This window comes from Oncorhynchus mykiss, chromosome Y (genome assembly GCF_013265735.2).
Source record: "Oncorhynchus mykiss isolate Arlee chromosome Y, USDA_OmykA_1.1, whole genome shotgun sequence".
Classification (NCBI taxonomy): Eukaryota; Metazoa; Chordata; class Actinopteri; order Salmoniformes; family Salmonidae; genus Oncorhynchus; species Oncorhynchus mykiss.
In genome coordinates this window covers 25,302,319-25,374,407 of record NC_048593.1, presented here as the reverse complement: position 1 = coordinate 25,374,407, position 72,089 = coordinate 25,302,319, and the positions used below count along the sequence as shown (strand labels likewise).

At 42.6% G+C, this 72,089-nt stretch overlaps 1 protein-coding gene across 3 annotated transcripts; it reads left to right on the top strand.

The window, feature by feature from the left end:
• Positions 1-11,781: 11,781 nt before the first annotated feature.
• Positions 11,782-69,795, top strand: LOC110509867 (leucine-rich repeat transmembrane neuronal protein 4). 3 transcript variants are annotated; one of them, XR_002471504.2, is made up of 3 exons: positions 11,782-12,350; positions 32,422-34,135; positions 67,880-69,795. XR_002471504.2 is itself a non-coding variant. In XM_021591046.2 (3 exons), the coding sequence occupies exons 1-3, from the start codon at positions 12,347-12,349 to the stop codon at positions 67,943-67,945; spliced, it is 1,713 nt and encodes a 570-aa protein (XP_021446721.1). In that variant the 5' UTR covers positions 11,782-12,346; the 3' UTR covers positions 67,946-69,795. The 3 variants fall into 3 exon arrangements, 1 of the variants encoding a protein (XP_021446721.1); XM_021591046.2 differs by having other exon boundaries at positions 32,422-34,064; XR_005040499.1 differs by lacking the exons at positions 11,782-12,350; positions 32,422-34,135 and adding an exon at positions 62,934-64,799.
• The last annotated feature ends 2,294 nt before the right edge of the window (positions 69,796-72,089 follow it).

Below are 72,089 nucleotides of genomic sequence, written 5' to 3'. Positions count from 1 at the left end.
CATTTATATTTTTGTTCAGTATATATACATTATATAAAGTGTAATATTGGGATGCAAACTGAAAATGTAATACACCATAAGCAAGCCCATAACCATGTGTGTGAGGTGTATACTTTTGTTTCAAATTAGATTTGTTTAAGACTACCAGGAAACACTTATTTAGGCCCCTGCAGTTATTGACGCACTGGTTATTTTATCCGTTAAGGCCAAATTAAATATTTTACCAAACAATCAAATATAATATAACAATATATAATAGTTGTTTATACATAAAGGGGTCCTAAATTTCTAAATCAAATAGCTAAAGAATCCCTAGCATGACCATTTAAAAAAATTAGAACCCACCCCTCCCCCAACTACTTAGACTTTTAAGAATGAACTTGTATTTTTTATAGGTTTAAGTTTTTATCTGCAAATGTTATTTTTATGTGCACTACTTTAACATGCACAGACTTATAAATCAGTTTGATGGGAAAATGCACATTATTTTATGCAGATTTTAGAATATTTATATGAAAATCTGTCACAAATTGGATGGACACCCAGCTACTCATAAACAGTACTTCCCCCCCCTGACACTGCTGGACACTGTAGTACATGAGACATGTTTTAATCTAATAACATTCCCCGATATAATGTAAGGATTTAGTATTCGTTATGAAGATGAATATCATGGGAGTTGTGTGTGTCTAATGTTGACTAAATCAAAAAAAAAATTTACACATAGGGCAGGAATAGTCTCACACGCAACAGCCATCACACTAACCAGGAAGAAAGGGATTACCTCATTGTTTGTCACTAGAGGAAATACATAATTAACAATGACCTAAAAATTAAATGCAAATTTGGTTTGAAAGTTATTATGGTAATAGAAATCACAATTTTGTGCCAAATGTCATATGTATTTAAATCTTCAGTTTGGAAACTCCAGGGCTCTTGGACTTTTACTAAAGGAAAGTTTAGAGAATACCATGTCATTACCATGTATACATGGTCAAGGGAAGTGGACGATAACATAATCTCCTTTAGTATTTGGCACCAGACAACTGCTGTGGGGTGCTGAAGTGCATCATGCTCAGTTAGGCATTGGATTCCATGCAGGATCTTGGTGAAAGGCCAAGATTCCCAGAGGCACAGTGAAGTCCACTTGCCAGAGCCCCTATCGCCACAACACCATAGGCAACATCCAGTTGACCATAATGCGTATTGTGAGATCATGCCCAAACATTCAATATGGTTTAAATTCAAAGGCCTAAACATGGCCAAAACAGATTCAAATGATATCATTAAAGATATTTGACATGACAAGATGAATATTACTATATATACAGTATATAGTTATATAGGCAATAGACAGCATTGCACAAACCATTGCCAAGAGTGCATTAGACACAGAGGAGGAAGGGGAGGACCATCCTCCTCAGTGAATTTCATAAAAATCTAAATGATAAAACATTCAAAAAGTTATCATTTTTAGATAGAACTATACTGAATATAACCAAATAATTGATTAAAACATACTGTTTTGCAATTAAGGTCTACAGTAGCCTCAACAGCACTCTGTAAGGTAGCACCATTGTGTAGCCGGACGACAGCTAGCTTCTGTCCTCCTCTGTGTACATTGACTTCAAAACAAAACCTGTGAGGCTCATGATTCTCACCCCCTTCCATAGACAGTAATTGTGACAATGTTCGGAGGACATTCTCCAACCTATCAGAGCTCTTGCAGCATGAACTGACATGTTGTCCACCCAATCAAAGGATCAGATAATTAATCTAGTACTGAAAGCATAAACCGCAGCTAATTAAATTGTGGTGAGTAATTGACTCAAGGAGAGAGAAAGACAATAGTTGAAGAGAAAATAGAGACGGAGTTTGTCATTATTTTCACTTTCAGTTTCACTTACTAAGCTAGCAAATGCAGATAACTAGTTTTGCCTACTCAAACACCCTACTCAAACAGAGGGATGCTATGTTAGGTAGCTGGCTATGACTATCCAACACAACACTGGAACTCTTCAAAGTCAAGATAAGCTTTTGGTTTGACAAAACATTTTGCCACCGGGGCCCGACGGTGTAACTGGTAATCTGCTTACTGACTATACACTGTAACATTACTGCATGATTGTAGCGTGTTTACTAACGTGTTCTATTAGCTATGTTGACTATGACATTACTTTAGCTCAAATCAAATCAAATTTTATTGGTCACATTCACATGGTTAGCAGATGTTAATGTGAGTGTAGCGAAATGCTTGTGCTTCTAGTTCCGACAGTGCAGTAATATCTAACAAGTAATCTAACAATTCCCCAACAACTACCTAATACACACAAATATAAAGGGATGAAATAAGAATATGTACATATAAATATATGGATGAGTGATGGCCAAGCGGCATAGGCAAGAAGCAATAGATGGTATAAAATACAGTATATACATATGAGACGAGTAATGTAAGATATGTGAACATTATTAAAGTTGCATTAGTTAAAGTGACTAGTGATCCTTTATTAGACTGGCCAATGATTTGAGTCTGTATGTAGGCAGCAGCCTCTCTGTGTTAGTGATGGCTGTTTAACAGTCTGATGGCCTTGAGATAGAAGCTGTTTTTCAGTCTATCGGTCCCAGCTTTGATGCACCTGTACTGACCTTGCCTTCTGGATGATAGCGGGGTGAATAGGCAGTTGCTCAGGTGGTTGTTGTCCTTGATGATATTTTTGGCCTTCCTGTGACATCGGGTGCTGTAGGTGTTCTGAAGGGCAGGTAGTTTGCCCCCAGTGATGCGTTTTGCAGACCACACCACCTTCTGGATAGCCTTGAAGTTGAGGGCGGTGCTGTTGGCATACCAGGTTGTGATACAACCCGACAGGAAGCGAGGCGACCTTCTCTGTCGCTGCCAATATGCTGACAATGATGTGCAGCGGTTCTGATATGGTTTGGCTTAGAAAGGTTTTTTCACCTGGTCACATATAGCTGATGTGTTGTGCATTGAAGTCCACAAACAAAGGGAAAAGGTGAGAGGAGGAGAGTGCATAGATGCAAGAAGGAATACAATGTGGCTGCTATGAAAGTGAATTGTGTTTAAGCATGATCGGGGGTGTATTTATTCCGCAGATAAAAAAAAACAAAAAACGGAAACGGAAACAAACGTAACGAAACGGGGATAAACATACCTAAGTTTCTTCAATAGAAACTCTTGTTGGCAACTGGTGGACTAATGATTACACCTTAGATCAGCTAGATGCAGGCAAGAGTGTGCAAGGCAGTATTGAATATGTCACTGTCTGTCCATGTGCCACCTCCAGTTTTTCTCTCGACCTATGTGAATCAACATTGTAAACTTTCATTCATAAGCTAGGTGGTAGCAACCTCATGATGGAAATAGAGAAAATGGAAGTATAATGTAGTAGCCTAAACCTATCAATGTTACATTGAACTGGGTTAATGGATTATGAATGACAGTCATCCAATATGCAATAATAGAAATAAGGCCATGCTCATGAAAATAACAAAATCGTCCCTCTTCTTAAACGGCACCAACCACCACTGGACACACTCTAGCACTGTAGCACTAGAAATAGCCTCATACAGCCTCCAGGCAGGAAGCAGTACACATGCAGTACCCTGATCCCTACTTACACCTGCAGTGGTATTGTAAATAACCCCATGCAATACAAACCTGTCTGTATGTTCCACAGTCATATGTACTGTACCACTCCACAGTGGCTCATGTTGCCGTGGGTACAATCTGCCGACCGCTGGGATCCAATCCGCCCAGAAACAGAAGTGAATGCATGTGCAATTTAATTGTTTCTCAAATTATTCATGACAGCAGGTGGTGATCCATATTGAAACAATGGGGAGGCCTATCTATGGTGATATGATGTACTCAGGAGATGGATATACAGTATTCTGAGACTGAGAGTGCAGTCCCAGGCTCTGGTATGGTTGAAACAAGTTCATGCTCTGACAGCTGATAATAAGGGTAATTTTATTTTTAGGACCTGGTTGAGGTGGAATTGTCCAGATTTGTTAACAACAAACAATTAGCAGAAAGCATGCACAGTTCAAACCCTCCATCACAGATGACTTGATTCAAGTGTAACCAATCACTTTGCCACCCATGTCCACCTTATAATAGTCAGCATCTCTTAGTAGGCCACCATCTGTAGTGAACACTTTCTGCAGGGTCTCTTCTACATCTCACATTGAAGATGAGTTCTGCAGCTCAACATCTGTTTGCCTAGGAGCAAGACTGAGTAGAGTGTGGGTCAGGGTGTGGGGTCAGGTCAACCTGTTCTGTTTGTGTTGCAGTGTGCTCTGTGCTATCAACACGCAATTCCCTTCCTTTTCGACACACAGATTCCCTTCGACAGCAGCAAGGTCAGGCTCCAACCCTGTTATCTCAGGGCATGATTCTGCTCTTAGCCATAGTCAAGGGCTGAGAAATCAATGCCGGCTACCCCTTGTCTCTTGTCTCTTGCTGTGTGTCTGACTGAAATGAATCCCCTTCGGATGTGTGCTGTGCTTCTCTTCTCAGATACTGAGGTAGGCAGGCAGGCTGGGTGTCAGAGCTACCAGGAGGCCAATTCCCCCAGGTAGTCATTTAGCCCCTGCAACATCTTCCAGATGACGGGTCAGACTGGTCTCAGGGGGGCCAGAGGCTCCACTGCCATTCCCAGTCTTAATCTCATTCTGTAGAAGGAGACTTGGCTGTAAGGCACAAACACACACAGAGGATTTTCATGAAAGCAGTAGGGAGAAACAGGGATTACAGCATTGGTCCCAAGGACTGTAAATACATTATGTGTTGGACAGGAACCGGGTCAGGGCGAAGCCTATGTGTTCTGATATTATGATAACCACCAAATGCAATGTATCTACACCAAGCTTCTTTACCAGCAATCAGTAAAAATAGTTGTACAAGTCTAATACTAATATGCTCACTTTAGGTTGTATTCACATTGCCATCAGTACATCAAGGTATGAGCAAAGTGCACATACTGTACAAACACAGTCAGTCACTAATCACAGAATAAGACGAATTTCCACAAATGATACAGGCAATAAGAGACCTTAGGTCATCAAGGTTTACTCTGATGTGGTCATGTCAGCAATGTAGGCCATTTACTGTTGTTGGGTTCTGAGAATATGAAATATACTCATTCATGTCAGTGAGGGAGTGCTCAGGTTGAGAGGGTCTACACCAGAAGTGAATGGTTATCTATAGGAGGAAAGTATATGGTGGGGGCAATTAAGCTTGGAATGTACTGAGTGTAGGGAAAGCGATCACATGTGGCAGGAATTGATAAGGGGAGAGAGCCATGGATTAGTGATGAAGGGGGGTCGAGATCAGGTCAGGTCACGTTAAAGGAGAAATAAAAGTTTATGGCCCTTATTACTTAGTTTCCTGCTCAAGCAATAAAGATACAATGTTTGTTCAGATGTGTGAGAGGAGACTGGAGAAAGGGTTAAATATCAGTGCTTGTATGAAAAATGTCTTTGTCTAAATGCAGCTGTATTGATCCTCTGGGAAGAATAAACTTGGGTTAAGCTTTCATAGTGTCCGTTTAGTTTTTACTCTGAGAATTAGAGTAACTGTGCTACAGTTAAGTGCTTTCCAACCAACACTATCTGGTGAATGTCCAATGAGAGAAAGATTGGAGTGTCGTAAATTAAGAGTATAGCAGAAGTTATTGCATTTGATTTGTTTTGTTCCTTGATGAGTCAGTGCATGTGTACTAAGGTGCGGAGAATCAGAACAGGTGGTCAGTCTAGTTTAGAAATTCAGCAGTCTGATGGCTTGTAGATAGGAACTGTCTCTGAGCCTGTTGGTATCAAACGGAGTGAACAGCTTGTGGCTGGGCTGTGTGGGGACCTTGATGATGCTGCAGGCCTTCCTCTGGCACCGTTTTGAGTAGATGTCCTGATGGGTGGGAGCACGGTCCCAGTGATGTACTGGGCCATCTTCAGCACCCGCTGGGGGGCCTTGCGATCATGAGAGGAGCAGTTACCGTACCAGGTCATGATGCAACCAGTCAGGATGCTCTCGGTGGTGCAGCAGTAGTGTTTGGAGAGGACTCAGGGTGGCATAACAAATTTCTTCAGCTGCCTTAGGAAGTAGAAATGCTTTTAAGATAAAAATCATATTTAACCAGGCAAACCCTAACCCGGACAATGCTGGGCTAATTGTGCGCCGCCCTATGGACACCCAATCACGGACAGTTGTGATACAGCCTGGAATCAAACCAGGGTCTGTAGTGACGCATCTAGCAGTGAGATGCAGTGCCTTAGACCGCGGCGCCACCTGGGAGCCGCTTGACAAGAGTGTTGGTGTTGTTCGGTAATGTGGAGTCCTCGGTAATGTGGATGCAGAGGAACTTAAAACTGCTGACTCTCTCTACTGCAGTCCCATTGATGTGGATCAGGCATGTTTCCTCCTCTGCTTCCTGGAGTCAACAGTCAACTCCTTTGTTTTGCTGACATCGAGGGAGGGGTTGTTGTCCTGGCACCATAATGCCAGTTCATTTACCCCCTCCCTATAGGCTAACTCGTCGTTGTTGGTTAGAGAACCATGTTGTCAAGGAGCCAGGAGAGATGTGTTAAATGGAATTACAGCACGTTTGCCTCCCTCTTTCTTTACTAATTCATGATTTTACAAGGCCCATATAAGTCTGAACACCTTTGGGATGGGTAAAACCATCAGGTTCAGTGTAAAAGAAGTGAACGCATGAGAAACACACAGGCTCAGAGGAGAGAGAATCAGGGCCGTCCACAACAGAAGACATTGTTTACATTCCTCCTTTATCAACTTACCTTCATCTGAACTCCATCAATACAATCACACTGTAGCGCTGAACTTCAGTGATATAGATTGAAAAGAGCTCTTAGATAATGTGCTCTGCTGCTGTGTGGGAACAGTAGAGCGATAGGTTGGCTGGCACACAGTGGTTTATTCATAACAAAAGTAATTATGCTCTACTCTTAATTAATAATAGATTAGTAAACAAACGTTCGACGACTTATTGTGTTCATCAGAACGCAATTATGTTCAGTCATTTTGAATCCATGGCATGTCAATAAACTTCTAATTAGATTTAACAGTAGAAGTATTGTTGCAATGCAGATAAACAATTTACAGGATGTTGTACAGTAAAGTACAGTACTGTGCAATTAGACAAACAAAGTTAATTGTTTTCTGTTATTTTATGCTGCAGAGATTTTGACCTTGAACAATAAGTCCTAGAATTCCTAGAATCAGATCATATACAGGTTTTTGTTGCTGACAATTTTGCTGCACTGCAGGCAATGCAGATGAGCTTCGTGATTTACATAAATTCACTGAAAACACACACTAACACAGTAATGCATTTTTCCTTTTCTGCTTTAACTTTCCAAATGTGATAACATTTTTTCAATTACAAGCCTATAGTTTTATGGGTAGTATCAACGATTTCTAATCCCCAAAATCTTCAGCAGAGAGAATAGTTCATAAAGTAACTGTCACGGATCCCCCCCGGTACTGCTGCTCATTCTGTTCACCAGTACTGGAGGACGACGTCACCGGCTTTCTAGGCTTCACTGAACGGCATTCATTATCATCAACCCCGGTCTTGTCTGGTTACACACACCTGGTTCCCATTTCCCCTGATTAGTATGTTATATATAAGTGCCCTCTGTTCCCTCTGTCTTTGTCGGTTATTGTTCCCTTGTCCGTTGGTGGTGTGAGTACCTATGCGGTGGTAGTGTGAGTACCTATACGGTGGTAGTGTGAGTACCTATACGTTGGTGGTGTGAGTACCTATACGTTGGTGGTGTGAGTACCTATATGTTGGTGGTGTGAGTACCTATGCGTTGGTGGTGTGAGGACCTATGCGTTGGTGGTGTGAGTACCTATACGTTGGTGGTGTGAGTACCTATACGTTGGTGGTGTGAGTACCTATGCGTTGGTGGTGTGAGGACCTATGCGTTGGTGGTGTGAGTACCTATACGTTGGTGGTGTGAGTACCTATGCGTTGGTGGTGTGAGTACCTATGCGTTGGTGGTGTGAGGACCTATGCGTTGGTGGTGTGAGGACCTATGCGTTGGTGGTGTGAGTACCTATACGTTGGTGGTGTGAGTACCTATGCGTTGGTGGTGTGAGGACCTATACGTTGGTGGTGTGAGTACCTATGCGTTGGTGGTGTGAGGACCTATACGTTGGTGGTGTGAGTACCTATGCGTTGGTGGTGTGAGGACCTATACGTTGGTGGTGTGAGTAACAATACGTTGGTGGTGTGAGGACCTATACGTTGGTGGTGTGAGTAACAATACGTTGGTGGTGTGAGTACCTATGCGTTGGTGGTGTGAGTACCTATACGTTGGTGGTGTGAGTACCTATGCGTTGGTGGTGTGAGTACCTATACGTTGGTGGTGTGAGTACCTATGCGTTGGTGGTGTGAGGACCTATACGTTGGTGGTGTGAGTAACAATACGTTGGTGGTGTGAGTACCTATGCGTTGGTGGTGTGAGGACCTATACGTTGGTGGTGTGAGTAACAATACGTTGGTGGTGTGAGTACCTATGCGTTGGTGGTGTGAGTACCTATACGTTGGTGGTGTGAGTACCTATGCGTTGGTGGTGTGAGGACCTATACGTTGGTGGTGTGAGTACCTATACGTTGGTGGTGTGAGTACCCATACGTTGGTGGTGTGAGTACCCATACGTTGGTGGTGTGAGTACCTATACGTTGGTGGTGTGAGTAACAATACGTTGGTGGTGTGAGGACCTATACGTTGGTGGTGTGAGTAACAATACGTTGGTGGTGTGAGTACCTATGCGTTGGTGGTGTGAGTAACAATACGTTGGTGGTGTGAGTACCTATACGTTGGTGGTGTGAGTACCCATACGTTGGTGGTGTGAGTACCCATACGTTGGTGGTGTGAGTACCCATACGTTGGTGGTGTGAGTACCTATACGTTGGTGGTGTGAGTACCTATGCGTTGGTGGTGTGAGTACCTATACGTTGGTGGTGTGAGTACCTATGCGTTGGTGGTGTGAGTAACAATACGTTGGTGGTGTGAGTAACAATACGTTGGTGGTGTGAGTAACAATACGTTGGTGGTGTGAGTACCTATGCGGTGGTGTAGCTGTTATGCTGCGTGCTTTATATATTGTGTATTACGGGTATCGTCCCGTGTTGTTCAACGAGGTTTACACTCGCTCTTTTGTTTGGATACAGCCCAGTGTTTTTGTATACGTGTGTGTTTTGGGTGTATTAAAAAACCCTTTTGTGTATTCCTGCGCCTGTCTCCAAATCCTTTATACCAGCGTGACAGTAACACATCCACATTCCATTTCCTCAGATTCTAGTGAGAAAAGAAAGAAAGAAAGAAAGAAAGAAAGAAAGAATGAAGGACATTCACACATACAGTACACACATGGCACTGCTGAAGTGACATTTCATGTTAGTAAGGACAGTTTACTGACAGGGATGAGAGGGGAACCCCTTGGGTCTGCTCTGACTTGAGAGTATCTGAACAGGTCACAGGTTCGCCTCTCATATGTAGTGAAATTTCAGTCTTCACTATCGTTCCAACCCAATCACCCAATCATTCTGATTCATACATTGTGTCCTCTCAATCAATACAAAAACAACAGCCACAAGCTGCAATGAAGGAGGTTTTAAATATCCTCTTATTTCTTCTGCCTTTCAACAGCTGTAATATGCAACCAAAATGTTTGCACTGGGTCTATGAGAGTGCGATGTGCTTAAGAATCCTCTTTTTTAGTTGAATATTGAGTGACGCTGACAGTGAGGTTGTTGTGAAAAGTTAACATTAGTAGAGCTTCTGATGAAAGAGACTTCATTACTTTGTAGAAGACACAAACCTTCTTCTAACCTTCTATGTCAGTCATTTCTAGTCATACTCTGTGAATGGTAAACGTCTATGCTTTGATGTGCGTTATGCTTTGCAAAATAACAACCCTTCAGAGACAAAGTTATTTTGAAATTCATTAAATTCAGTTGAAATGTATTACATTTAATTTAATGACACTAGTTGCAGTTATTGCTATAAATAACAATAAATTGCAAGCATGTGTAAGTAAAGATAGAAACAAACACTTTCTCCACAATACAACAGACCTTGTTTAAAGCCATCTCATTCTCTTTTATGCTTTATGCTGAAATGTGAAACTAAGGTGAAGAGTGGGAGTAAGCTGCCTGTTTCAGCCTACTCAAAACAAAGCCTAGAGCTAATAATGCTCAATAATGAGAGAATAAGCTAATAACGGAGACAAAAACCATTGTACTCGACTTCAGTTTTAATGGCTGTGAATAAACCCACTCTGAAGGAAATGGTTGGCGATGATAACAACTGCTAATTATGCTAATTGTGACCTTTTGTGCTTGAATGATCCTGGCTCATGTCAAGAGTATCAGATAACACAAGTGCCCATAGATTTACTTATGTAAAATGCATGTGACATGTGCCATTTAGCCTCACAAGTCAATCCTCAAACACAAGCGATTAACCTTTACTGCAGTGGGCTAAATCAGGGACACAAATCTATTTTGAAACAAAAGTATACACCTCCCACACATGGTTATGGGCAACAACAAAAAATAAGAAACCTGTACCATGGCAGATATAGAGTTGGAATGTATTCAATTTTGAGTTTGCATTCCAATATTACACTTTATATACATCACAGAAGTCTGAAATATGACAAAACTGTTTAACATATAACACATGATATTCGTCATTTTATTTGTAATAATCGTTGTGAATTATGAAATTATTGAAAAATATTAATAACATTCTCACCCATGAGGCCAAAGAGGGCACTTTTGTTAATTGACTGCAGGAAAGGGCTAAACCCTGCTTGGCCTGAAAGGAACCATCCACAAATACTGATAGTAAGCTCTCTGTGCACTGCAGTACTGGTACTGTACAGTATGTGATGTATGATGTAACAATGGCCTTGAGATTATTCATAGACACTTGAATCAAAGTGGTGTCCCTGTCCCTGATATGACACCTGTTCATGTGTATGATTGGTTGCATGAGATGATGGTGGCTAATTAACTAGGAAACTAACACCAAGGGGGTTATTGTACATCTAATCAACTTCTAATGTCAAAGCTGCCAGTCTGATACTGAACTCTGCATTCTGCACCTGTTATCCTCCTAACCTTTTCAACTTGAGTTTAGATCATCTTTGACATGCTCTCAGATCACAGAAACAGCTTGGAAATAAGATGGCTTGTCTGACCGGCAGATTAATGAGAAGAATTTGGCCCTTGATGCTTTTCAAACAGCATTTGTCTATCCTTGTTCAGATCTGACTCGCAGGTCTACAATTTTCATCCCCTATAATTACCTACGGTGAGTTATGATGACCCATGGTATAATGATCGCTTCATGTAAATCATAATGATGACATACATATAAATAGCCTTCAGTACTCCTCAAAGTGTGTGAGTTTATCTTCTGAATCAAGTCGGTAGGTCGATACAGAGTGTTTTGGGAAGAGGAGGTAGAAAGAAAAGGGTTGCATTAAACATAAATCGGAAACCATGAGCTGTGTAGAGCAGTTCTTTGACAGAGACATCTGCAGACTAAACTGTCGGTTCCACTGCTGCAGCTCTACCTGATACACACACACACACCCACACACCCTCACGCACGCACGCACACAGCACACACACACACACAGACACACACACACACACACAGGCTTCAGGGACACAGACAAGCTCAGGCGCGCGCAATCACGGCCGCACGCTCGCATCAGACTGCACACAACAATGCCAGCCCTGATTTCTCTGCTCTCCCTCAGAATTCGACGAAAAATCTGGATGTTTGTGACAAGACAGCTATGAGGGCATCGACAAAGGCTGTTCTTATTCTTTTAGCAAAATGTAGAGAGTTTTATTTAAACTTTTCATCCTGCCTTTAGCATTATCGTTATTTTGTGTATTCCTGCTGTGGGTAAAGCCACATCCGAACAAAAAGATGAGTTCAGTGCGTCGGTAATAAAATGTATTTAGTCTACGTCGAAAATAACCTAGATTCATGCCTAACTTGGACGAAATTCTGAATATGACTGAAAGTTAACAAATCGTGGATAGCCTATAGTCATGGGGGTACACTTGAATTTGGGGTATATAAACTAATAACGTTTAGATTAATTGTTTAACATGAGAGCAGGTGAGCCAGTCTTCGTGTTTGTCTAGTGAGGTGCTGCGCGCATTTCCCGCGGAAAGAACGAAGCGGAGTGTTGGAGAACGGTGGAGAACTGCGAAGTGATCTGTGCTGGGGATTACGCCTACCAACACCGCAGACAAGCCAGGGGCGCCGATATGGGTGAGTGGATACCGTCCGATTTCGAAACGATTGTGGCGGGGACCCGTTGGTAGCCTACTGTTCAATTTAATAAATTCATATTAAAGAGCTGATGATTTGAGTCAGTGAACATTTTTTTCTCACAAGGGTAGAGTGGCTGCAGTCTGCACAGGTAACGGGAGATTGAGGGGTATGAGATGCATATTTTGTCGTTATCAAGATTCGAAGCGTAATGGACATAATATGAACCATTATACCACTGTTTAAAAATGCGCATGTCTCCTGCTTTTAATTGGAAGGCTATAAAAGGTGTGGTGCACTTGTTTACAGATCCTTGGATGTTGCTAATTGCTTAACGATGTATTTGTTCATTTGCATAGGCTATGCACTAATGCGTTATGGACAGTTTTTGAGATATTCTAGTTCTGCCAAAGTGTTGCTCTGCATGAGGATTACACTTTTTTACTAGGTAAATCAGGTAAGAACAAATTCTTAATTTCAATGACGGCCTAGGAACAGTGGGTTAACTGCCTTGTTCAGGGGCAGAACGACAGAATTTTAACTTGTCAGCTCTGGGATTCGATTTTGCAACCTTTCGGTTACTAGTCCCAACGTTTTTACTACTAGGCTGCCTGCTGCCCCATTGTTAATCCTAGTTGTTAAAACGTCTGTTTGGTCTCGTTTGTATTTTTTAAGTGTATATATAGATATAGATATACAATTTACCTCTGCCCCCCTTAGTCATCCAGTGTGGACCTAGCTGATGAGCCATCCCTGCCAGTCTGCAGCACCCTGGTAAAGCCCATTCTTAAGTTATAAATACTAAGCCGTGAGGCAGGACCCAGCAGGTCAAAGGGACAATGCAGTCAAAAACGTTATTTTCTTGTATTTTATATGTATTTCCACACTATGAGGTTGGGATAATACTGTGAAATTGTGAAAATTATGATAATGCACATTTAGTGTGAGAGTTGTTTGAAAAGAGCTTCTTTCAGCTTCTTTGTCTGGGTGGCATCACCAGGCAGTATACACGGAATATATAAAACATTAAGAACACCTGCTCTTTCCATGACAACGACTGACCAGGTGAATCCAGATGGAAGCTATGATCCCTTATTGATTTTACCTGTTAAATCTACTTAAATCAGTGCAGATAAAGGGCAGTAGACAGGTTAAAACAGGATTTTTAAGCCTTGAGACAATTGAGATATGGATTGTGTATGTGTGCCATTCAGAGGGTGAATGGGCAAAACAAAATATTTAAGTGCTTTTGAACGGGGTATGTTAGTTTGTTTCAAAAACTCCACCAGCCAAAGGACATCCAACCAACTTGCCACAACTGTGGGAAGCATTGGAGTCAACATGGGCCAGAATCGCTGTAGAACACTTTCAACACCTTGCAGCGGTCATGTCCTGACGAATGTGTTCCTAATGTTTGGTATATGGTATACTCAGTGTAAGTGAATAGACAAATAACGAAGAGAGTTTTCCCTCCTCTCTGACAGGTTAGCGTTTTTCGTCATGAATCTTGTTCTGGAGGCAGCTCTGCAGAGTGGTTACTAGCTAGCACAGCCACAAAGTCATACAGTCATATTTTAAACCTAACCTTAATCTTAGCCACACTGCTAACCCTAATGCCCAACCCTAACCTTAAGACCAAAAAGCAAATTTTTGTTTTCATGAATTTATACAATTTAGCCAATTGTGACTTTGCAGCTGGCCTCTCCAAGGGGACATCGCCCAGTTCTGCCTCCAGGACAATACTCATGACAATAAATGCCCAAATCATATCTTATCGGTCACGTACACGTGTTTAGCAGATGTTATTGTGGGTGTAGCGAAATGCTTGTGCTTCTAGTTCCGACAATGCAGCAATATCTAACAATTGCATATACGCAATACACACAAATCTACAGTTAAAGTCGGAAGTTTACATACACCTTAGCCAAATACATTTAAACTCAGTTTTTCACAATTCCTGACATTTAATCCTAGTAGAAATTGCCTGTCTTAGGTCAGTTAGGATCACCACTTTATTTTAAGAATGTGAAATGTCAGAATAATAGTAGAGAGAATTATTTCTTTCAGCTTTTATTTCTTTCATCACATTCCCAGTGGGTCAGAAGTGTACATACACTCAATTAGTATTTGGTAGCATTGCCTTCACATTTTTTAACTTGGGTCAAACTTTTCGGGTAGCCTTCCACAAGCTTCCCACAACAAGTTGGGTGAATTTTAGCCCATTCCTCCTGACAGAGCTGGTGTTACCGAGTCAGGTTTGTAGGCCTCCTAGCTCACACACGCTTTTTCAGTTCTGCCCACAATTTTTTTATGGGATTGAGGTCAGGGCTTTGTGATGGCCACTCCAATACCTTGACTGTGTTGTCCTTAAGCCATTTTGCAACAACTTTGGAAGTATGCTTGGGATCATTGTCCATTTGGAAGACCCATTTGCGACCAAGCTTTAACTTCCTGTCTGATGTCTTGAGATGTTTCTTCAATATATCCACATCATTTTCGTACATCATGATGCCATCTATTTTGTGAAGTGCACCAGTCCCTCCTGCAGCAAGGCACCCCGACAACATGATGCTGCCACCCCCGTGCTTCACGATTGGGATGGTGTTCTTTAGCTTGCAAGCCTCCCCATTTTCCCACCAAATAAAATTATGGTCATTATGGCCAAACAGTACGATCTTTGTCCCCATGTGCAGTTGCAAACCATAGTCTGGCTTTTTTATGGCGGTTTTGGAGCAGTTGACTCTTCCTTGCTAAGTGGCCTTTCAGGTAGTGTCGATATAGGACTCGTTTTACCGTGGATATAGATACTTTTGTACCTGTTTCCTCCAGCATCTTCACAAGGTCCTTTGCTGTTGTTCTGGGATTGATTTGCACTTTTTGCACCAAAGTACGTTCATCTCTGGGAGACAGAACGCGTCTCCTTCCTGAGCGGTATGACGGCTGTGTGGTCCCATGGTGTTTATACTTGCGTACTATAGTTTGTACAGATGAACGTGGTACCTTCAGGCATATGGAAATTGCTCCCAAGGATGAACTGGACCTGTGGAGGTCTACACATTTTTTTCGGAGGTCTTGGCTGATTTCTTTAGATTTTCCCATGATGTCAAGCAACGAGGCACTGAGTTTGAAGGTAGGCCTTGAAGTAGTTTGTTAACAAGAAATGTATGGAGTGGTTGAAAAACAAGTTTTAATGACTCCAACCTAAGTGTATGTAAACTTTCGACTTCAACTGTAAGTAAAGGAATGGAATTAAGAATATATAAATACACGGACGAGCAATGTCAGAGCGGCATAGACTAAGATACAGTAGAATAGTATAGAATACAGTACATACATATGAGATGAGTGCGATATATGCAAAATATGTAAACATGATTAAAGTTACATTATTACAGTGACTTGTGTTCCATTTATTAAAGTGGCCAATGATTTCAAGTCTGTGTATATAGGCAACCTGCTCCTCTCTGCCAATACTATCTAGTGTTCAGGTTACACATCCTTCCCATTAGGCTCCTCCAATTAAGCCACTCTCTGACTACTCCCAGACACCAGACAAGTCCTAGCAAAATTCTTCCTTGAGAAATAATATTTTTCTAAGAAGCTATTGAGATAAAAGAAAACGGCTGCATTGAACCTTTAAACCCAATTACTGCTTCGGCTATCGACTCCTTTAATCAGTGGCTAGAGATAACTCCGTGAGGAATCTATCAGCTGCTGCCGGCCACATCACTGCACATTAAGTTCACTCTAACTCCTCAGTATGGATAGCAGGGGAGAGAGAGTCTGACTGGGGCTTTAGGCATACATTTCTACCTACCAATGCCATGGATAGCTTCTCTGATGGGATATGTTATTCCTACTGATACCTGTGCGTCAAAATGTAAGTTCCAGTGATCTGACAGGCTCCACATTAAGGGTGGAAAGAGCTGTCCCATCTGTCACAAATGTCAAGTGCTGGTAAGGTTGCATGACTGGAGGAAGGGGGGAGTATTTTGATATGACCTGATTTTGGCTGTTGAAGCCTGATCTTTGCACACCTGGCAGCACTGTAGTCTAGTGGAAGTCCTAGAAATGAGGAATTCATGTGCTTTAATAATGGTGGCATTTGACTTGCCTCGTGTTGTCATAGCTTCATGTGTCAGAGGAAAGATGGACTGAAATCCAACCAACTAATTGGTTCTCATTAGTAGCACTGGGAAACTTTCATAAATATACTTGCTTCGCTTTGTATGAATTCTGAACGCTTCATACGTATAGCAACCTGCATCACAATGAGACAAATCAAAACACACATGAAAAACAGCCGTTTTTATTGAACCTTTATTTTATCAGAAAGTCCCTTGAGATGAATAATCTTTTTTCAATTGAGACCTGTATATCAAGCCCTTTTACCTTTAACTGGGATGGAGCAAATGAAAACAGTTTTACTACCTTCTCCTTAAAATCCCATCCCTACCCAATGAATGTACAGATCCATTGATGCATGTCTCAAGGGCCTCTTAAGAGCTGGTGTGGTGGGAAATGTAAGACCAATCAGCATTTCATTGGTGGGTCTTACCTACAAGTGACTGTTGAAAACCATGACAGAGAGGTTGGAGAGATCATTGGGGCCATAAGAAGACATGGTCTAATCGCCAGCTGTCTGATGTAGAATGGTTCCTCTATGGCTCTGTCTGCTCCCATGCTCAGTTACTTGTTCCTGGCTCATTGTGCTTGTTAAACAAAGTGTAGTGTGGATCCATGCTTAATCCCCTCCGCCTTGCATGTGTACTAAAACAAGACATGCAGTAACTGCTCTCAGCTTCATTGAGACCTGGGATCACATATGGCTTAATGTAGCCACCTACTTAATCTCCTACTGGATAAAGATATTTACAGATATTTTCTTTTATGGACATTTTTAACACACTTTGGGGTTGGGATTTCAAAGAAACAATGGAGAGGTCTATTTTTGATTTAGTTGCAATGTATTCTTTATTATTTATTCTAAAGCGTTGTTGTATGAACTTAAAGCAAACAGGTATAACGCATGTGGTTATTATAATGTGGTTATAATGCATTGTAAAACTTGTCAAGCATGTATGACCCCCTCATATATGCTTATAACAAGTTATAGGCTTCATACCTGTCTGCTTTAAAAAAACAAGTTGTTGGTTCAGCTGCAGGGCTGCTCATTGATAATGGGTAATGAAACCCTATAATTATATATCATCTTTTCATTCTTGTGATTATATTAGCTCATCAGCACTTAATGCTCATAATTGTGCAGTTTAATCTTGGCATTAACTTTTAACCCTTGAGTTGTTTTCTACTCAGTATGGAATTCTGGAAAATATCGTTTTGCATAATTTAGAGTATCATATGGAAAAATTGACCCACTACTATACCATTATATCATCTGCACTGACAAATACTAATAAGCACAGTTATGGCACAGGAACATAAAAAGTTCAATGCAAGCTAGTTCCCCCCAAAGGCTGTCAAAGAGAGTGCATAAGGCAGCTCTTGCTCTTCTCTTGAGCCTTCCCCGATATGTTTTTTCTGAAATAATTTATTATGCTGTGCAAATCCCTTCCCCAGCCTCCCACTCTGATTCCAGGGATGTGTGTGGGTTGGCCTCTCTCTCTCAGTTCTGCTTCGGCAGGTCAGAGATGTTAGAAATCTGCCTCATTCCAGCCACACAGAATCGGGTGGCAGGTAGCCTAGTGGTTAGAGCGTTGGAATAGTAACTGAAAGGTTGCAAGATCGAATCCCTGAGCTGACAGGGTAAAAATCTGTGTTTCTGCTCCTGAACAAGGCAGTTAACCCACTGTTCTCAGGCAGTCATTGAAAATAAGAATTTGTTCTTAACTGACTTGCCTAGTTAAATAAAGGTAAAAAAAAAAAAAAATAGTAATCATTGAGGTTAAGGATGTTGGTCCTCTTTTCATTTAATGCTCTAATTTATGTAATCCAGGCTGAATTTCTCTCACAATTACTCTCTCTGATTAATACCATACGTCTAAAGCTGTTGCTGTTCTATACACTCTTAGAAAAAAGGTGCTACAGTATCTAGAACCTTAAATGGTTCTTTGTCTGTCCCCATAGGAGAACTCTTTGAAGAACCCTTTTGGGTTCCATGAATAACATTTTCCACAGAGGGTTCTACATGGAATCCAAAAGGGTTCTACCTGAAACCAAAAATGGTTCTACCTGGAACCAAAAAGGGTTCTCCTTTTGTAAGGAGAACCCTTTTGGAGAACCTTTTTTCGAGGAATGTAGCTTTAGCTCCTCTACCTCTGCCTCCACTACCTCTGCCTCCACTACCTCTGCCTTTGGTGCTACACTTCTGTTAGCTCTACCTATGAAATATGTTTTTATCATAAATCAGTCGATTTTATACTGCTTCCTTCTTCTACTGTGAACTGGAATTACAGCTCCCTCCAATTTCTAAATTAATGGGTGTAAAATAATGGGTTTAAAGTGTGTAAGGGGTACTTCATTTCAATATTGCAATTTAAGTGTGACCAATTAATCTGTGTTGCATGATGGCAGTCCTGCATTGGTAATATGTCCCAGACTTATGTGGCTTGAAAGTCTTTTTCATTCTATGTATCTTAAGTCTGAGTGAATACACTCAGTGTTGCAGTATATCACATACAGTGCTGCTAAGCCAGACCGTGGCTCAGCATTAGTGTTGTTGTGAAACCCGAATGTTGACTTCGATACAGATACTAGGTTTAGTACCACAATACTCAATGCCGAAACAATATCACACCAAAAATAAAGAAAACTTATTAGCTAGTCACAGAATAACCACTGGCTTTATTTTTTAAACATTGCACAATATGTTGACAACTGGTAGAACAACTAAAATAACCAATAGAATATCTTCTACATTCAATTTCTTAAAAAAATAAAATGCCATATTAGATAACAGAACAATATTTCTGGGACTCAGAGCATACAAAGTATTTGTATTTATTTTTTACATCTAAACTGTTTAAAAATGCAATTTGATACATAGCAGGGTTCCTTTGCTAATCTATGGCCATAATATTGGTATATTGTATTAGACCTAAGATTCATTATTCATTACAGATAAATTATTTAATGTATTAAATGAAGAGTTTAGTTCCAAAACAACATAAACAAAACACTTTGAAGCTAATTTCTGAAGCTTCGATATTGCAATAGTCTACAATGGATTTTGACACAGGATACTTCAATTCTTTTCAGTGCTTTTCAACTCCCAGGGTGCAATGCCTTCACAGGGCTGCTGGCTGGGTACTGTTAGAAAGCCCAGAGAAACGCAAAGTAGTCTAAATACAGTATATTGTTGTCATAAGAGAGCATTTCACATGACTTTTTTTGTTGTAATCATATTATAATGCTCACATGAATGTCATGCAGAATTTATGTTCATGTTAGTAGCTAGGTTTCCATCTAATTGGCGACAGATTTTCATGCAAATGTTCTAAAATCCACATAAAAACACATTTTTCCCAGCAGAGATGTGTTTCCATTAGGGTTGCAAAGGGTCGGAAATTTTCTTGGAAAATACGGGGAATTTTCCATGGGAAGTTAAGCCCGGAAATTTGGGGAATTTTGCTTAAATTCATCGAAAAGTTAGCTTATAACAGTGAACCTTTTTTTGTGGGATACACATATGGCAATTCTGGGTCTTGTTGCATATTTTGGTTAAACTATCCCCAAATCAATGGAATTGCAACCCTCTGCATGCACAGTGCATTCTTTCGTGGCAATGTACAGCTGATTCTCAAGACCTTGCACACTAATGAGATGCTATTGCGCCCACACTGCTACACTGTCTGAGCCAAGGACTACATGCATTCTGGTAAGTTTTGATTACAATACTGGGTGTGGTGAATATATTTTATATGACATACATGATTACATGAACTAGTAAATGGTAGCCTACAGCAAAGTGTGTTCAAATCATTTCTAGCTTGTTAACAATTTCTGCTAGTTACTCTTTGCTACCATGTGGGTTTTAGATTGCTTGAGCCTGCTAACTAACTGAAGAGTGTTAATTCCCCTGTTTCCAGTTGTTTAATCTAACTGCTTAACTATTTATCTGTACATGGAATTGTATTTGTTTTTTTATTACTCCTTTTTCAAATCTATATAGGAAAATGCCACGGGCACTATCTGATGTGTGAAGACATTTCACTGCAGCTAATGTAGAAGGAAAAGCTGTGTACATTTGCAAATACTGTGCCAAATCATATGTGAAGAACGCAACAAAGATGGAGAATCATCTGGCCAAGTGCATAAAACAATGGATACACTCTACCAGAGAGCCAAGGAAATGGTTAGGTATGTGAAGGGTCATCAAGTTATAGCAGCAATCTACCTCACCAAGCAAAGTGAGAAGAATAAGAGCACCACATTGAAGCTGCCCAGTAACACCCGTTGGGGTGGTGTTGTCATCATGTTTGAAAGTCTCCTGAAGAGGAAGGAGTCTCCAAGAAATTATCATGTAACAGTCTGCCGATATGGACAGCCACATCAAGAGGAACCTCCTGGATGGTGTATTTTGGGAGAGAGTGGTAAGCAGCCTGAAACTTCTGAAACCCATAGCAGTAGCCGTTGCACAGATTGAGGGAGACAATGCCATCCTGTCTGATGTTCAGACTCTGCTTACAGATGTAAGAGAAGAAATCTGTACTGCCCTGCCCACTTCACTGTTGCTCCAAGCAGAGGAAATTGCAGATCTGAAATATCAAAAAGAGTGAAGACTTCTGCCTGAAGCCCATACACGCCGCAGCGTACATGTTGGACCCCAAGTATGCTGGCAAGAGCATCCTGTCTGGTGCAGAGATCAACACGGCCTATGGTGTCAGACACAAAAATACCCCCCCCCCCCTTCTCACACCCAGGTGGCGACACGCATCTCTGCACACTTGGCAGATATCTCAGTTTGGATGTCGGCCCACCACCTCAAGCTCAACCTTGACAAAAGGCAGGTGCTGCTCTTCTTCCTGGGAAAGGCCTGCCCACTTCAAGACCTCTCCATCACGATTGACAACTCCACGATGTCCCCCTCCCAGAGTGCAAAGAACCTTGGTGTGACCCTGGACAACACCCTGTCGTTCTCTGCAAACATCAAACCAGTGACCCACTCCTGCAGGTTCATGCTCTACAACAACCGTAGAATATGACCTTTCCTCACACTGGAAGCGGCGCAGGTCCTAATCCAGGCACTTGTCAATTCCCGTCTAGACTACTGCAAATCTCTGTTGGCTGGCTCCCCACTTGGAGCGGCAAGGGGAACTGCACGTCTTTACCTTCAGGCTATGCTCAAACCCTATATCCCAACCTGAGCACTCCGTTCTGTCACCTCTGGTCTCTTGGCCCGCCCCTAGAGGAGGGCAGCTACCGCTCAGCCCAGCTCTTCTCTGTCCTGGCACCCCAATGGTGGAACAAGATACCCCCTAAAGTGAGGATAGTGGAGTCCCTGTCCATCTTTCTAAAATAACTGAAACCCTTTCTCTTTGAAGAGTATCTTAAATAATAAAGAGGTACCCTCCAAAAAGGTACTTCTTTAATCCCACTTACACTAAATTTGCTGATAAATATTTGTTGAGGGAAAATGTACTTGATATAATTGTGATGTGTTGTTGTCTCACCTAGTTATGATTGCACTAATTGTAAGTCACTCTGGATAAGAGTGTCTGCTAAATGACAAGAAAAAAGAGAAAAAAATGTAATGTCATACGAACCAATTATCTGTCGGCCTTGACATTTTTTTAATTTAGAAGAATAACGTTACAGTGCAAATGTCATTAGTTGCACTGCTTTGTAACACCTCTTTCTTAGTTGTTTTGGTGGGCTGGCCCTCATCATCATTACCGTAGTTCACTTCTGGAGACACTTTTGTAAACAATAATATGATAGATAATGTTTTTGTTAGAAGTCATGCTGTCAACATTTTCTCCCTTTCTCGCTTGCTCTTCAAAAGTTGCTCTTGCTGTGTCAACTGCATGTACAAGTAGCCTGGCTAGCTTACTACTGATCCCCCTGAAAAGATTCAGACAAATTACTAGACAGACTCGATCCTCTCAATCCGTATCTGACGTGAGACACATTTGACAGAAGTACCGAAAGTAACAACAATTCTATTACCAAACCGTTTTTCATGTTCTAGCATCAAAAAAATATTGTGCAGCACTAACACATACTTTAAGCTGTCTGCTCTTGTGTCGCAAGGAGACACTAACCATGGTCTGAGAATGATTCTAGACTAGGGATTCTCTTGCGTCCATCACTTTCCTTATCCACTCACTAACCTTAACACCAGAGACCTTGAGTTAGCCTGGGGTAATGTACTATAAAGGAAGTGTTTGATCTTGCTGTTTTTAATAGTCCTCCATTTTGTTCTTCTTTTAACCCCTGGTAACTACCCACTATAGAGGATAGCATGTGTATATGTATGCAACTGCTCAGGGTAGAATACCAGAGATGTTCTACTTAAGCAATACGGCCCGAGGTGGTATGTTCTATGGCCAATATACCACAGCAAGGGCTGTTCTTAATCACGATGCAACGCAGAGTGCCTGGATATAGCCCTTAGCAGTGGTATATTGGCCATATGCCACAAACCACTGAGGTTCCTAATTGCTATTATTAACTGGTTGCCAACATTAGAACTCTTATGTTTTGTCGTACCCATGGTATACAGTCTGATATACCATAGCTGTCAGTTAATTAGCATTCAGGTCTCGAACCACCCAGTTTTTTATGTTTGATATAACACTGCTTTCAGCCAATCAGCATCCAGGACCAAAATTACCTGGTACATAATCACCAGTGGTGGAAAAAGTACCCAAATGTCATACTTGAGTAAAGATACCTTAGTAGAAAATGACTCAAGTAAAAGTGAAAGTCACCCAGTAAAATACTACTTGAGTAAAAGACTAAAAGTATTTGATTTTAAATATACGTAAGTATCAAAAGTAAAAGTATACATCATTTTCATTTCCTTATATTAAGCAAACCAGACGGCGCCATTTTTTATTTATTATTTATTTATACATAGCCAGGGGCACGCCCCATCACTCAGACTTAATTTACAAACAAAGCATCTGTTTAGTGAGGCCGCCAGATCAGACGCAGCAGGGATGACCAGGGATGTTTTTGTGATAAGTGTGTGAATTCAACCATTTTCCTGTCCTGCTAAGCATTCAAAATGTAACGACTACTTTTGGGTGTCAGGGAAAATGTATAGAGTAAAAAGTACAGAAATTTCTTTAGGAATGTAGTGAAGTAAAAGAACAATTTTCAAAAATATAAATAGTAAAGTACAGTTCAGATACCCCAAACAACGACAACATATTTTTACTTAATCAATCAAATTCATTTGTAAAGCCCTTCTTACATCAGCTGATGTCACAAAGTGCTGTACAGAAACCCAGCACAAAACCCCAAACAGCAAGCAATGAAGTGTAGAAGCACTTACGTACATCACACCACTGTTAATCACAGACATTGAAGTTTTTTACGGAGCTCTTAACATACAACTTGAGTATCTTATTCTTCATTTCAAAGACACATTAGAAATAATCCATTTTGAGCCATGATATCTTAAGAGCACATTTTATTTCCCCGTTGCCAGTAGTTCAACGTCCATATTGATTTATACTTATCCAGGAAATCTATTACTGAGTGTGATTGAATAAGATGTATTTTTAGACATCCTATACCGTATCTGACCCAGGCTATATGCTGAGGGCTTAGGCTATATGCTGAGGGCTTAGGCTATATGCTGAGGGCTTAGGCTATATGCTGAGTGCTTAGGCTATATGCAGAGGGCTTAGGCTATATGCTGAGGGCTTAGGCTATATGCTGAGGGCTTAGGCTATATGCTGAGGGCTTAGGCTATATGCTGAGGGCTTAGGCTATATGCTGAGGGCTTAGGCTATATGCTGAGGGCTTATGCTATATGCTGAGGGCTTAGGCTATATGCTGAGGGCTTAGGCTATATGCAATATATTTTGGTTCTCTGAAGTGCTCCACGGTGCAGCTCGCACGGTGCTGGCCGCTCTATTAACATGGGCACTCTGGGTAATAGCCTTCGTGTCAGCGCACCACAAGAGCACTGTGCATTCAAATGAAATATCAACTTGTCGCCCCGCCAAGGAAGATGACAGCTGACTCTGCCGTGGCCGCCAGAATCCAACTCAGGCTTATGAAAGAGCCAACCTCTGTTTTAGATGATTTTAAATGAGTTGCTTTTAAATGAACTGACCTTGGAGTAGCTCGATGCCATCAATGTACAGTATTTTAGCAACAGGGAAAAGCTGGAGGAATTTGGATACCTTTTCATTTGCGGCGCAACCCTGATGTGGTAGCTATGCTTACACCAGAACCTCGTTTCATGCCTTCGACTATGTAAAGAAGGTTCTGTGGAATGTACTAACATTCTGCAACGTCCTTGAAGTAGAATGTTGCGGTTGAAAATGGCATTAGAATAAGTTGAGCTGCCAGTGTTCATCTTTTTATGAGATGTTCCTCTCACTGATGATTGTGGCAGAAGTAGAGCACTGGGAGGCACAAGCTCAATGTGTTCATCCCAAAATCAGATGGAAAAGTAGCCGTAGTCTCTAAGTGTAGCATTATATCATTGGATAGAGAGGGTGCCAGATAAAAACCTGTCTCAGACTATTTCATGTCATGGTTATGTTAGCTAGGCATCGTGATGAATATAAAATAAGTGTGTGTGTGTGCACTCTGTGTGTGTGTGTGTGCATGTCTCTGTGTCTGTAAGTCATTGTAGTCCTTTTTCATTGCACCTCTCATGTTCTTTCTTAATTCCCCTCGGTATGCCTACAGAGGCAGGCAGGGGCATAACAATTTGTTTTACTCTATTTATCTAATAGGCTTGTTGATTAATCTCTGTCAGGCAAGTGGTTTCTAGAGAGCATTTAGCCCCACCTTGGGAAGGTGGACTCCTGGCAGGCCCTATATTATGTCAGATCCATGTGATAAGGGAAAATCAGGTTACGGCTGAACGGGATGTCACATTTAATGACCAGTAATGACCTGATGATCAATCTGAGACGCGTGGCCACGTCTCTCTGCCTGGCGCTCTTTAAACGCCCTAGAGGGAGCCCGATAAAGACACTTCCAGTGGGTTTTATCGCTCCACGTCCGTTCAGAGATGTTGTGCCGACATGTGCTAATTAGCGTAGCCGTCATGCGGAGATGTCAATGAGCCCAAAGCATGGGGAAAAATGGTCCCGCCCCAGATTACATGTTACATCTGGGGAATGTTCCCGGATGTCCAGGTGTATCTATTGATTTCCTCCCTATGGAGTGGCACGTGTGCTCATGCATGCCACCAAATGGTGTGTAAGTGATCTAATAGAAGAGGGACAGGCTCACGGAGGGACATGCTAACCGTACCAATGGAATTACCATTTAGTTGAAAGTGATGAGTCTGTAAATTGCAGTGGATGCTTGGCCAGCTCTGTTGGTGTACTCTTAATGAAGGTGAGGGCGCTGGCACACTGTATTGGTTTAATGACCTCAGGGCTTCATTTACACAGCAGCTTGAATCATAATTTCCAATACACAGTTTGAATCATCATTTTATAAACTGCAAGAAGTATTGGAGGCTGCATGATTTTCTCTCACAGAGGAGTTTTTCCTCCAACTATGAGCCAGAGAATCATGGGAAAAGAGATTATAGGAGGAAATTGCCTCTCCTGTAATGGATTTAATTTTGATGCCTCAGAATATCAAGATTATTCGGGGCTGCAATGGGTGACTGATCAAATGCAGCCTCAAATTGGATACTGATCATTTTGTGACCATACTTGTTAGTCAGAGTATAAACAAGTTTACATGGGTGAAAGGCAACTGAAAGCCAGAACCAAAGGACTGTGAGATGAAGGATAAAACAAGGCATCAGCGCATTTATTCATCCAAGACCAAGCAAGAACTCTGATCAGAGTGGTAACAGGCTACTAACAGGCTTCTGTTTCTTCATGTCTAGTGCATGTCCAGTCCTGTTACTAACACCACTGGACACAAAGAAACAGAAAGAACTTAATATACTCTAAATCCAATGTACGGCAATAGTCTGGCCTTTCAAACCACCAAGGTCAGAACATGATGAAATACTGAGGGAGCACAGAATGTAAATGCATTCAAAGCCCAGACACGTACTGCATTTAAAAAAACATGAAATCATGAAAACAATACATCTTTTCATCAGTGAGCTGGGGTTTTACCATATAGGTTAGGACATTTCAAATGAGAGATTGATATTCCATCGGAAAAATAAAAACCTGCACTTACTGGAAATAGTCTTTTTAAGTTAAATTTTCTTAAAAAGCTGCAAAATAAAATATTTTATCTCATGATTTTTTTAAACTTACTATGACTGTGATATGTGGTTGTCTCACCTAGCTAACTTAAAATGAATGCACTAACTGTACGTTGCTCTGCGTAAGTGTGTCTGCTAAATGACTTAGAACATAAGTGTACATTTTACATTTAAGTTTCAATATTCAATAGTTTCATTGTTCACAAGTCCTTGAGGGCATGTTATCTAGCATTCATCAGTGGCATGGTGTGGTATTTAGGACAGTCAATAGATAATAGTTGCACCTTTATGTCCTCACGGATATCGAGTGAGGAACACTGCTCTAGAAAATTGGCTGCTCTGATCAGGGGCCACATTAGACTTGTCATACCTTCATACTGACATTTTGCCATCTCAGCATACTTGGTAATAGCGGCACTGAACACAAGGGGTGCTATTTTCAATCCCCACTGTGCCACTGTAATCCGAAGATTAGCAACACTAACAAGTACATGTACAATTCTATAGCGAATGCTAGCTAAATGCTAAAGAGTGCATTGCAATCATTTTATACAGTCTCTGACAAACTCTTTGCAGGACAGACATCCCAGCTCCTAAAGTTATACAAATAACTAAAAAATACTATTCAGAGTTTGCTGCACACAAAACAAATATTAGATAGCAAGGGAGGGGATTCCCTGCTGTTACCAAGAGAAGCTTGATTTTGCAAGAAGCTAACCACTTAGCTAGACAACTAGCTACAAAATAAGCAAACCAAATGCACAACTGCAGAGCATTTAGCACATTTTAGACAGTTAACTTAATAGTTATACGAATCCATACTGTAGGCAGATCACCTGGCGTGTGCTGCAGTGACTGACTCACAAGGATCTGGTCTCTTGTCCTAGTGTGCTTGTAAAACTACCGGTAGGGTTCAAATTGAAAAAAATAATGTGAAAGGTGAAATGAAAAACACAATCTGCTTTATCTCCTAACGTATTGCACAAGTTGACTAGGTATTTACATTACAAGTAGCTACAAATATTCAAGTACATTTTTAGTACTAATTAATAGTTTAAATGGTATTGAAAAACCATCCCATTGCTATTTCCAAATACCCCGGTATACTGTATATACAGCGGTATACTGCCCAAGCCTAGGCACCATGTCAATGTACTGTGCAGAGCATCTGATCTCACACGCAGCCACCATCCGTAGACTACAGACCTCCTTGATAACTGAAGCAGCAATTCAGCTGAAGGGGCCACTTCACGGACACACATCAGTGCTCAAGGGAATCCAATGACATGTCTGAGGCTATAATCCTTAATTGAATCACAAAGCGGGCATCCCGCCTCTGTTTTTGTATAAATCTGAGGGATGGGTCTAGAGAAATGTAACAACATTCAAATTCATAGACAGAGCAATGGATGAAAGAACTGTAATATCACAAGATGGTGCTGATAGACATGTTCACCCTGTTTCTAGCTCCAAGACAACTTTGCAGTATTTGTTTTGTGTGTGTTTTTTCTTACATTGTTTGCTCAGAACTTTACTTGTATTATTACCTACAGTTGAAAATAACTTTTGGATATTAGATCGGTGGTCACTCACCAGAAATTTGACTTCCCTGAACTGGACCCTTTGTTTGAACTTCCTGAGGCAACTCTATTCATCCCGGGGACTGCAATGAAACGCTGACGCCGGAAAAGAGGAAGAAGAAGTAGAACCCTAGTCAGACTCAAGTGGCGTGCATATCGTCCACCACTGCTAAGTATATTACTTGCTAACGTTCAGTCCCTGGACACTAAAGTAGACGATCTCAGGGTGAAGATCCCCTTACAGAGAGACAGACGACAGGGACTGTAACATACTCTGTTTTGCGGAATCATGGGTCTCGCCGGATATATTATCCCCGGGACAGGAAGAACAAACATTCTGGGAAAAAGAAAGGCAAAGGGGTTTGTTTCATTATTACCAACTCATGGTGTGATTGTGGTAGCGTACAGGAATTCAAGTCCTTTTGCTCTTCGGATTTGGAATTTCTCACCATCAAATGCCGACCACATTACCTCCCAAGATAATTTCTTTGGTCATTGTCACTGCCGTGTATATTCCTCCCCAAGACAACACCACAATGGCTCTAAAGGAACTACACTGGACTATGTGCAAACTGGAAACCATGTATCCTGAGGCCATATGTATTGTAACCTGGGACTTTAATAAACGAAATCTGAGGAAAAAGCTCCCGAAATTCTATCAAGACACCTCCTGTCCTACACGCGCATCATGGACTGAATCATTGCTACTCTCCCTTCAGGGATGGCTACAAGGCCCTCCCCCGCACTGTAGCCATTGCATACATTCTGCTCCTCCTCACCTATAGGCAGAAACTTAAGCAGGAAGCACACAAAGTAAGGACTGTTCAACGTTGGTCTGACCACTTGGAATCTATGCTTCAAGATTGTTTTGATCACGTGGACTGGGAAAACTGTGAATAGATGGCAGCATTCTCACAAAACTGAAAGTGCAAACCACTACATTCAACCATGGCAAGGTGACTGGGAACATGGATGTGTACAAACACACCATCTATAACCTCTGTAAGGCAATCAAAGAGGCAAAACCACAGTATAGTGAGTGAGTCGCAATTCAGCGGCTCAGACACGAGACGTACAGTACCAGTCAAAAGTTTGGACACAACTACTCATTCCAGTTTTTTTTGTGAAGCCATCTGTCATCATGAAGTGCTTTGATAGGCTAGCTAAGGAACATATCACCTCCACCATACCCAACATCCAAGACCCACTACAATTCACATACCACCCCAACAGATCCATGGACGTCGCAATCGCCATTGCACTGCCCTATCCCATCTGGACAAGAGAAATACCTTTGTAAGAATGCTGCTCATCAACTACAGCTCAGCCTTCAAGCCCACCATTAAGCTCAGGGACCCTGGGTCTAAACCCCTCCTTGTGCAACTGCGTCATGGGCTTCCTGATGGGCCAACTCCAAGTGAAGAAGGTCGGCAACAACACCTCTGCTACGCTGATCCTCAACACGGGGGCCCCACAAGCGTAAGTGCTCAGGCCCCTCATGTACTCCCTGTTCACACATGACTACGTGGCCAACTCAATCATCAAGTTTGCTGACGACACAACAGTGATAGGCCTGATTACCAACAATAACGAGACAGCCTACAGGGAGGAGGTGAGACCCCTGGCAGAGTGGTGCCAGAAAAATAAGCAAAACAAAGGAGCTTTCTCTGCAGGAGAATGCAGAGAAAGCACGATCCCATCCACATCGACAGGGCTGCAGAGGAGAGGAAGCACTACCATCTAAAAGGCAGAGACAGTACAGATGCATCAAAGCTGGGTACAAGAGACTGATAAACAGCCTCTCAGTGCCTCTTCAACCACAGGAAGCTGAAGAAATCCATCTTGGCCCGTAAGACCCCCATACATTTCTATAGATGCACCATTGAGAGCATCCTGTCGGGCTGTATCACCGCCCAGTAGGGCAATTGCACCGTTCACAACCGCAGGGCTCTACAAGGGGTGGATCACCGGGGGCACACTGCCTGCCCTCCAGGACATCTACTGCACTCTGTGTCACAGGAAGGCCAAGAAAATCATCAAGGACCTCAGCCACCAGAACCACAGCCTGTTCACCCCGCTACCATCTAGAAGGTAGAGACCAGTACAGGTGCATCAAAGCTGGGACAGAGAGACTGAGAAACAGCTTCTATCTCCAGGCCATCAGACAGTCACCAATAGCCGGCATCCGCCCAGTACCCTGCCCTAAACCTAAGTCACTGTTACTAGCCAGCTACCACTAGGTACTCTACCCGGTACCTTAGAGACTGCTTCCCTATGTACATAGAGTCATTGAACACTGTTCACTTTAATAATGTGTTAATACTGTATCCTAGTCATGGCTCATCCTATATAACTACTGCTGTACACACCTTTTCTATACTGTTCATACACACCATTTTATATATATTCCGGACTCTGACATTGCTCGTTCTGATATTTCTTAATGTATTCCTTTTTACTGTTGGATTTTGTGTATTGTTTTGGATTTCTAGTTATAACTAAACTGTTGGAGCGAGAAACACTTGCGATAACGTCTTCAAATCTGTTTGCGTGATCAGTAAACTTTGATTTGATTTGACCATCCATGATTTCAAAATGATAGTTTTAACCATGTTTTAAGGCTATGCAGTGTTTGTTTACATTTACATTGTTTACAAACATTGTGGTAAAATATGCTTTTATTTTGGCTTCTCATGGTGTGTGACAGTTTAACTAAACTCATGAGGCATTTATAAGTTATATTAATGAAGAATCAATGAGTATGGGGCCTCCCGAGTGGTGCAGCAGTCTAAAGCACTGCATCGCAGTAGCCCAGCGTCGTCTGGGTTAGCGGAGGGTCTGACTGGCCAGGATGTCCTTGTCCCATCGCACTCTAGCAAATCCTTGTGGCGGGCGACTTCTGTCGCCAGCTGTATGGTGTTTCCTCGAACACATTGGTGTGGCTGGCTGACGGGGTAAGCGAGCAGTGTGTCAAGAAGCGAGCAGTGTGGCGGCTTGATGGGGTTGTTTCGGAGGACGCATGGTTCTCAACTTTCACCTCTCATGAGTCCGTACGGGAGTTGCAGCAATGGGACAAGACTGTAACAACCAATTTGGATATCACGAAATTGGGGAGAAAAAGGGATACATCATTATACCCCTCATTCTCTCTAGTAAGTTGTTCCTTCCACTGTCAAACCAGCCCAGAGTACACCCCCATTCTTCCTAGTAAGTGGTTCCTTCCACTGTCAAACCAGTCCAGAGTACTCCCCCCCCCCCCCCCCCCCCCCCCATTCTCCCTAGTATGTGGTTCCTTCCACTGCCAAACCAACCAGGCCAGAGACTAGAATAAGGTGTCAGTTCGGAGTGTGTCTAAGGAGAGAGCTCAGCTGAACAGCCCCATCCTGTTGCTACCTCAGCCTGCCTGCACAGCCGTTTTGCTCACAGTCACTTCACGCTGTCTTTATGTGCAAAGGGACGACATCACACAGCAGGCAGCAATGTGTCTCAATTAGAGCTGAATCTACGGGTGTTCTTGTTTCCCAGCAAACGGTTTAAAATGGGGACAACCCGTTACAGTCTGCTGCACAAAGAGAACAAAGCAAAGAAAGAATAGGATCAAAGCGTTGAATCACAGAGGGGTGTTATTTGTAGTGTCTTGTCTCCTGTTTATCAGGACCGGTGCTTAGTCTGTGTGATGTCTGCTTCAGCATTAGAAATGTAAAAAGCTGTAACAGAAGACAAAGACCCCTGCACAGGTTTACCGGGTGAAAAGAGAGCACACCAGTTACCCAAAACAAACATTTTGTGGGTGCACTTTGTCATAGCAAATGAAGTAGGCATGTTTTTTCACTGCTGTCTAGCAACAGACCTTGAAGGTATGGGATACATAATGTACTCATCTCTCATACATTTAAAATTGATTACAACGTGAATCTAAAAACAGGATGTATAAGTGTTTACTTACAGTATATGCATTCATTTCAAATCAAAACATTTTCAGAATGTCCTTTTACAATGTACGGAGCTTTCTAGAATGTGGCCATCATAAACATACTCTAATTTAACTATACAATTATTAGTATTTATCCTTTTATGGGTATTTCCATGGATCAACATTAGTAAAAAAATCCTCTCTAACATGACTGCTTCTTCTCTCTCTCTGTCTCTCTATCTGTAGGTTCCAGGCTGTGTGATGGACGACCGGCGCACCTCATCCTCCTCCTGCTCCTCGTGCTCCAGGCCATGCTGCCGCTCTGCTCTGGTGAACGCACCTGCCCTCACAGCTGCCGTTGTGAGGGGAAGATAGTCCACTGCGAGTCAGCTGGCTTCTTGGACGTCCCTGAGAACATCTCAGTGGGCTGCCAGGGCCTCTCTCTTCGCTACAACGACTTGCACACGCTGCTCCCCTACCAGTTTGCCCACCTCAACCAGCTCCTCTGGCTCTACATGGACCACAACCAGATCTCTTCTCTAGACAGTCGGGTCTTCCAGGGGGTTCGCAGGCTTAAAGAGCTGATCCTCAGCTCCAACAAGATCTCTCAGCTCCACAACGCCACCTTCCACGGGGTGCCCAACCTCCGCAGCCTGGACCTGTCCTACAACAAGCTGCAGGTGCTTCAGCCGGGGCAGTTCCATGGCCTGAAGAAGCTGCAGAACCTCCACTTGCGCTCCAACGGCCTCACCATAGTCCCCATCCGGGCCTTCCTCGAATGCCGCAGCCTGGAGTTTCTGGACCTGGGCTACAACCGACTCCGGGCCCTCACCAGGACCACTTTCCTGGGGTTACAGAGGCTCATGGAGCTGCACCTGGAGCACAACCAGTTCTCCCGGATCAACTTCTTTCTGTTTCCACGTCTTGCTAACTTGCGGGCGCTCTACCTGCAGTGGAACCGCATCCGAGCAGTCAACCAGGGCCTTCCCTGGACTTGGCACACACTGCAGAAACTGGATCTGTCTGGCAATGAGATCCAGACCCTGGACCCTGCCGTGTTCCACTGCCTGCCTAACCTCCAGACCCTCAACCTGGAGTCCAACAAGCTGTCCAACGTGTCCCAGGAGGCAGTGTCTGCATGGATCTCCCTGAACTCTATCAACCTTGCAGGTAACGTGTGGGACTGTGGGACAGGCATCTGCCCCCTGGTGGCCTGGCTGAGGAACTTTCGTGGCACTAAAGACACGACCATGATATGCAGCAGCCCAAAGCAGCTCCAGGGAGAGAAGATCATGGAGGCTACGAGGAACAATGGCATTTGTGAGGAAACTGATTACTTCCAGACAGAAACCCCTTCACCAACCCCGGATTTCATTGAAACGACACCTGACCCAACCCCTGCCCCCACCAGCCCACTTCCACCCCTGCTTCCACCTATCACCCTGGCCCCCCTACCCCCACCTCGGCCTCAGTCCCCCCCCCGGCCTACTTTTCCCAGCCGGGTAAGGATTGACCCCAGAGACTCCCCTCCCCGGGCTCCGCCCTCCCTCCGCAGCCTGGTGGTGACTCAGCCCCCAGAGCCGGAGCACATGTCCTTCCACAAGGTGGTGGTGGGCAGCGTGGCACTTTTCTTCACCATGTCACTCGTCCTCACCGTCATCTACGTGTTATGGAGGCGCTACCCGAATGCGGCACGGCTCCTGCAGCAGCGCTCTGTGGTGGGCCGCAAGCGGCGGAAAAAGAGCCCGGAGCCTGAGCAAAACCTGAGCTCCCAGCTGCAGGAGTATTACATGAGCTACAATCCAGCCGCCACCCCGGATGGCTTGGAGGTGCTGGGCAACGGGACTGGCTCCTGCACCTGCACCATCTCCGGCTCCAGGGAATGCGAGGTATGACCCATCGCATCAGCCTTTAAAAACAAAACCCAAAAAGCAAAAACACAAAGGCTCAAGAGAGAGAGGTAAATCCTTTTTCAGGCATGAACTGTGTAGAGAGACTTTGAATCAGGGCTAAGCACCCTTGACTCTTGGTTCATAACACGCTCGACTTAGAACTTTGAATGTTTCCAATTATTTCTGCAGTTTTCATTCATAAATCGAATTGGACACTGGAAACATGAAAACGACATTTAGAACCAGGAGGCAATGGTAACCTAGCTCAGGTTCAGAGAGCTACATTATTGCACTGCCACATGTGTTATTGGCTTAAATGCATTTTGTTCACTTTTTTGTGTGTATAGTTTATTTGCCAATCAGCTTATTTTTGTTCAGCGTTACACTTCAGCAGTGTTTTGAAGCACAATTCTTAATCATGTACACACTTTTTCTATGGCTCCAGTGACAGATCCTGTATACTTGCACACTGTTCCTGCTTCAAGGTCTCACACAAGTCATTGCTACGACATTATGGCATGGCTCACTGGATGATTTGATATACAGAACCAGTAAAAGTTTGGACGCACCTACTCATTCCGGGGTTTTTCTTTATTTTTACTATTTTCTACATTGTAGAATAATTGTGAAGACATCAAAACTATGAAATAATGTAGTAACCAAACAAGTGTTTAACATATCATAATATACGTTATATTTTATGTTCTTCAAAGTAGCCACCCTTTGCCAAGATTGTGCAAAGCTGTCATCAAAGGTATCTCTCAACCAGCTTCATGAGGTAGTCACCTGGAATGCATTTAAATTAACAGGTGTGCCTTGTTAAATGTTAAATTGTTGAATTTATTTTCTTCTTAATGTATTTTAGCCAATCAGTTGTATTGTGACGAGGTAGGGGTGGTATACATAAGATTACCATATTTGGTAAAAGACCAAGTCCATATTATGGCAAGAACAGCTCAAATAAGCAAAGAGAAATGACAGTCCATTCTTACTTTAAGGTAATTACTTGAAGGTCAGTCAATGCGGAAAATTTCAAGAACTTTGAAAGTTTCTTCAAGTGCAGTCGCAAAAACCATCAAGCGCTATGATGAAACTGGCTCTCATGAGGACCGCCACAGGAATGGAAGACCCAGAGTTACCTCTGCTGCAGAGTTCAAGTAACAGACACATCTCAACATCAACTGTTCAGAGGAGACTGCGTGAATCAGGCCTTCATGGTCGAATTGCTGCAAAGAAACCACTACTAAAGGACACCAATAATAAGAAGAGACTTGCTTGGGCCAAGAAACACGAGCAATGGACATTAGACCAGTGGAAATCTGTCCTTTGGTCTGATGAGTCCAAATTTGAGAGTTTTGGTTCCAACTGCCGTGTCTTTGTGAGACGCAGAGTAGGTGAACGGATGATCTCTGCCTGTGTGGTTCCCACCGTGCAGCATGGAGGAGCAGGTATGATAGTGTGGGGGTGTTTTGCTGGTGGCACTGTCAGTGATTTATTTAGAATTCAAGGCACACTTAACCAGCATGGCTACCACAGCATTCTCCAGCAATACGCCATCCCATCTAGATTGCGCTTAGTGGGACTATCAATTGTTTTTCAACAGGACAATGTAGAAAATAGTAAAAATAAAGAAAAACCTTTGAATGAGTAGGTGTGTCCAAACTTTTGACTGGTACTGTATATGTGTTTGTTTGTGTATGATTGTACAAGTGTTTATTATGTGTAGTACACTCAATGTGTGTAAGTGAATGTCTGTGTGTGTGTGTGCATGTTTCGTCCATACTGTAGGTGCTTTTCTTTCAAGGCCAAAATGAAAGACAGGGCAGGGGTTAGCTTAAGGCCACTAGCGTTCCCCGTCTTGCCTAAACTGGAAAGGTTAGCTCTCCACCTCATGAGATGCCAAAAAAACAAACTCCAAATCGATTCAAGCCAAATCACAACATGGATTAATGAGGTATTGATCAACATCAGTTGGATGCCCCATAACAGCTCCCTGTCCTCTTATGTGGCAGAGTAGAAGATGTCCCAGTCTGCATGGCTGCATGCCCATTACTGGTGGTTTATTTCACTTCCTCATTGGCCCTGTACGAGCCACATGGTCCACCTGCCTGCCAGGCTGCAGTAGCTACGACCCTCTTTAGCCTAATCTCTTTAGCCACTTAACTCAACAGTCTGTTTAGTAAAATAGTAGAGGGCATAGTGGAAGGGGCATTAGCTCCCGCCTGTTTTGGGAAGATTTATGGTAATCTCAAAAGAGCCATAGCGATATGTGTAATCCCAAATCATATGAAATGCTCATTAATGCGGATGGATCCCCCCGGCCTGCCAAGATGAGGCACCTATTTATACCCAATACCAGGGTAATTACAATCACCAGCCATCGCACCGCGTCTGCGTTTGATCTCAGGAAGCATGTTTTCCTACACAGATGTGCTGTTTTATAACAGGATATTCACCTGAAGTGATTTCGTAAAAGGGGATTATTTATGTTCAGAGAGGAACTGTTTTGGAAGGAAAAAAATTACAGAAAGTAATCTGTTTATTACACTCCACTGGAAGGAACCAAAGATTACAGGAAGCAAAAATTAAAACCCTGTAAATGTTTGGTTTGTATAATGAGGAAATGAATTGACACACTCAGTGGTTTTACAGGTTGAATGAATGATTCCATGACAGTGCTGCAAAACAAAACAAGTCCACAGAGCCCATGTTATCCATATTAATTATCACATTCAACATTAGCCTTTCTGCTGACTGCAGTTTGCTCAATTCTTTTATCAAGAGTTTAGATTTTTGCTCCGTAAACCTCCAACATCATTAATTGTATTGAAGGAATAAGGCGTTTATTTAATATCAGAACTCCCATGGCACCGATGTCAAATTTTTATTCTGCTCAAAACCTTTTCTAGTCATTTCTATATGCCTAACGTTTCATTAGTTATTTCAGAAATATGACATGAATCACCTATAGGCACCAAGCTACCAAGCTATTCATTATAATTCCTCTGGCTGGCAAAGCAACTCCATGACAAGGAGAGCTGTTGCGTAACTAATTATTTTTGCACTCTGTCAACGCGTTATGCCCTTAATCCATGGAGATAGAAAGACCTCTTATTACCTGCAGTGTGATTAACTCAACTTTAAAGGCTGGCATATTATTTCTGATTGGAACTTCATTTAATTCAATCTGAGTTTCTCTCCGACAATGCATAGATTTTCCCGTAAGTGGATCTCAAGCCCTGTACTTTATTTTTTTCCATGGAAACATGGCAGTGATTTGAAGTACAAATGTGTTTCTCCCGATTACAGTGACAATGTGAATCTCATCCCCTCAAACACAGACACTCTTCTCCCTGTTCTCTGCAAAGTACTAAAGGGGGTCTGTTGAAGTTTTTTTTCTATGTTATGTTGTTGCTCATTTCGGTGAACGTTTAATAATTGAGGAGCAGGCGTCAGCTCGGTTTAACTTGATGAAAGAGCCATATTGCCGGCCGGCACAGCTGGCTGTGCCTTTCATTATGGCTCAGTGCGGTGCAGGCAGTCCCAACGGAAAACGGTGAGAAAGACTGGGAGCTGCGGCATGCTCTCAACTGTGCCTGTGATGAAATAAGAAACAGTCAGGATGAGAGAGGAATGCTGCATACCGGGTCAAAGCCCAATTAAAGCACAGAGGAGAAAGTATCAGAGATGGTGTGATTTTTCCTCTATGGCTGTTTCAATTTGGTTATGTTCGGACTCACCAAAACCTTAATTCAGAATGATGATGTGGCCGGTGATACTTTGTTTCTTGTAAGTACAATATCTTGAAAACTTGACTGCTGACATGCAAACATTTTGGGACTGTATCAGTGAACTATTGAAAAAAAATAGATGTATACTTTTTGGATTTTCCCTTTAAACATAAATAGTTTCACCATATTTTGCATGTATATTTTATATTTTAGTCATTTAGCAAACACTCTTATCCAGAGCGTCTTACAGTTAGTGCATTCATCGTAATATAGCTAGCTGGGACAACCACATATCACAGGCATAGTAAGGACCCTTTTCCTCAATAAATCAGCAGAGCTAGAAGTGTTGGTTCAGGAAATTCATTTTTTATTTGTATTTATTTAAAAAAAAACAAGAGTTCAGTTTACGTAACAGGGTTGACCTTAAAATGAGGGATATTTTTGTTTTTTACATTAAAATGAATCACAAAGCACATTAAATAATTATGATCTTCAGAAATGACTATGTCAAAGCAACAACATAACTAGGGCTTTACAATGATGGTGGAAACCTGGAGAAATGTTGAGGTTAAGTGGGTTAAAATATCCAGAGTAGTCACAAGAGTCTGCACAGAGGAACATGTTAAAATGCTGAATTTCAGGACTTTAGCAAGTCTTTATTCATATCATTTGTTTTTTAATGTGGTCTATATTAAAGGACACTTCATTTAATATAACAGGCTTTTAAAATCAATGTTTTACTTAAAATATGTAAAGGGTCACAAAAGGGACTTATTTTGTGGAACGACCTTTTGTAAGGAGGCATATCTCTTGCATACTAAATCAGACTTAAGTCTTCTTCCTTCTCAAAACTCTAATAATTGAGAAGAAGCCGACCATGAATTTTGCCCCAAGAGCTCAAATAGAAGAGATTTACATTCAGGCAGCTCCAAAACACTAGAATTTGTATTTAATTACCTGTACAATGCCCCCCTCTGACATTTCTTTTCAAATAGAGAGAAAGAGTGTTTTCTTGGCAGTGGTAATGGAAAATAGCACTGAGATATAGCAAACTGAGAGCATAGTCACAATACCTTTTCATATGGTACAAGTCATAACAGAGATGTATTTGACCACTCAGGAAATAACAGACAAGGTTTTATAATGAAAAACAGCGGTTAGGTTCAATTAATGGAATAATTTTACATTGAAGAGTGCTTATCATGATAAGCATTCAATCAGCATGATAGTTTGAGTATTAGTATGGTGCATTGCTTCAATTGAGTAAGCCACTTTTCCTCATCAGGAAATTATGAGCTACTCTCCGCTCACCACTACTGGATAGAACTGTTTCAGTCATCTGTTAAGTGATTGAACATTGTCTGCTTCCTCGATGGATATGGTCAGAATAGGCCGTTTAAAGGCACTTAACAGTCACCAGCGTATGAGCAGTTTTATGTTCCCTTTAATCTGAAACCTAAATTGAACTGCTTCTCATAAACCAAGTCCCTCACATGTACACGCCTTTCCGGTGGCCTCAAGGGCACCATCGCACTTCTGACACCAATGTAGTGAATTTCGGGGGGTAGCCCAAAGATGTTGGCTTGACAGCAGCAGGCTTGACGAGGTCGCTAGGTGTTGGGTTAAGGTTGCTACAGTATGTTTATTAGTGTGATATCATGTTTGTTATGATTATGAACATATTGCTCAATATGAGTGCTAGGAACAGGTTACAGGCTACCTCAACGGCTGTGGAAATTCAACTGAAAAATAAATGTACAGTATTAGGATTTTTGTGTCAGATATTTCCATGTCATAAGATTTTAAGTCATCTCTACTCAAAGAGAGCTGCCCCCTATTCAAAGCCCTCTATGTATGTAAGAAGGTAAAATGTTCTTTCATTTCAAATAAACTATCATCTTGTTTTCATACCCCTGGATATTTATCTATATTCTAGATATCGCTGCTGACATGATCTTGTACAATATATCGGAATCTTTGCATTGTGATCCAAATTCCAATATAATATTACATCAGGCAGACACATGAATAAAAATCAGTGTCAAATCAGTGCCGCTATTGAGGGATTGTTCATGTCTATCTTGTGTTAGGGGAAATAAATGGGTCCTCCATTGGGTCCCCTTTCATACCAGGACTACCCTGCAGCACAGAGTGACTTTCAGAGATGCCCCTCCTCCCCTAAAACAGCTTTGAAGACTGGGGGCATGTCACGCAGCCTGACAAAGGCCTCCCTTGGCCAATTTCCCTTCAAGTCCCGTTCGACTTGACAGGCATTCCTCCAAACACCATTTACAGAATGCTTTCAGTCTCCACTGCCTCTCCATCTCTTTCTACCCCCGTTCTCTCTCGCTTTCTCTGCCTCGTCGGCTTTAAGTAGCCATTAAGTGCTTAAACGCACACATTCCACTGAGGCTTCTTAATGAATATCCAATAGGTTCTGGTTTGATATTTTGTCCCCATTTATCAAATCCCGTCTCATCCCTCTTAACGGGATCTATGGTCTGCAAGAGAGCTGCTTAATGTGTGCGTCATCTGATCTTTTTCACTTACACTTTAATTATGAATTAACTGATAAATTAATTGATTCAGTGATCAGGTCAATATTGTCTCCGTAAAGAATAGGGGTGTGGGATAGTCTCACGGTTGGAGGGTTTAGGTGGAGGATGATGAACTAGTCCCTGAACACTCTCCATCCATCTCTACATCACACTGCCAAGGAGAGTCTAAATCTGTCTATAAAAAGACAGTGACTGACAGAAACAAGATTAAATAGCATTGAGACCTGTGAGGCAAACACGTTATCCACCTGATGGTTCTTTCATGCCAATGTTGTTATCCCAAGCTTGAACTCCTCAGCTCTGTTTCTTAGGGGCATGGCTTTGTTCCTCCTTGCCTAGATTGCAGGCATGACCTCAAATTGGTGCCAGTGTGCAGTAGCTCCTCAGGACGCCCAGTGTAAAGACTGTGGCTGGATGGATAGGATACCCCAGGCCTATGCAGGTTATTCCCTCGTCCCAATCCACCTGCAATACAAATCAAAGCAAATCTTATTTGTCACATGCTCCGAATACAACAGGTGTAGACCTTACCGTGAAATGCTTAATTACAAGCCCTTAACCAACAACGAAGTTCAAGAAATAGAGTTAAGAAAATATTTACCAAATTAACTAAAGTAAAATATAAAATAAAGTAACAATAAAATATCAATAACGAGGCTATTTACTAAATAATCTAAGGTGAAAAAAATATAAAGACAGAAAAAGAGTAACACAAGGAAATTACAGTTCATAACAACAACGAGGCTATATATAGGGGGTACCGGTACTGAGTCAATGTCTTGTTGTACAAGTTAGTCGAGGTCATTTGTAAAGTGACTACGCATAGATAATAAACAGAGTGTAGCAGTGGTGTAAAAACAAAAAGGGGGGGGGGGGGGCTATGTAAATAATCCAGGTGGCCATTTGATTAATTGTTCAGCCGTTTTACGGCTTGGGGGTAGAAGCTGTTAAGGGGCCTTTTGGTCCTAGACTTAGTGCTCCGGTACCGCTTGACGTGCGGTAGCACAGAGAACAGTCTATGACTTGAGTGACTGGAGTTGTTGACAATTATTTGGGCCTTCCTCTGACACCGCCTAGTATATAGGTCCTGGATGTCAGGAAGCTTGGCCCCATTGATGTACTGGGCCGTACTAACCTCTGTAGCGCCTTACGTTCAGATGCAGAGCAGTTGTCATACCAGGCGGTGATGCAACCGTTCAGGATGCTCTCGATGATGCAGCTGTAGAACATTTTTTAGGATCTGGGGACCCATGACAACTCTTTCCAGTCTCCTGAGGTGGAAAAGGTGTTGTGCTCTCTTCTCAACTGTCTTGGTGCGTTTGGACCATGATAGTTCATTGGTGATGTGGACACCAAGGAACTTGAAACTCTCGACCTGCTCTACTTCAGCCCTGTCGATGTTAATGGGGGCCTGTTCGGCCCTCCTTTCCTATTGTCCACGATAAGCCACTTTGTTTTGCCAGGTCTCGGACCTCCTCTCTATAGGCTTTCTCATGGTTGTTGGTGGCACACCACTGTTGTGTTGTCAGCAAACTTAATAATGGTGTTGGAGTTGTGCTTGGCCACGCAGTCGTGAGTGAACAAGGAGTAGAGGAGGGGACTGAGCATGCACCCCTGAGGGGCCCCAGTTTTGAGCATCAGCATGGCAGATGTGTTGTTGCCTACCCTTAACACCTTGGGGCGGTCCGTCAGGAAGTCCAGGATCTAGTTGCAGAGGGAGGTGTTTAGTCCCAGGGTCCTTAGCTTAGTGATGAGCTTTGTGGGCACGATGATGTTGAACGCTGAGCTGTAGTCAATGAACAGCATACTCAAATAGGTGTTCCTTTGGTCCAGGTGGAAAAGGGCAGTGTGAAGTGCGATTGAGATTGTGTCATCTGTGGATATGTTGGGGCGGTATGCGAATTGGGTGGGTCTAGGGTTTCCGGCATGATGGCGTTGACGTGAGCCATGGCTACCAACGTGAGTGCTATGGGGTGGTAATATTTTAGACAGGTTACCTTTGCTTTCTTGGGCACAAGGACTATGGTGGTCTGTTTGAAACATGTAGGTATTACAGACTCGGTCAGGGAGAGGTTAAACATGTCAGTGAAGACACTTGCCAGTCGGTCCACCCATGATTTGATTACACGTCCTGGTAATCCATCTGGTCCAGCGGCTTTGTGAATCTTGACCTGTTTAATGGTCTTTCTCACATCGGCTACAGGGAGCGTGATCACGCAGTCGTCCGGAACAGCTGGTGCTCTCATGCATGCTTCAGTGTTGCTTTCCTCGAAGCGAGCAATCGCGATTGGGTTTCCCTTGTAGTCCGTAAAATTTTTCAAGCCCAGCCACATCTGACAAGCGTCAGATCCGGTGTAGTAGGATTCAATCTTAGTTCTGTATTGACGCTTTGCCTGTTTGAGGGCTTTGCAGGATTTTTTATAAGCGTCCGGATTAGTGTCCTGCTTCTTGAAAGTGGCAGCTCTAACCTTTAGCTCAGTGTGGATGTTGTCCATGGCTTCTGGTTGGGAAATGTGCGTATGGTCACTGTGGGGACGACATCGTCAGTACACTTATTGATGAAGCCGGTGACTGAGGTGCCATTGGATAAATCCCGGAACATATTCCAGTCTGTGCTAGCAAAACAGTGCTGTAGCGTAGCATCCACATAATCTGACCATTTCCGAGTTACTGGTACGTCCTGCTTTAGTTTTTGCATGTAAGCAGGAGTCAGGAGGATATAATTATGGTCAGATTTGCCAAATGGAGGGCGAGGGAGAGCTTTGTATGCGTCTCTGTGTGTGGAGTAAAGGTGGTCTAGAATTATTTCCCTCTGGTTCACATGCTGGTGGAAAGTAGGTAAATTTGGCTCACAAGTGGCGCAGCAGTCTAAGGCACCGCATCTCAGTTCTAGAGGTGTCACTACTGCCCCTGGTTTGAATCCAGGCTGTATCACAACTGGCTGTGATTGGGAGTCCCATAGGGGAGCGAACAATTGGCCTAGCGTCGTCCGCGTTAGGGTTTGGCTGGGGTAGGCCGTCAATGTAAATCAAAAAAAATTCTTAATTAACTGACTTGCCTAGTTAAATAAATGTTAAATATTTTGTATTTTTTTAACTGATTTAAGTTTGTCTGCATTAAAGTCCCCGGCCACTCGGAGCGCTGCTTCTGGATGATCATTTTCTTGTTTGCTAATGGCCTTACACAGCTTGGTGAGTGCGGTCTTAGTGCCAGCACCTGTTTGTGGTGATAAATAGATGGCTACGAATAATATAGATTAGAACTCTCTTGGTTGATAGTGTGGTCTACAGCTTATCATGAGGTATTCTACCTCAGCCAAGCTATACCTCAAGACTTATTTAATATTATACATCGCCACCAGCAGTTATTGACAAATAGACACACACCCCCGCCCCTCGTCTTACCAGACGTAGCTGCATTTAAGGGCACAAGGCAAGATCCAGATGCAGACACAGGAGGCAGATGGTTCAAGTCTGTCGTTTATTTATAATCCAAAAGGTAAAGAGTGTCAGACAGGCTCGATGTCAGGGCAGGCAGAAGGGTCAGGCAGGCAGGCAGGTACGGGGTCCAGAAAAACAGTCAAGGGACTAGAAAAAGGGAATAGAAAAGAGGAGCATGGGAAAAAACACGCGGGAAAAAAATAAATACAAAATTAGCAAACCCCAGAAACCGCTGTAACCGCACCCTGGACGTGGGTTGGTGCCAATCCACCATCGCTCTCACTTTCTCTGGATCCATCTGAACATTCCCTTCAGAGATGATGTATCCCAGAAAAGTGATTGTGGAGTGGTGGAACTCGCACTTCTCCGCTGTAACAAACAACTGGTTCTCCAGAAGGCGCTAAGGACTTGTCGAACATGGAGAGCGTGTTCCTGGGCAGAATGGGAGAAAAACAATGTCATTGAGGTATAAATAAACAAACGGATTCCGGGACGGAGCACATCGTTAACCAGAGCCTGGAGGACAGCAGGAACATTAGTGAGTCCAAATGGCATGACCAGGTACTCATTGTGTCCACTTGCTGTATTGAAAGCAGTCTTCCACTTGTCTCCTTCGCGCATCCAAACTTTGACTGGTCTCCCCACAGCTGAATAACAGCAAAAGGGGTACAGGTAATAGGCATTATGGAATTCCCAGTCTGACTCACCAGAGTAGTTGTACCTACTAATGATCTAGGTCTCCTCATTGGACAGGTAGCAATGAAATGCCCCGCAGCACCGCAATACAGACAACTGTTGGAGCTTACCTAGCCGATAATCTAGCTCTTCCCAGTTCCATGGGTTCTGGTGTATCTGACTCACCCGTCGTTGATGATTCTCGAGGGAGCTCAGGTGATTCGGATCCTCTCGGAAAAAACATAGCTCGGTCACCTCCCTCGGAGGTGAGTGAGCCACTGCGGATGGACGAGTGTGCCTGAGACCAGACCTCCTCTCACTCCTGCGTTCGCTTAGGCGTCCATCAATTCTAATGGTGGGGGCGATGAGGGAGTCGAGGTCCACCGGTACTTCCCGAGCAGCTAGCTCATCTTTTACCACCTCAGGTAATCAGTGAAGAAAAGTATCGAAAAGAGACTGCGGATTCCAGGCACTCTCGACAGCCAACGTGCGAAAATCTCACTCATAGTCTGCCACACTACGGGACTTTTGACGTAATTCAAGAAGTTTACTGGCTGCCTCTCTCCCGGATACCGGAGAATCAAATAACTTCCTCACTTCTGCCATAAAATTCTCCAGATGACAACAAATGGCGGATTGTTGCTCCCAAACTGCCGTAGCCCAGGAGAGTGCCCTTCCCGACATTAGCGTAATAACATAAGCTATCTTAGATCGGTCTGAAGGAAACGAAGATGGCTGTATCTCAAAAATAAGAGAGCACTGAGAAAGAAAACCCCGGCAGGTACCAGGATCCCCAGAATATCGCTCCGGAGGAGGTAAGCAGGGTTTTCGGGGAGCTGGTGTAGGCTGTACAAGCTCACCACTAATAGGGAAATATTAATGGCTGGTTGGGGTTTCTCAGCGGTAGCAGACAGCCTCCGAGCTAACTCCCTGATTTGCTCCATAATCTCCTTAAACCCTTGGTCGTGGCATTCCGTCAAGGAACAGAGCCCTCCCAGAAGGTCCTGTAACAGCTCCTCATGTCTCCCTACATGGAGACAGCGTGGCGGAGCTGAGCCAAGTCTGCTGGGTCTGTCATGGCCAGTTCGTACTATAAGGGCACTAGGTGAGACCCAGATGCAGACACAGGAGGCAGATTTGTTGTTTATTTATAATCCAAAAGGAGTAGGCAAGAGAATGGTCATGGACAGGCAAAAGGTTAAAACCAGATTCTGAGACCAAAAGGTAAAGAGTGGCAGACAGGCTCGATGTCAGGGTGGGCAGAATGGTCAGGCAGGCAGGTACGGAGTCCAGAAAAACAGGCAAGGGTCAAAACCGGGAAGACTAGAAAAAGAGAATAGAAAACAGGAGCACAGGAAAAACACGCTGGTTGACTTGAAAACATACAAGACGAACTGGCACAGAGAGACTGGAAACACAGGGATAAATACACTGGGGAAAATAAGCAACACCTGGAGGGGGTGGAAACAATCACAAGAACAGGTGAAACAGATTAGGGTGTGACACTGCATGCCCTGCCGATACATGGAGAAGCTAGACAGCGCTATATTAACCGTGTCGTCGTTCAGCCAAGGCTCGGTGAAACATAAGATATTACAGTTTTTAATGCCACGTTGGTATGATAGTCTTAATTGTAGATCGTACGGGCTCTGAAGCTAAGGCAAATAGGGAGAGAAAGTAGGCCTGTTTTACAGCAAATCTAAGACTAAGACAGTGAGGGGAGAGATTCTAAGACTGATCTGCTGCTGTGACACCAAAAGGAAACAAACGCAGTGGCAGTGTGGCACCGTATATCAAAGCTACCCCCTCCATTACCTTAAATTGAATGTTGTAATCTTCTACCTGCTTCTGTTTCCTTTTGCCCCCGGCGCTGGCAGACACCTTGTACTGTGTCCACGGATAACAGTAACATGCACCCACCCACCTTCCAGCTCACCCACACACACTGCTATAGTCTACATACTGCAACGCAGTGTTGCAGACCCACACACATACACGTGTGCGCGCAGGCTAGCACTCAAGCTTGCGCATGCACGCACACACACACAAAGTCCAATCGCATACAGCAGGTGATTTTGAGAGTGTGTTATTCTATCAAACAGACAAAAACTACTTTAGAGTATTGTCCAAGTGCCTCCACGCAGATCTTCAGTGTCAAACCATTTGTCATATTTGAAATAATGTGCCATCAGATAGGAGATGGCATTAAATGAACTTTGATCAGGGAAACATGATCAAAGTTCAGGAAACAACAGCGCTTGAGAGAGGCTTAAGTCCTACAGCTCAGTTTGTCCCTTTGCTGAAGGGTAAAGGAGGAGATATGGATCTGTGTCTAGGCACGCCTGATCTACAGGACAGTGAACCTTACCAGTTAACACTGGGAACCACAAAGAACTTTCATCTGACAAGCGGATACAGCTGTTTCCCTTTTACTTGCTGAATACAATTACATGTCACATACGGCAGTTTCTGAAACATGATTCTGAAAAGTCAAAGTAAGGTGTTTTCATACGTAGATACACATACCGCATTTGTGGTAGTATTGTCTAAATAGTTACATTTTGGCATCTTCACAGTGTGGTTATTTTAATTGTAGAGCCCAAAGCTAAGGAGTCCAGAGCACCAAGGTCTCATAGAGACAATATCATTTAATAAGGAGATTCTAAAATGAAGCAACAGTGTTTTTGTCGGTTCCCCCTCCTAGCCACTAACTGTACATCAAATGATTTGACTGTACCATTCCTAGGGTTGCTCGAATGGAGGCATATTAGAGGGCTTCAATTCCTTTGAAAGCAATGGACTAAACAATGCCCTGTGTCACCTCTGTCATGTCCTGGAGACAAATGAATGAATAGAAAGACTGTCATTGAAAACCAGATCAACAGCACCAGCAGGCATCAACACGACTAACTTCTGCTTTGAAGATTAAAATGTTTTATATCAGGGACAACGTTTTGCCCATAACGTTTTTACAGAACCTATTTGCAGCTTTGTTCTCTTGTCACATGAATTTTAATTCACAAAGACTTTGGCTCTCTTTCTTAGCAAATGTTTGAATTATTAAAGGGTGGTTTTCAGCGGGGAACGGAGACATTTGTCGAGATCCACATATTTTTTAAACGTGCCCTATAGGCATATACATTCACTCAGTGCTTGTGTTAGGCCACAGTCACTATCACAGTGAGAATTACAACCCACGCTTCCTGTGTCCTTTACTTATTTTCGCCAGTTTTCCAACAAAGCCACTTTTCTACTTAGTGGTATTACAATACGATCCTTCTTTGTGTACAAATTAATGATGCCGCTTGAAGAATAATGGTGGGAGGAGATAGCCTTGTTTGCCATAATTTAACCACGGAATTACAGCTAAAGAAGGCTGATTTCTTTGTTAGATATTCAAGGTAGAGAGCTTATCCCTATTTAGGTTGTTTGATAAAACATGAATAAATGGATAAATACATGGATTAAAGAGGTACACTCAGTCAGCGACAGAAAACTATTTTAACCTCTGTAATATATTTTAATTTGTATTTAACCTTTAGTTAACTAGGCAAGTCATTTAATAACACATTTTTATTTACAATGACGGCCTACTGGGGAATAGTGGGTTAGTAACTGCCTTGTTCTTTGTTGGGATGAAGAGTTTGTTGGATTTTTGAAAGATATTTGTTTGTGTGTGCATGTGTCTGAGAGAGGAAGGGATCGAGTGAGATTGTGTTGGAAGGAAGCTGCCGCTCCTAATGGTGTCGTCCATCACTGTCATAAATCATAAATCGTAACGCACACATACGCAGGCACACACACACACACACAATTTCATTGTGACATGTTTGGTTGGATCCTACAAGTAAATTGCATCCCATTTTCTTTGAGAGATCCTTGAGCCACCACCATTCCTAAAGCATGTCTTTTTTTATCTGCTCTCCTCTGCGATGCATGTACAGTATATACACAGTCATTCTCCACCGCCACCAGATTCTTATCGCTATTCTATCACATACTTAGTGACTGCAGCAGTCCATAGTTAAATCCTATATATGATAATTTGTTCCAATATATCTCAGCTACTGCCTGTGCTGGCTGCCTGCCTACCTTTGTAAGGCTCCTGGAGATTTGTGCACCCTGTCACGCTGAAGTTTGCGTTCCAGTTTGAGTCATGATACACGTCTCTGGGCAAAATATTACTCTTGCTGTCAAGATTGATATATTCGTGCATTCATGCTTTCAGCACTACAATTAATCTCTGCTTTTATTATTTTCTTAAGGAGGGGGGGAAATTGTGTACATTCAAAATAAGACAATAATTCAACACTATGTTTAGACATTGTATGATGTGATCACACTGTCCTGTAATAGCACAGTATATTGGGCGGTAGGTAGGGACCTCCATGAGAATGTGATCAAAACAGTTCCTATAAACATCACATTTGCCTCCAGTATAGTTACAGATGGTTCATACTCCATTTAGCTTGTTTGTTTTTAGATCTACCGATGTCAGATCCTAATTTGACCCGTTTCGTTGCAGCAGGAAAATAGTCCTGCAGCAGGAGGATTTGAATATCTGAATCAATATTTTGAATTGCCGCCAGGGAGTAGCTGGAAGCGGTGTTCATATACAATGCACACTGTACCTATATTGTACCTTATGTAGGCTACGTGCAGGCTACAGCACGTCTCGTGTTAATGTTTATGTGGATTATCATAAATTGACATATTTGTAGGGGTAGATGTATTTTTGTTAGGGAAAATCTGTTTTTGTTCAATCAATTGTTTAATTATGTTTTGAAGGGACGCAATACCCACAGCCACTGACTCCAGCACACAGATGACAGAGTTGGCAGGGGTTTGAATCTGGTCCACTGCTCATGGATGAACGTCTATTTCTGATGCATTAATTCTGCGTTGTAACAGGGTTAATTCTGCGTGGTTACAGGGTTAATTCTGCGTGGTTACAGGGTTAATTCTGCGTGGTTACAGGGTTAATTCTGCGTGGTTACAGGGTTAATTCTGCGTGGTTGCTGTGTTAAGACAGAAACAACTCAAAGGTTAACAGGTTATGCATTAATTCTGAGTGATTAAGGTTAGGGATATGGCAGGGGTAGGCAACCCTGGTCCTGGAGGGCCGCAGGCACTTCATGTTTTTGATTTAACCGACCTGGAAGACCAGGTGTGTTGAATTTAAGCCATCACTGAATTGATCAATTAGCTCAGTTGGTCAGGTGTGGTGCCTAGTTGGAACATCCTGCACTCTAGGAACAGAGTTGCCTACCCCTGGGGTATGGTTTGGGGAAGGCTGACAAACAAAATTATTTTAAAAACAATGCCTCCGTTTCATCAGTATTAATCATGCTTGCTAGAGCATCGTGAACTGCCGTGGCTCAGTGGTCCAAGCAGTGCCCTCTGGGTCCGAGCCTCACAAATTTGCTGGCCGATATAGTGACCAGCCTGAGCCTACATTAGGCCCACAAGTTAATTGTGTTTGTTTCAATATTTTCAAGAAGTAAAATGAATATGATAATTTACACATCAAACGAAAGTGTCTCACCCTCAACAAAATTGTCTTTGGATAGGCTCATGCATAAACATCTTGACAGCTTTATGAAATGAAATATTAAAGTCACACAATACATGCTTTCCTCACCAAAGAACAGAACAATATTGACAAATTATACATAGCTGAACTATAAAACGTGGACTAGTATCCACACTGGAGGAAAGTTGATCAATCTACTGTAGGCCTACATTTGTCAATCAACTGATGGCCCAAATCAACTTATCAACTCAGCCAGAGACACACAATCTGTAGCCTATTATGGGTTTTCACACCTTTCATTATGTGACAATGGGCAGTCTAATCAAATAACAAGGAGCCTATTGCAACCATTGATGGAACTAGATTATCGCCATCTGACGCCTTATTAAACCATCAGCACGGGCTGATATCATTTGCAAACATTATTGTTGACCTTATTACCGCCCCCTAAAAGATGATGTCGGTGTTACCCTTATGCCTCGATCATGTGCTAGTCAAGAAGACTAGAACTAGGAAACTCTGAAATGTCCGACTTGCTAACTGGTTGTACACGTGCTGTTACACAAGTCCTGCTTGCAACCAATCTTTCAATTTATGTTCGCCCTCTGATTGGTATTGTAATCTGAACAATTTTGTCCTTTTTGAACAAACGAAGCGTGATTGAGCTATTTGACAAGCATTCCGTACAATAGAAATATACAATGGTGTAGTAGTTCCTGGAGAAGTGGGTGTACTCTAATTTACCAAAAAATTGCCAAACGGCCCGCCAAATCATATAGACTTTTTCAGGACCCTGTCTTTCAAAGATAATTCATAAAAAATCAAATAACTTCACAGATGTTCATTGTAAAGGGTTTAAACACTGATTCCCATGCTTGTTCAATGAACCATAAACAATTAATGAACATGCACCTGTGTAACGGTCGTTAAGGGCAGGGTAGCCTAGTGGTTGGCATGGGTTTGAATCTGGTCCACTGCTCATGGATGAATGTCTATTGGGGCGGCAGGGTAGCCTAGTGGTTAGAGCTTTGGACCTGTAACCGGAAGGTTGCAAGTTCAAACCCCCGAGCTGACAAGGTACAAATCTGTTGTTTTGTACCTGAACAGGCAGTTAACCCTAGGCCGTCATTGAAAATAAGAATTTGTTCTTAACTGACTTGCCTGGTTAAATAAAATAAAAACAAATAAAAAGACACTAACAGCTTACAGACAGTAGGCAATTTAAGGTCACAGTTATGAAAACTTAGGACACTAAAGAAGCCTTTCTACTGACTCTGAAAAACACCAAAAGAAAGATCCCAGGGTCCCTGCTCATCATGCTGCAAGGAGGCATGAGCACTGCATATGTGGCCAGGGCAATAAATTGCAATGTCTGTACTGTGAGACGCCTAAGACAGCACTACAGGGAGACAGGACGGACAGCTGATCGTACTCACAGTGGCAAACCACGTGTAACAACACCTGCACAGGTACAGGATGGCAGCAACAACTGCCCGAGTTACACCAGGAATGCACAATCCCTCCATCAGTGCTCAGATTGTCCGCAATAGGCTGAGAGAGGCTGGACTGAGGGGTTGTAGGCCTGTTGTAAGGCAGGTCTTCACCAGACATAACCGGCAACAATGTCACCTATGGGTACAAACCCACCGTCGCTGGACCAGACAAGACTTGCAAAAAGTGCTCTTCATTGACGAGTCGCGGTTTTGTCTCACCAGGGGTGATGGTCGGATTCACGTTTATCGTCAAAGGAATGAGCGTTACACCGAGGCCTGTACTCTGGAGCAGGATCGATTTGGATGTGGAGGGTCCGTCATGGTCTGGGGCGGTGTGTCACAGCATCATCAGACTGAGCTTGTTGTCATTGCAGGCAATCTCAATGCTGTGCGTTACAGGGAAGACATCCTCCTCCCTCATGTGGTTCCCTTCCTGCAGGCTCATCCTGACATGACCCTCCAGCATGACAATACCACCAGCCATACTGCGTGATTTCTGTGTGTGATTTCCTGCAAGACAGGAATGTCAGTGTTCTGCCATGTCCAGCGAAGAGCCCGGATCTCAATTCCATTGGGCATGTCTGGGACCTGTTGGATCGGAGGGTGAGGGCTAGGTCCATTCCCCCCAGAAATGTCTGGGACCTTGCAGGTGCCTTGGTGGAAGAGTGGGGTAACATCTCACAGCAAGAACTGGCAAATATGGTGCAGTCCATGAGGAGGAGATGCACTGCAGCACTTAAGTTGTGACTAGGGGACAGTATTTTCATTTTTGGAAAAAAAAACGTTCCCGTTTTAAACGGGATATTTTGTCAGGACAAGATGCTAGAATATGCATATAATTGACACTTTAGGATAGAAAACACTCTAAAGTTTCCAAAACTGTGCACTATGTTTTGAAAGCGCTGTGTTCCAATGAGTCCCTATTGAGCAATGAATGGGCTACCAACCAGATTACTCTTTCTCCGTATTCCCGAAGGTGTCTACAGCATTGTGACGTAGTTTTACGCATTTATGTTGAAGAATACCCGTATGCGGCTACATTGCGCAAGTGGTCACCTGATGCTGCCAGAGAGATTCTCGCGTAAAATACAGAGGTAGCCATTACTCCAATCGGTCCTACTGAAAAACGAATTGTCCCGATGGATATATTATCGAATAGATATTTGAAAAACACCTTGAGGATTGATTATAAACAAAGTTTCCCATGTTTCTGTCGATATTATGGAGCTAATTTGGAATATTTTTTGCCATTTTTGTGACTGCAATTTCCGGGCGATTTCTCAGCCAAACGGTGCTATTTCGCCTACAAAAATAATATTTTGGGAAAAAAGGAACATTTGCTATCTAACTGGGAGTCTCGTGAGTGAAATCATCCGAAGCTCATCAAAGGTAAAATATTTAATTTGATTGCTTTTCTGATTTCCGTGACCAAGTTACCTGCTGCTAGCTGGACAAAATGCTATGTTAGGCTATCGATAAACTTACACAAATGCTTGTCTAGCTTTGGCTGTGAAGCATATTTTGAAAATCTGAGATGACAGGGTGATTAACAAAAGGCTAAGCTATGTATCAATATAGTTCATTTGTGATTTTCATGAATAGGAATATTTTCTAGGGATATTAATGTCCGTTGTGTTATGCTAATTAGTGTTAGGCTATGATTACGCGGGATGGGGAGTCACTAGAGGTTAATGCAGCTGGTGGCCACACCAGATACTGACTGTTACTTTTGATTTTTACCCCCCCCCCCCCCCCCCCCCCCCCTTTGTTCAGGGACACATTATTTCATTTCTGTTAGTCACATGTCTGTGGAACTTGTTCAGTTTATGTCTCAGTTTATGTTCAGTTTAAGTTGTTGAATCTTGTTATGTTCATACAAATATTTACACGTTAAGTTTGCTGAAAATAAACGCAGTTGACAGTGAGAGGACATTTCTTTTTTTGCTGAGTTATGAATGCAACAAAGATGTAGAATCATCTGGCCAAGTGCATAACGTTCCCTCAGCGCTCACAACAAGCAACCTCTGACAAAAGTCTCTCTACTTCTATTTGATGTGAGAATGATGAATCATACACCTTACCGATAGCAACAGCTCATGGTCCTCCTGAAATCAGAAGTTTTTTTGACTCAATGGAGGAGCTGTATATGCAACTGGTTAACCTCTGATGCTCACAGGCTATGTGTATTGGTAGAGATTTCTGAATGTTCTTTGCCCAGCATACACCCAACCAGACATGCTTTATCTACTCATTGGCTGGATGCAGAGTTCAACAGAGTTCAAGTGAAGGTCAAGCAAATCATAGAGAAAGCAGACTGTATTGCAATCATCTCTGATGGGGTGGTTGAATGTCCGTGGGCAAGGAATAATGAACTACATCATCTCCACCCCTCAACAAGTATTCTACAAGAGCACAGACACAACATAACCACCAAGATGGCGTAGCATTCAGAAGTCTTTGTCATTGTCTTTTCGTGTCCCTTGTATATATCTTTTTACATATTTTTTCTTCGCATATCTTTTTAATATTTTTCTAAACCTCAACTTCAGAACACTCTCATGCAACCCGCCTCACCTAATGTGCTGTGGAGCTGCCTTTTTCTAAAGTATTTTTCTTTACTTTTGAACCGGAACCCCAACAGAAGCTAGCCAGATAACTATCTAGTAGTCAGCTAACCACTGCTAGCGGTCATCAACCTTTAGCTCGGAAAACTCTCGCCAGTTTGCACAACGCTATTCAAACTAGAACATACCGGACTTATTTTCTCTCCATATCCCCGGATTCCTACCGTAAGCTCTGAACCTTTTCACCTGGATCATCGCAGCAAGCTAGCTGCAATCTGAATGGCTACTCCTGGCTAACGTCTCTATCCCGAAGCAAGAACCAATTAGCCTGGAGCTAGCTCATGCTAGGCCCATCTCCTAGCTAGCTGAAGAGGTCCATCAGCCACTCCTGGGCTACAATACCTATTTTGCCAATTGGCTTGGACCACTTTTACTGCCGGTTCGGAGTCCCACCGAACCTTCATGACTGGACTACCGATGTAATCTGCCAGAGGAGGTTCTTCAACTGACTACAACGTCGTGAAGTCCCCTGAATGCCCATCTGCTAGCCTGCTAGCCACAGCCCGCTAGCTGTCTAGAGCATATTGGACTGTTAGCTGAAGAGATCCATCGGCCAATTTCTTGGGCCACTACACCTATTTTGCCAATTGGACTGGACCCCTTTACTACACCGAACCCTACTAATCCGTCACGACTGGTCTGCCAACGCAACCGCACGAGGAGGCTCCTCACAAGGAGGCTCCGCACATGTAGGCTTTAACATGCTTCTTCCGTCACGACGTCCCTCTAAGGCCCTTCTGCTTGCTTGTTAGCCTAGGCCGGCTGGCTGTCTGAATCGCCGTGTCTCTAGCCAGCTTAACTACTCATTAGACCCCTATGATCACTCGGCTACGCATGCCTCTCCCTAATGTCAATATGCCTTGTCCATTGCTGTTCTGGTTAGGGATTATTGTCTTATTTCACTGTAGAGCCTCTAGCCCTGCTCAATATGCCTTAGCTAACCCTTTAGTTCCACCACCCACACATGCGGTGACATCAACTGGTTTAAATGATGTTTCTAGAGACAATATCTCTCTCATCATAACTCAATACCTAGGTTTATCTCCACTGTATTAACATTCTACCATACCTTTGTCTGTACATTATGCCTTGAATCTATTCTATCGCGCCCAGAAACCTGCTCCTTTTACTCTCTGTTCTGAATGTACTAGACGACCAGTTCTTATAGCCTTTAGCCGCACCCTTATCCTACTCCTCCTCTGTTCATCTGGTGATGTAGAGGTTATTCCAGGCCCTGCAGTGCTGAGCTCCACTCCTATTCCCCAGGTGCTCTCATTTGTTGACTTCTGTAACTGTAAAAGCCTTGGTTTCATGCATGTTAACATTAGAAGCCTCCTCTCTAAGTTTGTTTTATTCACTGTTTTAGCACACTCTGCCAACCAGGATGTCCTAGCCGTGTCTGGATCCTGGCTTAGGAAGACCACCAAAAACCCAGAAATTACCATCCCTAACTATAATATTTTCCGACAAGATAGAACTGCCAAAGGGGGCGGAGTTGAAATCTACTGCAGAGATAGCCTGCAGAGTTCTGTCTTACTTTCCAGGTCTGTACCCAAACAATTTGAGCTTCTACTTTTAAAAATCCACCTCTCCAGAAACAGGTCTCTCACTGTTGCCGCTTGCTATAGACCACCCTCTGCCCCCAGCTGTGCCCTGGATACCGTATGTGAATTGATTGCCCCCCATCTATCTTTAGAGCTCATGCTGCTAGGTGACCTAAACTGGGACATGCTTAATAATTTCTTATGGCTTGATTCCCACTAAAGGGATTGATATGACAACAGCCAGTGAAAGTGCAGGGCGCCAAATTCAAAACTCCTTAAAATTCCTCAAACATAGAAGTATTTTACACCATTTTAAAGATAAACTTGTTGTTAATCCCACCACACAGTGTCTGATTTCAACAAAAGCACACTGTCACGAACCGGCTCAAAGCCCGTAACAAAGGGAGACAATGTGGAGATAAGGAGTAGCAAAATATATATTTATTAACTAAAGCAACTAAGGAAAATATACAATGGTGTGTGTAATCAGTAATCAGTAGTGCAAGGGAGTGTTTTGCATGCATGAATGTGATAATGCAGGGTGTTGAAAGGTGCCAAAGCAAACAAACAAAAGACCACCAAGAACCACAACACAATCTACAAAGGTGTCTGCATGGAGAGAGTCTCTTCCATGAATGTGGAAGAGGTCTATTTATCCTGGGAGACACCTGGTCCAGGTGTTTCCCATGAAGCTGATGACCCTCTCAACTCCGCCCACCGGCATCCTAATAAGGAAACAAGAACAAAGACAGAATACGGCAGACAGAGTGGGAGGGTCGTCACAACACCAAACAATTATGTTAGGTCTGCACCTAGTCACAGAAAAACACAGCCATTTTTGCATCCAAAGAGAGGAGTCACAAAAAGCAGAAATAGAGATAAAATGAATCACTAACCTTTGATGATCTTCCTCAGATGACAGTCATAGGACTTCATGTTACACAATACATGTATGTTTTGTTCGATAAAGTTCATATTTATATACAAAAATCTGAGTTTACATTGGCGCGTTATGTTTAGAGCCACATCAATTTACAGAAATACTCATAATAAACATTGATAAAAGATACAACTATTATGCATGGAATTATAGATACACTTCTCCTTAATGCAACCGCTGTGTCAGATTTCAAAAAAGCTTTACCGAAAAACACACCATGCAATAATCTGAGTACAGCGCTCAGACAACAAATCAAGCCATACAGATATCCGCCATGTTGTGGAGTCAACAGAAGTCAGAAATAACATTATAAATATTCACTTACCTTTGATAATCTTCATTAGAATGCACTCCCAGCCCAGGAATCCCAGTTCCACAATAAATGTTTGATTTGTTCGGTAAAGTTCATCATTTATGTCCAAATACCTCCTTTTTGTTTGCGCGTTTAGCCCAGTAATCAAAATGCTCAATGCGCGATCGCTTAGTTCAGATGAAAAGTCAAAAAAGTTATATTACAGTTCGTAGAAACATGTCAAACGATGTATAGAATCAATCTTTAAGATGTTTTTATCATATGTCTTCAATAATGTTCCAACCGGAGAATTCATTTCTCTTCAGAAATGCAATGGAACTCAAGCTAACTCTCACGTGAACACGCGTGGTCAGCTCATGCCTCTCTGGCAGACCTCTGACTCAATTCCCTCTCATTCCCCCCTCCTTCACAGTAGAAGCATCAAACAAAGTTCTAAAGACTGTTGACATCTAGTGGAAGCCTTGGGAAGTGCAATTTGACCCCATAGACACTGTATATTCGATAGGCAAAGAGTTGAAAAACTGCAAACCTCAGATTTCCCACTTCCTGGTTGGAATTTCTTCTCAGGTTTTTGCCTGCCATATGAGTTCTGTTATATTCACAGGCATCATTCAAACAGTTTTAGAAACTTCAGAGTGTTTTCTATCCAAATCTACTAATAATAGTCATATATTAGCAACTGGGCCTGAGATGCAGGCAGTTTACTCTGGGCACCTTATTCATCCAAGCTACTCAATACTGCCCCCACCCATAACAAGCACCCCGGCCATCCTACAATCTATTTTTTTTTTCACCTTTATTTAACCAAGTAGGCTAGTTGAGAACAAGTTCTCATTTACAACTGCGACCTGGCCAAGATAAAGCATAGCAATGTGAACAGACAGGAACACAGAGTTACACATGGAGTAAACAATAAACAAGTCAATAACACAGTAGAATTATTATTTTTTTATTAAAAAAAATTGTGTATATACATTGTGTGCAAAAGGCATGAGGAGGTAGGCGAATAATTACAATTTAGCAGATTAACACTGGAGTGATAAATGATCAGATGGTCATGTGCAGGTAGAGATACTGGTGTGCAAAAGAGCAGAAAAGTAAACAAATAAAAACAGTATGGGGATGAGGTAGGTCAATTTGGTGGGCTATTTACCGATGGACTATGTACAGCTGCAGCAATCGGTTAGCTGCTCAGATAGCAGATGTTTAAAGTTGGTGAGGGAGATAAAAGTCTCCAACTTCAACGATTTTTGCAATTCATTCCAGTCACAGGCAGCAGAGAACTGGAAGGAAAGGAGGCCGAATGAGGTGTTGGCTTTAGGGATGATCAGTGAGCACGTGCTACGGGTGGGTGTTGCCATCGTGACCAGTGAACTGAGATAAGGCGGAGATTTACCTAGCATGGACTTGTAGATGACCTGGAGCCAGTGGGTCTAGCGACAAATATGTAGCGAGGGCCAGCCGACTAGAGCATACAGGTCGCAGTGGTGGGTGGTATAAGGTGCTTTAGTAACAAAGCGGATGGCACTGTGATAAACTGCATCCAGTTTGCTGAGTAGAGTATTGGAAGCCATTTTGTAGATGACATCGCCGAAGTCGAGGATCGGTAGGATAGTCAGTTTTACTAGGGTAAGTTTGGCGGCGTGAGTGAATGAGGCTTTGTTGCTGGTCGAGGGCAGTCAGGTCTGGAATGAACCAGGGGCTATATCTGTTCTTAGTTCAGCATTTTTTGAACGGAGCATGCGTATCTAAGATGGTGAGGAAGTTACTTTTAAAGAATGACCAGGCATCCTCAACTGACGGGATGAGGTCAATATCCTTCCAGGATACCCGGGCCAGGTCGATTAGAAAGGCCTGCTCGCAGAAGTGTTTTAGGGAGCGTTTGACAGTGATTAGGGGTGGTCGTTTGACTGCGGACCCGTAGCGGATACAGGCAATGAGGCAGTGATCGCTGAGATCCTGATTGAAGACAGCGGAGGTGTATTTGGAGGGCCAGTTGGTCAGGATAACGTCCATGAGGGTGCCCTTGGTTACAGATTTAAGGTTGTACCTGGTGGGTTCCTTGATGCTTTGTGTGAGATTGAGGGCATCTAGCTTAGATCCCAGTTTAGGTCACCTAACAGAACAAACTCTGAAGCTAGATCGGGGGCGATCAATTCACAAATGGTGTCCAGGGCACAGCTGGGAGCTGAGGGGGGTCGGTAGCAGGCAGCAACAGTGAGAGACTTATTTCAGGAGAGATTAATTTTTAAAATTAGAAGTTCGAAATGTTCGGGTATGGACCTGGAAAGTATGACATTACTTTGCAGGCTATCTCTAAGCTTGATGCCCTCAATCTCACACAAATTATAAATTAACCTACCAGGTACAACCCCTAATCCTTAAACACGGGCACCCTAATACACCACTGCAGTCTTCAACCAAGATCTCAGTGATCACTGCCTCATTGCCTGCATCTGTAATGGGTCTGCGGTCAAACGACCACCCCTCATCAGTAAACATATCACAGAATGTTTGTGACTTTAATAATGAAGACGTGCTGTGCATAACGGGGCAGCAATGTTTTATGTTTGTTGATTACTTCCAAGTAAACAGTGGTCAACACAAGGCAAAGACAAAAGGGCTCAAAACTTTTTCTGTTCATGAAACCTTCAGGGAAACATAGGCCTGCACATTGTCATTTTTTCTGAGTTCCCTGATGTCTTGAATGCACTGAAGTAGGAGATTTCCTAGTTCCCAGATGTTTTGAATGTGGCAATAATGCCAACCCATACTACTAGCAATGCAAACTGATTGTCATAGCTAGTCACCATACATTAATCTGTCGGTAGCTAAAGCTAACCAACTACACTATATATACAAAAGTATGTGGACCCCTTCAAATTAGTGGATTTGGCTATTTCGGCTATTTCAGCCACACCTGTTGCTGACAGGTGTATAAAATCAAGCACACCACCGTGCAATCTCCACAGACAAACATTGGCAGTAGAATGGTCTTCCTGAAGAGCTCGGTGACTTTTAATGTGCACCATCATAGGATGCCACCTTTCCAACAGGTCAGTGTCAAATTTCTGCCCTGCTAGAGCTGCCCCGATCAACTGTAAGTGCTGTTATTGTGAAGTGGAAACGTCTAGGAGCAACAGCGGCTCAGATGCAAAGTGATAAGCCACACAAGCTCACAGAACATGACCACCGAGTGCTGAGGCACATAGAGAAAAAAAATTCTGTCCTCGGTTGCAACACTCATAACAGAGTGAGTTCTAAACTGCCTCTGGAAGACAAAAAACAACAACGCAACACACTACACAGTTAGACAAAAGAGCTAAGAATGAGTTAGTCAAGGCAAGGAGTAAAATCATTGATGTGTAATAATGTGTTTGTGAATGTGATTGACTCTACATGCAGTAATGTGAGAAAATTGATAGGAGTACTCACAGTGCTTAGAGAGGAAACATTCAATCAGCGGGCACATGAGACGTGGCTTCAGTTCATGTCAGGAGAGAGTTGACAATGGTAGTGGAGTGGTCATCACTTAAATCAGGTAACAGGAGGGGACTTACAAATAGCAGATACATTCCATTACAGCTGCGCTATCTTAGGTTTGAACAACAAGTTTGTCCATGAAGTTAAACACAGACTGCGCATTTTGCCCACTTGTCACATCAAAGTAGCCAAAGAAACGTTCCTGAATAAAGCCCTGATCATCCACGTACCTGACAACTGCAAGCAGACTGGTGGTACCATAGGTCCCAGAGTGGGGAGGAGTGGGGCAATTTTGTTAACCTAACTCTGGACCCTATAAGGTATGACTATGATTAATCAGATGTAAAAAGGTTTAATAAGGGCTATGGTGGGACCAATATTTCGTAATCAGGTCACATGGTTTAAAAAAAGTAAGGGTGGGGTGAAAAATGAAAACCCTACAGCAACCTTGCACTTGTTCATATGAATTATACAGTATTTAGACTAGATTAGGAGGGGTAATTCCTCTACCCAGACACAGAGACAACAACTGATAGACAATAGAACTCACAGGGCTTTATGCATGTTTGCATCATGCGGGCTTATGCAACTCTAGGCCTTGTAAAAAATGTTTTAATATTAAAAAAGTTTTATTTGCACCTTTTCCGTACACCCCAAAGAATGAAAGGGGTCGTCAACAAAAAGTCCACAAAATTTGTGGTGGCGAAAGGTGCACACTCCAGCTTGTGCCTAGCTAGCTACTGCTATGGAAGTTAGCAAGGCACATTTAAATAAATTGCACTAACTGGACACAAAAATAATGTTATCAAACCAAGAAAACAATTTATAATCTACCTATTCCATCTCCTGTAATTTGAAGAAACTCATTTGAAAGGAATAATATAAACAAAATGCTCAACTATCACTTTTCAATCCCTGTACAATAATGTCACCAACTCACCAAGATTCTCAACACATAGAACATCCCCCCTCCCCCCCATAATGCTCTGCGGCACAACCCCAATACAACACACTGGGTTCATTCTCTGATTCCATTTTTTTCGTGTTTCACTATTTTTATGAAATTTCACTTAGGAGGATGGTCCTCCCCTTTCTCCTCTGATGAGCCCCCACTGGTGCCAACTGTAAAGTTTTGTGTAGGAGGAATAATGGTATAGGTCTGTTTTTCATGGTTCAGGCTAGGCCTCTAACTTCCAGTGAAGGGAAATCTTAGCACTACAGCATACAATGACATTCTAGATGACTCTGTGCTTCCATCTTCGTGGCAACAGTTTGGGGATGGCCCTTTCCTGTTTCTGCTTGACAATGCCCCCGTGCACACAATCAGGTCCATACCTCAGTGAGGTCCATACAAAAACTTGACTGCCCTGCACAGAGCCCTGACCTCGACCCCATCAAACACGTTCGACGATTAGGCCTGGCTCATCAGTCCCCGACCTCACTAATGCTCTTGTGGCTGAATGGAAGCAAGTCCCCGCAGCAATGTTCCAACATCTCGTGGAACGCCTTCCCAGAAGAGTGGAGGCTGTTATAGCAGCACAGGGGGGACCAACTCCATATTAATGCCCATGATTTTGGAATGAGATATTCAACGATCAAATGTCTACATACAGTGCATTCGGAAAGAATTCAGACCCCTTCCCTTTTTCCACATTTTGTTACATTACAGCCTTATTCTAAAATTGATTAAATTGTATTTTTTCCTAATCAATCTACACACAATATCACATAATGACAAAGTGAAGAGGTTTTTAGACATATATATTTTTTTAAATTAAACATAAAAACAGAAATACCTTATTTACATACAGCAAGTATTCAGACCCTTTGTTATAAGACCTGTCCGGGGGCATCGTCGGACAGGGCCACAGTGTCTTCCCCTCCTGTCTCAGCCTCCAGTATTTATGCTGCAATATTTTATGTGTCGGGGAGCTAGGGTCAGTCTGTTATATCTGGAGTATTTATCCTGTCTCATCCGGTGTCCTGTGTGAATTTAAGTGTGCTCCCTCTAATTAGCTCTCTCTTTTTCTCTCTTTCTCTCTCTCTCTTTCTGTTTCTCTCTCTCTTTCTCTCTTCTCTCGGAGGACCTGAGCCCTAGGACCATGCCTCAGGACTACCTGGCTCCACCTGGTTATGCTACTTCTCCATTTTCAACTGTTCTGACTACGGCTATGGAACCCTGACCTGTTCACTGGACGTGCTACCTTGTCCCGGACCTGTTGTTTTGGACAATCTCTCTACCGCACATGCTGTCTCTAACTCTGAAAGATCGGCTATGAAAAGCCAGCTGACATTTACTCCTGAGGTGCTGACCTGTTTCACCCTCTACAACCACTGTGATTATTATTATCTGACCCTGCAGGTCATCTATGAACGTTTGAACATCTTGGCCAAATTCTGTTATAATCTCCAGCCGGCACAGCCAGAAGAGGACTCGCCACCCCTCAGAGCCTGGTTCCTCTCTAGGTTTCTTACTAGGTTCTGGCCTTTCTAGGGAGTTTTTCCTAGCCACCGTGCTTCTACAGTTCATTGCTTGCTGTTTGGGGTTTTGTGCTGGGTTTCTGTACAGCACTTTGTGACATCAGCTGATGTAAAAAGGGCTTTATAAATACATTTGATTGATTGATTGATTTGATTGAAGTTGTGGTGTGCGACATACACCTTGTTTCCTGAAACTAGTCACATATTTGATATTTCCAAAATGCTAATTTGAATAGTGTAAAGTGAAAGAGATAGGCGGAGAGAGAGAGCAATACAGAGAGAGAGAGCATCCAAAAAATATTTGAGGTGAAAAGTTCCAGAGTTTTACTGTATATTAATATATGACCAGCAGGATGCATCATTAACAATGTGCTATCCTCTACAGAGACAGACAGAGGGAAGGAGATAGAGAAGCTCAGTTTTACTCCCCTTTCATCCCTCTCTCTTTTGTCCTTTTCTGGTGAGAAGATTAGAGCTGCCACACGTCCATAATGATCTCATTTGTTGGCGGAGGTGAATCACACAGTCCCCAGTGTGCTTCCTCACACTCACCTCCTCCCCAGTCCTAGTAGACCTTGTTAATCACATGCCCTACAAAGACCTAGCATTGGCCGTGTTCATCCACTGCCACCTCAACCCGCTCCACGATCCATGCACAGGTCACTGAAGCATGATTTAGCTCTTCTAATTTCTTCTGCTTGCTGTTTCGTCTCATAATGTTGAATAGGAAAAGAGTGAAAGCTTCAGTAAAAGTAGTACAATAAATTGGTGGCTAATTGGAGCCCAGTGTGGAGGGAGAGAGGGAGAGAGGACCCTGTGCTCCCAGAAAGAGAGCCTGTTATGTCTTTGTTAGCTCCCGCTACTCTGGCACAGAGCAAACTAATTACCTCATGTTTATATATTCCTAATTAGTGAACACTCTAACAGGCTAATTACACAGTGTCGCAAACTCTCTAAATTCTTCCTGTAAAGTAGAAGACTGTCTAAGAAGTGTTGACATTTTGGAGTGAGGAATCTTTAAACTGTACTTTGTTTGTGATGAATACGTCTTTGTGCTCTGTTTTTATCACTTACATCACAGCTACAGGTGTAGAATCTTAATTTGAGCCAGATTGCTACAGCAGAAAAATAATCCTGCAGAATAATGATGTTCATTATAATGAATGGACATTTTTGTAGGGGTTGATACATATTTCGTAAGGGAAAATAAAATCTGAAATGTCAAGGTGTAAAGTACAAACTTTAGACACCTTTTTAAACCTCAAATACACTACACATATGAAATGTCCTGCATTGCACGAAAGTTATCCAGCAACAAGGTGAGAAAATTAAGATCCTACATCTGTAACACAGCTAACACCCATGGCAGGGTTTGTAAATTAAATGATGGCGCCGGAGGGGAGGGCCGCCGTCTTATCGCCTTAACCAACAATGCCATTTTTTTTTTGTTTTTTTTTGCGTTGTTCGTAACTTGTTTTGTACATCATTTTTCTGCTACCGCCTCTTATGACCGAAAAGAGCTTCTGGACATCAGAACTGCTATTGCTCACCTCAAACTGGATGAAGAGTTCCTCAATGAGTCGGACGGGCGGGATATACTACTACCGACACCCGACCAGGCTCAGATCCCCGTCATTCGCTGGAGAAGGAAACTGAGATTTTGTTGAAAAAGATCAGGGTTCCTTGCGAGGATCAGATGACGAGTGGCTAATCTGCCCGTGCCTTCCGTCCTGCTAGCTAATGTTCAATCACTGGAAAATAAATGGGACAAGCTGAAAGCTTATACCAATGTCCCGTGGGTATATCCTACCAATGGGACTTTAAAAACTGTAATATCTTATGTTTCACCGAGTAGTGGCTGAACGACGACATTAAGAACATACAGCTGAAGGGTTATACACTCTATCGGTAGAACTGGTAAGACAAAAGGCGGGTGCCTATGCATACAGTTAAAGTCGGAAATGTACATGCACTTAGGTTGGAGTTATTAAAACTTATTTTTCAACCACTCCACAAATTTCTTGTTAACAAACTAGAGTATTGGCAAGTTGGTTAGGACATCTACTTTGTGCATCACACAAGTAATTTTTCCAACAATTGTTTACAGACAGATTATTTAACTTATAATTCACTGTATCACAATTCCAGTGGGTCAGAAGTTTACATACACTAAGTTGACTGTGCCTTTAAACAGCTTGGAAAATTCCATAAAATGATGTCATGGCTTTAGGTGCTTCTGATAGGCTTATAGGCTGTTTAAAGGCACAGTCAACTTAGTGTATGTAAACTTCTGACCCACTGGAGTTGTGATACAGTGAATTATAAGTGAAATAATCTGTCTGTAAAAAATTATTGGAAAAATTACTTGTGTGCTGCACAAAGTTGATGTCCTAACCGACTTGCCATAACTATAGTTTGTTAACAAGAAATTTCTGGAATGCATGTAAGCTTCCGACTTCAACTGTATGTCTGAATTCAATAATGGGAAGGCTATTTTACAAGAACCCCCATTGAGTTATCTGTCTCTGTTGCATAAGTAACATTTCTGTCACATGTTTGCTTCAGTGAATTCATTTGTTATAGTGTCCTGAGGTAAAGGTTGTCTCTGTGAATGTCTGTCATCAAAGTCTCTCTCTGTGTGTGTGTGTGTCCCTCTGGCTGTAGGAGGTGTGTTAAAGTTGAACTTGCATGAAGTGCACCACACTCCGTTAGATCCCCCACCTGAGAGACTAAAATGGCATATATTATATTATTAAATTCAGCGAGAGATGAGTGAGTTGTGTCTGGCTGTTTGATAACAGGCTTAATCAAAGTTGGGCTCAGGGCGTCCTAGATGTAGCCTTACGTCAAAGGGAGACAGGATCTGACACTCACACACAGTTATCTAAGCTCTGGCACCAAAACGCTTCACCTTCATAATTCCATGCAGATTCTAAGAGGTCCAGAAATTGCTTTGGACTGCAAAATCCAAAGTGTCTCAGTACATGTACATTATTAACACTGGATTTACCTGGAGCCAAGCCCACAAAATAAGCTTTTTTAAAGGTTAAAATGCAAAACTAGGGGTTTTAAGGAGGGAAAGGCAAAGAGGCAACCTTGGTAAGGCAGAGACTGAGCCTACTGCCACTGTTCGGGTTTACGATTAATTGACAGCTTGTGGCTCTGGAGTTAGAGTAAGTGTGGAGATTCCATTACCTAAATACAAGCTGGAGTGGAGTTCAGTGAATTTCATTGGCATTCAAAACACTCCAGGAGGAATGAAGATCTTTTTTTTACCAGGTTAATGGACATTTAATCCAAGGGAGAAAACACGTGTGACTCGTTTCAGAAAACTAGGCGTATGTCGCGGGTCACTACTTCACACGAGAACCATTTGAAGTTAAGTTAAAGTTTTTAATCAAATTTCGTTTTTGGCAGAAATGCCTTCTGGAACGTGAACTTTCATGTACCTTAATAACAGACTTGTATGCCATCTGTAAATACGAATACAATTGTTAAATTACGAGCCTAGTTGGTTTAGCCACAGAAAAAGTAAGGAAGCCACTAGCCATTATTGGCTGAGATACTGAGTGGGCTTGACATGCCGAGAGATGAGTTCAGATTGGTCTGCTAGCTGGCTAACATTGAACCTTGTTGGTTAGCAACCTGCAGATTAATGCAGGGTAGTAACGTCATGAGTTGTGAATATGGCTCATTGTTTACCTTGCTAGCTATCTACATGTCTTAACAAAATACCCCACCATGCAAGTAACCATTTAAATAGACTGTCGCTGCAACAACTGTTTATAGACATAGCTGGTCATTTTTCTCTAGCGTTCTACTCCGATTTCAGAGCACTCTCGTCTGAGAGCTCAGAATAACTGATGCATTTACGAACACACAACACCCGTTGAATATGGCCGATGTCAGTAAACGTTGGCAAAAAAATGTAAATTGTTGCCAGCTATATAGATGCAGTCCCCAACGCTCTGGATAACATTTAAAAAAACAGCCTAACCAGCTCTGCTAAAGCGAGTAAAATGGTCAGTGAACGGTTTTCTCACGTTAGCCAGTTAGCTTGAGTGCTTGACTGTTGTTGTTAGGACAGAACGCTCGGATCAACCCTTAAAGAGATGGGTGGAGCTAAAGATTAAGAGGTTGTGAATGATGCTGAATGGGTGTAGACAAAGAAGAGCTCTTCAGTAGGTACCAAAACATTCAAATGCCATTTTCTCAAAAGTGAAGTTACAAGTTTATCAACTTTCACAGCAGAATTACTTTCCCATTGTTCTTCAAATACAGTGTATGATATACCATTTTGTAGCTCTGTGACTGCTTTTATCCAAAGTAAAAAACACAATATCAAATTTTGCTACATAAGACCAAATCAAGGCGGTCGTCACATCTGTGGTGTGGAGAAGCAACATGGGTTAATTCATTCCCATATCTGCAGAGAGGAAAACTGCTAGCTGAGATGTGTCATGTAATTACAGATGTCTTTCAAAGGGGGAAACATCATGTAGCCTAATACAGTAGGTCTGCACCAGTGCGATTTTTTACATTGAGGCCTTTATCGAACTAGAGGGTAATGGAGTTAATGATCATTGCTCACAATACACATTACCATTAGTATTCAGAAAGGATTTAAAAAATGTGTTTAAGGTCAAATTTATGCAAGGTGAATTGAACAGAATAGAATAACTTGATTTAATTAACATATTTGAAAATGAACATGGATGACGAGTCAGTATTTTAATTTTGTGGAGTCTCATAGTTCTGTCTCTATCATTAAGCGAAGCCACTCCATTTCAAACTTCTAAACCGTCCAAGCGGTGTCAATTTCATTCTCTGCTTAATTGCTTATCCTAATTTGCTTTGCCTGCATTGTCATGGCTGCAGTGTGGCATGATCACATTAACCAGGAACTCTACTTAACTGTATGTTGTAACCACCACCAATGTACCATACTCACCAGCTGCTATATTGTTTTAACTTTGGTATCTTTATTTTCCCCTCAGAGTGAATACACATGTCCCCGTCCACTACCTGGAGCGTGGCTTGGAGACGTACCCGCCATTCACTAGGAGACATGTACGTTTTACCAGCCAGTTGCTAACAAGCAGAGGAATCAGGGCCTACAACACTATGGCTACCCCATCACTGTCTGACCTGACATTATGGTGGCACTCTCTAAACATCTGCTACAGACACATGTCAAACTATACCTCAACAGGCCCATGGACAACATCATTTGGAAACAAGAATGGCTTTCATGATCTCTACCACTCTGAATATTTATGTTTTCTTTTACAAGGTCTATATACTCTTCCTGTATCTTAGGTTCTCAGCTGCCCTACAGCAGTGTTCATCCAACTATGACTAAGGTTGCTGTTAAAGCATTGGCCATGTTAACTCTTTGATTGGCCAATTAGGCTGGTCCAGATTGAGGGGGGTTGGAACACTTCACGTCTGCAGCACCTCTCTGACCGTTGGCATGGAAACTTGGGACTCTGATGGGGCAGTCTGTGCCACGATGGGCGATGTCACTCTGCTGGAGGCTGGTGGAGTGAAAATGGGCCGTGGAGAATATGGACCATTACAGTTAATGAAAGTGACTAGTGGACAGGGCGATGGCCGTCCAGACGCAGATTGTCCTTTCTTTCCCGGTTAAGAACCACAGGCTTCACAGTGAAGTGTCAGCCCAGCAACGATTTGATGATGTGCACTGAACAAGTAGCTCTGACTGCCTAGCAAAATTATAATGTGCAACCTGCTGTGTGTAATTTAAAATACATGTCCATGGTTTTTCTTTGCTGTTGGACAACCCATTATTTGCAGTTGTGGTTTCGAAAAATATTCATAATTTCTATTCTGCCAAGATGGCTTTAAAACAATCTACGCTCTCGGCTCAGAAGTGTTCATGTGGATTTTGTTTGCTTTATAAGTTTACAGCGTGTACCTGTCTGTTGAGTAATATTTGAGTAAAGCTCTCATTGTTCATTTAGTCCCCTGGGGAGAGCTGCATTCAATAGCTGCAGGTACCTTTCTGAGAAGTCTGAGGATCTAGTCTGGAGAACAGCTGATCTTCCTGCCAATCACACCTGGTGGTGGAGGAACTCAATCTATTCCCAGTCACACAGACAACTGTAATTACACATCTTGGCTCAGGACAGGAAAAAAAAATTAAAAAATAAAACTGAGACTCAAACTTCTCAACTGTATATGACTATTTACAGTATTATTTGTTGCTACCATCTCTCTCTGACACCAAAGGCCTTTAGGGGTGGGTGTTTTGGATCTCTCTGTCTCGTGGGCACTGGGGAGAACTCTAGCTTTAGTGGTTCTGTCTCATTAAAAGGACCAGAGGCTTTCACAGCAGAAACATTTCAAAGCGGAGTTGCCTCGGGATATTCTCACTGATATGAGACTAGTGCCATAGGGTGAGAACACTATAGAGATGGATGTTCTGTATGAGCCATTCTATCTGTGTGCGTGTATGTTGAATGATGATGAACGTTCCAGAGAGGTTTCCTTCAATTTCTCTGGAATCTTTGAAGATGGATGAAGCCTCAACGTTCTTATAGTACTACCATGCTCTTCTGCCAAATCAACATGCATGTCTGTGTGGGTGGGTGTATGTGTGTGTGTCTAGCGTGTCTGACTTCATTCATGAGTGTGCTTGCAATGCGTGACAGTGGTTTTGAACCAGAGATTATGTATGTGTGTCACAAATACGGTTCATGCCACTGCTAACAAATTATGAGTAACGCTGAATACATGCTGTGTCTACATCAAAATCTCCTTAAAAGGATATGTAAAATCCCCTTGAAACGGATGTCTGGAATTTGTGTGTGTGTGTGTGTGTGTGTGTGTGTGTGTGTGTGTGTGTGTGTGTGTGTGTGTGTGTGTGTGTGTGTGTGTGTGTGTGTGTGTGTGTGTGTGTGTGTGTGTGTGGGGGTGAGTGAGTAGGTGGGTGGGTGTGTGGACAAGTGGGGACATTTCGCAGGTCCCCAAAAGAAAAAATGCTATTTTAGGCTTAGGGGTTAGGTTTGGGGTTAGAATTAATGTTAGGATTAGGGTTAGAATTAGGGGTTAGGATTAGCAGTTAGGTTTAGTTTAGAGGTTTGAGGTTAAGGTTAGGTTTAGGGTTAAATAGGATTTTGAATGGGAATACAGTTTTCGGCCCCCACTTGGATAGTAAAACCAACGTGTGTGTGTGTGTGTGTGTGTGTGTGTGTGTGTGTGTGTGTGTGTGTGTGTGTGTGTGTGTGTGTGTGTGTGTGTGTGTGTGTGTGTGTGTGTGTGTGTGTGTGTGTGTGTGTGTGGAGAGAGGACTGGGGTCTCATATTCACTGCTTTCTTCATTAGTGTTCAAATGGGGTTGAGCTCGGAGGCATTTGGCATATATCAAAACAGTATCAATGGATTTCTACAATAAAAAGTGAACTATTTTGTACTGTATATTTCTGCTTTCTCCCCATTAAGGTATTGAACATTTTATAATTAACTGTATTATTTGTTCACTGAAAAATGTTCTGTTTTATAATGTAAATAATAACTGAATCAATGGTGAGCAATAGAAATTGGTCAAATAGAAATGGTCATTGATCCTTTTTTTCTACCATACTTTAATGGAAACCATATACATTTGTTACAAAGCTGTTCTCAAGCATATGGATTTTCAGGGTGTACACCATTTAATAAAATCAAAGAAAACGTGAGCATGAGCACAAAAACTAGAGAAAATATCAATCGTGTTTGAATGCCATACTTGAGTGTGTGTGTGTGTGGGGGGGGGGGGGGGGTCTGCCTGTGTTTATGGCAATACGCAGGTATTAAAAATGTATGAAGTTGTATGATGAACTCAATGTACCTGCTAGCTACTGTACCAGCAAACCAAGACATCAGCACAAGAAATGCGTGTGACTGAGACTGCAAATGACTGACTGCCACACAGTATGTGTTTATTTGTATATGTCTGGTCTGGTCTGTGTTAATGCTCGATAGAGTCTATCCTATTCCCCACACATCTCTCAATGATGGTCCTGTCACATCACCATTATTAGTCCCATTAATTCGGAGAGTGGAGCATTGATCTCTGTTCGACCGTATACTGTTCATGGTGACACTTACCACGGGCGCCGAGCCGTTGCACCAGCCCAATAATTACGCTTCATGTACCACAGCATTACTTTTCTCAAGAGGGGGCCAAGTTTGTGAATTTGCTTCTACGTTTCGCTGCTCTTGGAACGTGTCAAGCTGTCAGCTCAGAGGTCCAGATGGCAAATATGCCTTGCATTCCCTGTGGCGTTCCTTACTCCCTGTCTCTCTCTCTATGGCTCTACCTCTATCTATCTCTCTATTCCCCCTTCTTTCACTCATTTTACCCCCCCCACATTTCTCTCTTTCTCTCTCTCGCTCTCTCTTTTTTTCTCCCCCCCCCTCTTCAGTGATGGTAACACAGACAGAGTGCTGTGTTGAAGTGACTACACTGATTGAATAATGCATGAGGCTGTATAGCCCCTGTGTGGACCAGGGTCCAGACCAGACAGTTAGCAGTCCATAACATTTCTTCCTCCGGAAAGGCCCCAGAGTGAGTATGTTCAACTATAGGAAAATACACTGGTGTGGCCTTTACTCACTCTGGTCGTGACACTGTACACAATCCAACTTGACACTGTGAAAGTACTACTCCGTCACATTTCTTTCCATGTGGGTGCAAAATGGATTACATACACAATCACAGCTGAGTCAAACAAACAAACAAGATAAAAAAAAACACAGTGGGTTCAGGCCAGTCTGTTCAGATTTTTCTTAGATTTTGCACCGATATAGACACTCCCCTCAATCCTTGAACACAAAAAGAAACAAGCTGGACCACCCTATTGACGAAGAGTTTTTCTTTATTTCTAGTATTTTCTACTTTGTTGGTTAATAGTCAAGACATCAACACTATGAAATAACACATATGGAATCATGTACGAACCAAAAAAGGGTTAAACAAATCCAAATATATTTTTGATTTTAGATTCATCAAAGTAGCCACCCTTTGCCTTGATGACAGCTTTGCATAGTCTTGGCATCCTCTCTATCACTCTCCTTGGTCAAATAGCCCTTACACAGCCTGGAGGTGTGTTTTGGGTCATTATCCTGTTGAAAAATAAATGATAGTCCCACTAAGCGCAAAACAGATGGGATGGCTGCAGAATACTGTGGTAGCCATGCTGGT

Bases quoted from the DNA above. Each gene is read 5' to 3' on its own strand.
- LOC110509867 (XM_021591046.2), top strand. The intron at 34,065-67,879 runs GTATGACCCATC...TTTTCCCCTCAG, and splicing joins CCGGCTCCAGGGAATGCGAG to AGTGAATACACATGTCCCCG.